The 60,948-nt window shown below is 37.1% G+C and overlaps 3 protein-coding genes, 1 long non-coding RNA gene and 4 other non-coding genes across 13 annotated transcripts; 4 read left to right on the top strand and 4 right to left on the bottom strand.

Moving 5' to 3' along the window:
* Nucleotides 1–9,507: 9,507 nt before the first annotated feature.
* On the bottom strand, nucleotides 9,508–20,988 carry gmeb1 (glucocorticoid modulatory element binding protein 1). Of its 3 annotated transcripts, none has more exons than XM_039652996.2 (10): nucleotides 20,477–20,819; nucleotides 18,287–18,426; nucleotides 18,085–18,140; nucleotides 17,695–17,816; nucleotides 17,507–17,610; nucleotides 14,077–14,225; nucleotides 13,806–13,937; nucleotides 13,598–13,735; nucleotides 12,116–12,238; nucleotides 9,508–10,657 (listed from the first exon to the last, which is right to left on the bottom strand). In XM_039652996.2, exons 2-10 carry the CDS (start codon nucleotides 18,415–18,417, stop codon nucleotides 9,873–9,875), a joined length of 1,740 nt encoding a protein of 579 aa, XP_039508930.2. In that variant the 5' UTR covers nucleotides 18,418–18,426; nucleotides 20,477–20,819; the 3' UTR covers nucleotides 9,508–9,872. The 3 variants fall into 3 exon arrangements, with proteins under 3 accessions (XP_039508930.2, XP_088978753.1, XP_039508929.2); XM_089122627.1 differs by lacking the exon at nucleotides 20,477–20,819 and adding an exon at nucleotides 20,008–20,126; XM_039652995.2 differs by lacking the exon at nucleotides 20,477–20,819 and adding an exon at nucleotides 20,837–20,988 and having other exon boundaries at nucleotides 9,509–10,657.
* Nucleotides 20,989–21,574: 586 nt separating this feature from the next.
* LOC120463841 (U11 spliceosomal RNA) lies at nucleotides 21,575–21,711 on the bottom strand. The gene has a single exon (XR_005618575.2). It is a non-coding gene; the product is annotated as a U11 spliceosomal RNA (small nuclear RNA).
* A 3,503-nt stretch (nucleotides 21,712–25,214) lies between these two features.
* On the bottom strand, nucleotides 25,215–30,501 carry rab42a (RAB42, member RAS oncogene family a). The gene is made up of 2 exons (XM_039652970.2): nucleotides 30,026–30,501; nucleotides 25,215–27,896 (listed from the first exon to the last, which is right to left on the bottom strand). Exons 1-2 carry the CDS (start codon nucleotides 30,370–30,372, stop codon nucleotides 27,470–27,472), a joined length of 774 nt encoding a protein of 257 aa, XP_039508904.2. The 5' UTR covers nucleotides 30,373–30,501; the 3' UTR covers nucleotides 25,215–27,469.
* Nucleotides 30,502–31,417: 916 nt separating this feature from the next.
* LOC120462729 (uncharacterized) lies at nucleotides 31,418–33,511 on the top strand. 2 transcript variants are annotated; one of them, XR_005618403.2, is made up of 7 exons: nucleotides 31,418–31,473; nucleotides 31,956–32,012; nucleotides 32,409–32,501; nucleotides 32,673–32,722; nucleotides 32,938–32,974; nucleotides 33,142–33,207; nucleotides 33,374–33,511. It is a non-coding gene; the product is annotated as an uncharacterized LOC120462729 (long non-coding RNA). The 2 variants fall into 2 exon arrangements; XR_005618404.2 differs by lacking the exon at nucleotides 31,956–32,012 and having other exon boundaries at nucleotides 31,435–31,473.
* LOC120463837 (small nucleolar RNA SNORA16B/SNORA16A family) lies at nucleotides 32,147–32,282 on the top strand. Its single transcript, XR_005618571.2, has one exon. It is a non-coding gene; the product is annotated as a small nucleolar RNA SNORA16B/SNORA16A family (small nucleolar RNA).
* On the top strand, nucleotides 32,526–32,601 carry LOC120463836 (small nucleolar RNA SNORD103/SNORD85). The gene has a single exon (XR_005618570.1). It is a non-coding gene; the product is annotated as a small nucleolar RNA SNORD103/SNORD85 (small nucleolar RNA).
* LOC120463842 (small nucleolar RNA SNORD99) lies at nucleotides 33,007–33,080 on the top strand. The gene has a single exon (XR_005618576.1). It is a non-coding gene; the product is annotated as a small nucleolar RNA SNORD99 (small nucleolar RNA).
* A 1,136-nt stretch (nucleotides 33,512–34,647) lies between the features above and the next one.
* Nucleotides 34,648–43,029, bottom strand: ctps1a (CTP synthase 1a). 3 transcript variants are annotated; one of them, XM_039652862.2, is made up of 19 exons: nucleotides 42,820–43,029; nucleotides 42,172–42,225; nucleotides 41,888–42,068; nucleotides 40,822–40,992; nucleotides 40,175–40,275; nucleotides 39,555–39,671; nucleotides 39,380–39,463; nucleotides 39,206–39,286; nucleotides 38,342–38,493; nucleotides 37,292–37,424; nucleotides 37,075–37,163; nucleotides 36,883–36,977; nucleotides 36,745–36,807; nucleotides 36,622–36,665; nucleotides 36,438–36,534; nucleotides 36,301–36,356; nucleotides 36,067–36,163; nucleotides 35,333–35,477; nucleotides 34,648–34,960 (listed from the first exon to the last, which is right to left on the bottom strand). In XM_039652862.2, the coding sequence occupies exons 3-19, from the start codon at nucleotides 42,063–42,065 to the stop codon at nucleotides 34,876–34,878; spliced, it is 1,788 nt and encodes a 595-aa protein (XP_039508796.2). In that variant the 5' UTR covers nucleotides 42,066–42,068; nucleotides 42,172–42,225; nucleotides 42,820–43,029; the 3' UTR covers nucleotides 34,648–34,875. The 3 variants fall into 3 exon arrangements, with proteins under 3 accessions (XP_039508796.2, XP_039508797.2, XP_039508795.2); XM_039652863.2 differs by lacking the exon at nucleotides 42,172–42,225 and having other exon boundaries at nucleotides 41,888–42,095; XM_039652861.2 differs by lacking the exon at nucleotides 42,172–42,225.
* Nucleotides 43,030–60,948: the final 17,919 nt, after the last annotated feature.

The following is a 60,948-nucleotide window of genomic DNA, read 5'->3' as shown; positions in this document are numbered from 1 at the left end:
CTCTGGAGAACGGGTTTGAGGCTGGTATGGACGGCGTCATACTGGAAAATCTTGGAAAATACAAAACACAAAAGTTTCAGAAAGGATACAGAGGTGGTATGATGTGTTGTGTCAGATCGTGGCCGAGACGTCAAATTCACTCGGCGCAGCCCGTTATCAGCTGTCAATCAAAGTTAACCGCCCTTATTTGTCATACGTTTTATATCTACATATGATCTAAACTAACGAGTTAGAAAAAAATTCACCCCCCTCACAGTTGTCAGGCACGCGAAACATATTGAAGATTACAGTAAAAGTCCATGGGACCAAACTGTAAACATATGAATTTATGCTGTGAAAACGGACATTTTTGGGACCGGTGTTCTGACAACAATTCATGCTACCCATCGCAATTTCCTACTTACCGGTTATGCGCATGTGCAGACTCAGGTTTTTTTTTGTTTTTTTTGTTTTTTTTACAAAATGTACATTTTCCTGTTATAATGTATAATTTCCCTTTAAAAAAAATGCTTACTACCATATGAATATTTGTACGGTCAGCCAGCTGAAAAGGAATAACTGAAAGTTTCAGTTACTATAAGAAAAGGTGTACTTTGACAAGTCAAAGATGAATATTTTATGATAATTTTTACTTTTCACACCGTTTTAAAACTAAAAACAGTAGTCTACAGTATACAGTAGCTACTCATAACTTAGAATTGTATTAGAATTGTATTTCATACGACTTTAATCGGCATTCTGTGATCAATTCGCGCTACGGTAGCATTTTTCGACAAGGCAGCAAAAATCGACAGAACACCGGCCTCTAGCGGATTTGAGATGTATTGCAGTTTATCGCACTTCCGGGTAGGCTCTATGAGAGTGCCGAAGTGATGACGTCACTTTGTAGGACAACTAGCGGCGCATGGGTTCCCTCGGTCGAAAAGCAATGCATTTTCCCCATAGACTTTTGGAATATCGCAAAAAATAAGATCTGTGTTTAACAAAGAGTTGTGGCCCTTACACGTTTTGTCTAGCAAGATAATCTTTACAAGTTAATCCAAAATGTATACATTTTGAAGCCTATATAAAGATTTTAAAAACCACAATCAGACACAATAAAGTTTAAAAAACCACAAGCAGGTTATGTGTGTTAATACTACCGATCAAAACGTGAAAATATTTAGAGGCTTTGTTCACCACAGACCTTATTTCAGGCGATTTAGCAAAAACCCATTGGGAAACGTAGTTTTTTTTTTATTATTATTTTATTGCAATTTCAAGATTTACAAACAAACATGGCTGCATAACTTTCTTTTCTTATATAGAGTACAAAGAAAATATAGCCAGAGGGAGCAGCACTTAATACAACAAGAAAATAAATGAAGTCTAAGTACAAAAAGGATATTTGTAAGGAAAATAAACATAACAAAAACATAAATAAATAAGTAAATGGGAAGAATTATGATAAAACATACATGACAATAAGGGGTGAATGCAGTCTTTGTTCATCCATTAATCTCAGTTGGGAAGAGTTTTAAGGTATCATATATTTTTTGTGCCTTAGGACCTTTCAAAGTTTTTAAGGATTTTATATACAGTTCAAATTCCTTCAAGAAAACTACAAATTTGGGAGATGATTTCACAATTCTACACTTATGAATGAAGAATTTGGCTAGACATACAATTGTATTAATACCTAGCTCACCACGCGAGGGAACCGTAGTGCTAGCCTACAATGCTAACTCACTTCCGCGTTTTGGCCTACACTACAGAGTGACGTCAGGTGAGCGCCCCCTGCTGGCCTCACAACACCTCTTCCAGCAGAGGAGTCTCCCATCCAGGTTCCAGTTCTGCTTAGCCTCAGTGGGGAACCAGTCTTGGGCCACAGCAGGGTATACGGCTGCTGGACACTGAACACTGAACAAATATTTATATTCAACATAACATTTCACTATTTTGCAACGATTTTCTTATTAAGCATTAAACTGTGTTCTGCTCTTAAAAACTTGTGAAAAAAATATGTTTGTGATGCATTAATTAGTTGGATCTCTAAGCAGTCTGACTGTCTGTAATTCTGTGGATTACGCCTGATTTATGGAGGTGGTTGAAGCTTGATAGAGGCACTTCTAAAAATTACTATTGGGAATGCATCTAAACACTCCCACCACCTCATGTCACACATTTGAGGATTATGGCATGAAAACTTGAGAGCTAGAAAGGGAGATTAATGAAGTATGAAGTGATGATTAGGATGACAGTTCTAAGCGCACACACACACACACAGCATGTCCTCTCGTGAGTGGGCAAGATAAGGCCTATCAAAGACAAGGTGATGACCTGCATTTCTCTTTATCCTGACATCTCCCTGTCCACTTCTCTCTCTGTTCATCCGTGTTGCTGTGGTTCTGTAAACAGATGTACTGCGATCTTCCCACCTGAGGGATGGAGTGCAAACCTAACGTCACGCTGACTCACATATTTCTAGAGTTCCCGTCCAACGGTCTCTTTTCAAGCATTCATCTCTAAGACCTTCATCACATATGATGCTGTCTTGGTACCATCTGACTACAGTGTCCACACAGAGACATATAATGAATTCACTGTTTAAATTGCTGTAAGACTTTCAGCAAGATTAGCATTGAGGAGATAAATCTAGAACTTGTCAATTAAAGAAGTTTTGAAAGATTTGGGTACATAGGAAGAATCTTTAAAAATATGTTTATAAATCATCTTTCATTCACATTGGGGCAAGTTCAACTAACATTTGCCACTTGAGTGTAGGCTACATTACTTTACAGTCATTCTCCAACACAGATTTTCAATGTGAATGAGGCTCATTAGAGAATATAATGCTGCATTCACTAAACTCAGCATAATTATGTGAAGATACCTGCTGTAAAATATTACAGAATCGTTCAGCTCATTTATGTGAAGAAAACTAAAGAAGTGGCAGGTGTTGTTCTGATCAAAGGCATATAATGACATGTCCAATCTTTTCAAACGTATGGCCAAGGGTCACATTCTGATATTCATGAAACGTGCTGTTTACTCCTCATTTATTATAGTGGCTGGTTTCGTTGCCATGACCACACAAGAAAAAAAAATCATTGCAATTGCTATGCTTTTAATCATTCTGGAAAGTTTCTACTTATGAGCTTAGAAATCATTGTGATATGCGTTTGGTCTGAATAATATGGACGTGGTGAGCAATATTTTCCAACAAAAGACAGAAAGAGTTTTAGCGCAACTACAAACATTAAAAGCAAAAGACGTGCAAGTAAAGATCAATAATCTAAACAAATTTAGGTTCTGGGAACGTTAGTTTTTGGTTCCCAGAGCGTTCCTAGAACTTTCCTTTAAGGTTAAGGGAACGTTCCCGGGACATAAAACTCCTTACGTTATAAAAATGGAACCTAAAAATATCCTGCATGAAACGTTCCTAAGCACAAGTTTCCGAGGGGCGCTCCTGTAAAAAATAAAGTAAGTGAAACTTCCGGTGAGGCGGTGGAAGTAGCATTCCAATGGTATTTTGTGTGTTAGTTAGCGAAGAGGCTAGCTGTTTTTCAGAGAATTATTTTACTATTTAAAGACGCAAATCTTTATGAGAGATGTCGTTACGGAGCTCAGGGACAACATGTGCTGTTCGCGGTTGTACGTATAACCGGACTAAACTAATTCAGTGGCTTAAACGTGATTATTTTGAACATAAGCCGAGTGATCCTGCCAACGACTGTAACGTTAGTTTCCAAAAGACGACGAATCTTCCTGTGTACATTTGTTTAAATTCTTAATATTCTATAAACTCTCTCAGCATGTGATTGGCTGTTCGCTACTGATGTCACACCTAAACTCAGGATCAAAGCCTGTGTTGACAGAATACCAAATGTGCCAGTTAATGTATTCAAGTAGCACATTCATTTATAATTTTGAATAAACTCCAAAGCACAATGACTAAGCGTGTATTTTTATTTTAATTGTTTGTCAGCTCACACAACTGCCTTGATGAGTATTGATTATTAATATTGTTATTATAATACTCCCAACCAACTATTGCGGAGGGTTATTTCACCCTTTTTAATTTCGTTGAGGTTAGGGATGGGGCCGATCCGATCCAGTATCGGTATCGGGACCGATACCAGCGTAATTCACGTATCGGATTTTTCCGATCCAACCTGCGGAGAAATCCGATATTTATGATCCATGTCTGCGCTTTAACGTTGGCTGCTGAAATGACTCCAAAAGGGATTCCCCGGGGCTGCTAGTCTGCTAGCCTAGCTGGCTGCAAACTGAGTAATGGATATCCTGAACGGAGGTGCAGCTCAATCATAGACTGTAAAAAATAGGGCTCAATGAAACACACAGACGCCCGCTCAAGAAATCCATTCCGCAGTTTGCAGCCAGCTAGCAGGATAGCATTGAGCTACCAATATGTTTGCTGTGTGGAAATCCTATGGTGGAAATACTTCACACTGGAAACACCGCAGCAGAGCAAGACAGCAAAATGCAATGTTTGCAAAGCCGTATAAATTAAACTATTTGTCTGTGATGCATGTTTGCAATTCGCAGTCCAGAAGAGAAAGAGAGAGATCTCTCACGCGGTGCCACAGCACGCACAACACGACAGCCCTGCTTAATGAGTGACGACAGAGAAAACATAGCCTGGTTACACTTTAGATCTGTGATATTAGTCTGATTTCCAAAGATTAAAGAATATATCGAGGTAAAAAAAAAAACATTAAACAATAGCCGCATTCTGTGTAGCCAACTTCCTTCCCATCGTCATTTCTCCGTAGAACTCAAACTTTAAGACAGAATCAGCACGATCGGTAATTGTTGTAAAATTCCGTCTCTGCTGTTGCTAAATTGCGGGACGCTTTTAATAATAAAAAGAGCTATTAAAAGCACAAAAGTTGCGCAAGAGGGCGGCGCGCGCTCCGAAACAGACAAGCAAATTATACTTTGGGCTTCATGTGCGCGTCTAAACGATCAAATGTAGCCTGCACAAAAATGTCAAAACGACCGGCTTGGAGATTATCACTTAACTACGTTCATTTTAGACATAAACGGTTTATGGAAATAGTTGGGAGAAAATATGGTGCATCAGTAGACTATGAAATCCGCACTAGTTCTTAAAGGGGCAGCAGTATAAATGTGACGATTGCGACATTACTGCGAATCAAACAACAAAAGGCAAAGAGAAAATCACTCACAGCTCTTGAATGAATAACTTCAGCTTTAATAAGCATAAATCTATCTATGATAAACTTTGCAGTGCTATTTTACTTTTGATTACTTTATTATAATTCTTTTTAGACGATATACCTGAATAATGTTAGTAGACCTTCCTGAAATTAAAGCACTGTGTAGGCCTGTATAATGCGTATATCTTTGTTTAATTGTCTATCTATTGTTTAATATATCTATTATATATATATATATATATATATATATATATATATATATATATAATGACATAGGCTACATACGTACGTATCATCCTTGCTTGTAGAGAGGTGTTTATTTCAGCATCATATAAAATCAACAATAATAATAAATAATGTTAAAGCAAACACAGGTCTGGTATCGGAAAAGTATCGGTATCGGCCGATATCCAAAGTCAGGTATCGGGATCGGATCGGAAGTGAAAAAATGTGGATCGGTGCATCCCTAGTTGAGGTTGTGTTCCCACATCGTTAGCTAGTTTGGATCGCTATAACTTGAATGACTGTCAACTGTTGAATGAACGAGTGTGAAGTGTCAAGTCGCGCTTTGTTTACATCGAACCGGAAGTCGCGCCCACTTTTGACGCAATGCCTCATGGGGCGTAGGAAACTTGTGGATAACGTTCTTGTTTGGTTCTCCAAAAATAACCTCATGGGACCATTCGGGAACGTTAGCGTTCTGTGTTTGCTGGGATATCAGTTGATCGGCTTCTGAGCTTCCCACCAGTAATTAATGAATTTTTGGTGCAGTTGAAGCGCTCATCTCCTAAATACCATCAATCTGACCTGACTTTAGCTTAATCGCTTGACGAAGAACTAAGATTTAAGAGGGATTGATTTCACCTAGAGGAGAGACATATAGGGTTTGGTATCGAGAATCGAGTATCGATTAGAACCGGGATTAACTTTTCGTTTTTCCCGGAATCGTTTAAAAGTTAAAATTTCAATTCCTACTTTCGATATTCACAGTCCGCCGAGCGGAAGAAGGAACCGCTGAACAACACCAACGAAGAAGCGTCTACCGGAAGTGTTCGCAGAACCGCGCGAGTCGAACATTTACGTCGGTGGTCCAAAGTGTGGCTTCACTTTTCTAAAAATTTACGAAATCTCTGCAAAATGCTAAATTTGTGACAAGTATTTGTGACAGACGGAGTATTTCCTTCAGAAAGGATTATTTCCTTCAGAAGGACTGTTGGTTTGCAAGGTTAGCTAAACTTTTTTGACCCTGCCTCTTAAAAGAATCGGAATCGAGAATCGTTAGGAACCGGAATCGAAACAAGGAATCGGAATCAGAATCGTTCAAATTCAAACGATACCCTACATATATATAATGTCTCAAAGTCCATATATGCCTTAAAGTCCTGACCTGAGCGTCCTCAGAGTTCACCGTCAGCTGTCCGGGGCGTTTAGATTTTGCAGCTGTGATGACAAGTGGCTCAAACAGGCCGTGAGCAGCAGAAACATCATCACAGAGACAAGAGCTGACACTGACAGCCCTGATTTAGCAGAGAGAGAAGGGGAGATGCCGATTACAGCAGTCAACTCTACTTATTTCTGCTCTTCATTAAAGCAGATGCACCCACACATAGTTCAGATTTTCATAATCACACTCACAGAAAGATGATAGGCTACCCACTTACAAAGAGGATTAGCTACTAGCTACATATTTAGTGCGTTCCTATCTCCTCAACAGACCCAGTGGAGCTCAAGTGCCCCCTAGTGACTAATATGCTCAAGACATCATGAAATCAACATTGGAATTGGCTTTTACCTCCGTCTGTTAGGTTCTGGTCCTTCATCGGCTCATTAGAAGAAACTCAAGGATCGGAAATATATTTGTCAGATGAGCAAAAAGGTATCCAAATGTACCGTGTTGGACCAGGACCAAGGCTGAGAAACGCTGATCTACATTATTGGTACTCAATATGGTTATTAGCAAGTTTTGCTGCATAATATTTTTGTGGAAACTGTGATACTTTTATTCAGGACTATTTTGATGAATAGAAAGTTCAAAAACATTTATTTTAAATCTATTTTTTTTTTATATTATACATATCTTAACTGTCACTTTTGATCAGTTTAAAGGGTTAGTTCACCCAAAAATGAAAATTCTGTCAGTATTTACTCGCCCTCATGTTGTTCCAACCCCGTAAGACCTTCGTTCATCTTCGCAACACAAATTAAGATATTTAAGATATTAGGATCGCTCCATAGGCTTCTTGAGGGAATGACTCTTGCTGGCATCGAAAAGTCATTAAAGACATCGTTAAAATAGTCCAAGTGACTACAGCGGCTCAATCTTAACTTTATCAAACGTCGAGAACACTTTTTGTGCGCAAAAACAAACAAAACTAACCCTTTAATGCATCCTTGTTGAATAAAAAAAAAATCTTATTTACTCTAACATTTTGAATGGAACAGTATCATGATTGTTTACATTGATAATGATAACAAAAAAAAGTTTCTTGAGCATCAACTGCATATTAGAATGATGTGAATCTGAAGTAGAATAAAGTATATTGAAATATATTGAAAATATATTAGTATAATATTTTACAATTTCTTGAGCATAAGAGACAAAAAAAATCTTAAATTAAGCGTATATATATTTATTTCTTTTCTTTCTCTTCACAAACCGTAACATTTATGTGTTTTCTCATATGAGATTAGGTCGAATATATATAATTGCAGGTTTTTAGGTGTCAGTATCATAACGGTCTATTTACTTCATAAGAGAAGATCTATTCAATTCAGTTCATGGTATAAATTACACAAGACAAATCAATTATATAAACTAAGTTGATTGTGTGTAATGAATTAGAGTTGGGGACACAATATTCAAGAATTGTGATATTACCTCAATTTAATTAATATAAACAAGCTTCATAAGAGTGAACATTCTGCTAAACATCTCCATTCGTCTGTGGGTTTAGAACGACACGAGAACGAGTAAATAATTAATGAACTACTTCTTTAAATGTAAAAATTATTTTCTTCTGCAAAAGTGCACTTATGAACGTCCAAAGAAGTATTTTTGCTTCTACTTTTGTCCAAAAAATAACTGTAACAGACATTAAAATGCACAATCCTTCATTCTACAATCATAACTCGCAGGAAAAGGAATATCTTTTATTTTCAGTGAAGGACACACACGATCCATTCACAAACATTCTGAACATGTGCTAATCAGCTCTGAGCCTTTAGTCTCCCTTATTTACACACATCATTAGCAGAGAGCCGCATAAACCGTCTGTCAGATGAGGGAGTGATGTGGGTTGAGAACAACTGTGCTAAAATATCACTAACAATACGGCAGAGGCGTTCAACCCTAACTCCTGAGGACCCAACGTCCTTCTCATCAAGCTCTTCCAGATCGTCTGAAAATCAAAAGCTTCGCAGGGCAGTGGATCTGAGTAACTCTACATACCCTGATGTCAGAAAACACACAGAGACACCGACAGACAGCGTAAATGATTATTAAAGGATTAGTTCACTTTTGAAAAAACTTTTGCTGATAATTTACTCACCCCCGTGTCATCCAAGATGTCCATGTCTTTCTTTCCTCAGTTGAAAAGAAATTTAGGTTTTTGATGAAAACATTCCAGGATTTTCTCCATATAATGGACTTCAATGGGAACCAAACGGTTCAAGGTCCAAAAGACAGTTAATAACAGTTTCAGATGCAGCTTCAAATGTCTTTAAACGACACCAGACGATGAATAAGGGTCTTATCATGCGAAACGAGCGCTTATTTCAAAACTGTAACTTTTCTAAGGACAAATGCTAGCCTTGCTCTATTCTGTGAGGCGCGTTTGTAACGTCACGTAATACGTAATTACGTTCAAAAGGTCACGGGCGACGTAGCCGGAAGTACATAATCAAACTCGTCCGACATCGTTGTTTTACCTTTTAATTCCTTTTTTGTAAACGGCGTTTGAGTTAGTTTGCACGTTCAACCGATGCGTTCAACTTGTAAACACTGACTCTGTACTTCCGGCTACGTCGCCCGTGACCTTTTGAACGTAATTACGTATTACGTGACGTTACAAACGCGCCTCACAGAATAGAGCAAGGCTAGCATTTGTCCTTAGAAAAGTTACAGTTTTGAAATAACCGCTCGTTTCGCATGATAAGACCCTTATTCATCGTCTGCTGTCGTTTAAAGACATTTGAAGCTGCATCTGAAACTCTCTTTTGGACCTTGAACCGTTTGGTCCCCATTGAAGTCCATTATATGGAGAAAAATCCTGGAATGTTTTCATCAAAAACCTTCATTTCTTCTCAACTGAGGAAAGAAAGATATGGACATCTTGGATGACACGGGGTGAGGAAATTATCAGCAAAAGTTTTTTCAAAAGTGAACTACTCCTTTAATTATTCTGGGAGTGTCTTAAATATCAGTCTTGAACTTGAAATCGGGCGACTATGTGACATTTTGGCACCGAAACGGAAGGAAAACGGAAAATAAGTGCCTAAACTTCCAAATCAAAATACTGAACGTGTTCTAACAAGACATCATAAACTGTTGCTTTTTACGTGTAAAAAAAGGAATACTGAATTAGCTTTTACAAATACGCGACACGGCAGGCTTGAAGAGCTGAGCTCGGCTGTGCGGGAGTAAGAAATGAAAGCAGTCCCTGTCTGATTGGGTCAGTCTCTGAGGGCGGATCACTTGTCTTTGCCGGCGTCCTGCGACTCTTCCTCCACCACGACAATGGGAAAATTGTGGAAGTGACCATTGGCGTCCAGCTGTATCTCCTCTGTTTGGCCTTGCACCACCTCCTCGCCTCCTCCCTCCATCACGGTGGCGCCGTCCTCCGCCTCGTCTCCCTCCAGCTGCAGCTCCATGACGCTCACGCCGTGGTCGGCGGACGCTGGGTCGATCTCGATCAAGGTGGCGTTCTCCTGGCTCTCGTCCTCTCGCATGACCCTGACGACCCCGTCTTGCATCACGACCGGGGTCACCCCTGCAGACGCCATCTTCTGCGTCAGCTGGACGAGCTCCACGGGGCTCATGACCGTGCCGAGCTGCGCGTGCTCCTGCATGGCGGTGGCGCCCAGCAACGTGAGCCCAGACGCGGGATGGAGGGCGATGGCTTCGGCTTTCCCGTCGGATCCTCCGGCGATTCTCGTGAAGAGCTGTGAGCCCGCGGGGAGGGCGTGAAGGGTCACGGTGTTGGATGGCTGATTGAGGCCAGCCACTGTAAACGACTGGCCGATGGATGAAAGGGTGATGGGGGAGATGACGGTGAACTGCTGGGGCTGGAGGGTGAGCGGCTGGGCCATGGACGTGCCGAGCACGGTGGTGGAGGCGGGCCGCTGGAGCCGGGGTCGTTTGGGAGCGCGTTTGGCCGGAGGGGTGGAGGGGAGGACCAGACCGCTGAGGACCTGCGACTGAGACGACCAGCTGAGGGACTGCTGCCTCTTCTGCTCCTCTACCTGCTGTTCCAACGCTAAACACACACAACAGACACGACCGTTTACAAGGATGGGTAACAAGTGCTCTTAACCTTCTTTTATATAGCGCTATTTGCCGTACAGATTGTTTCAAAGCAGCTTTACATTACAGATTCCTTTGACCTTCAAATGGTCTTCGTTTCCGGTTTACACTTCTGGATCTATACGCCTTAGTCACGGCAGCGCCATCTTTGATTTTTAATGAGAATGAAAGCGAGGCTGTGAGGGATAGACTTGCATCTCTTCAATGGGCTGTACTGTTAATTAATGTTTTTTCGGATTGATCTGCTCATGAAACACTGGAAAAATATCTTTCCAAGAAATGTCAGTTGACAAAAAAAACTCCCAACAACGTATTGTAAGTAATCTTCAGCTTTTTACAGCGGATGCCGTTGGAAACACGGTACGTCTATCCCTCACAGTTTCACTTTCATACCTGTGATGGCGCTGCTCTGAATAAGGTCGATACGACCCCAACAATTGATTGAGTAATTGGACAAAAAAATATACATTTTTAATCATAGAAATAATATATCAATTTGTTTGTTTACTTCTCATCTATTCATTAATACTGTGTTTTTGGAGACTTTTGTATCCATTAATCAACTACACCATTAGTTTTAGGATTAGCATATTATTTTTATGATACATTGCATTTATGCTCTAGTAATAGGCCTTCATTTCTGTGTAAAAATTTTCAGATTTATGCTGGATTTTTTTTTTTTTTTTGACACATGAAGAAAATATATTTAGGTTTTTTTTTTTTTTTCACATTTTCCATTCATTTCAATGTGGGGTCATATTGACCCCGAAGACCAGAAGTGTAAACATTTATTTTACATACCTTCAGAACAACCGAATCAAGCCAAGGGAACCTTTTTATTATTAAGTAAAAGTCGATTGGGGTCGTATACACCCCAGGACCTGATTGAGGGCTACGTCTCAGTCTTTAAAACCCCCATGAGGTTGGCATGAAATTATGCCAATACCTTTTCCATTTTCCATTTTCACACCGAGGTAGATTATCGGTTAATAAAGAATTTTTTTTGTGGGGTTTTTTTTATTTTTATTTTTTTGCTCAAATGTATGTTTGTAATCTACTTTAATGTTTGCATCGCATTACCAGCTTCCGCATGTATGGCTTTCTAAATCACTAAACTTCAGGTACGACGCTCAAAAAGAAGCGCTCGAAGATATGCAGAAGCAAACTAAAATGGCATTTTCATCTCTCGTTTACAATCGGTCTGGTTTAGGGTTTACGGTGTGTTATTTTCAAATGCAATTGAGGTTTAATATTCATGACACTTGCTGTACATTTCTTGGACAATTACCAGTAGCACAGTTTTATCATGTTGAACAGGAAAACACCAAAAGTTCCAGCAACCGTCATATCACATATTATAATATCACCATTCTTGCAACCGTCCTTACTTCCCTTTGGTCACTTCACTCACTTGTCAGTGTCCGGAGCGTCTGAGTTTGCTCTGGGTCCGTCATTTGCCGTCGAACATTCACAATTTGTTTGATGGAGTCTAGCAGGTTAAAGACTTGTGCCAGGTTGCTCAGAACTGCAATCTCTGCAAGACAGACCATGTGATGATCACATCTCATGCTACACTTTTCCCACTGCATCTGAATAACACAACAAAACAACTTGACATACTAAATGTGTTTTTAAATGTGGATCTCTGATCCTCTATTTAACCCTCTGGGGTTGTTCGTTTCAGAGTCACACTCGGGGTGTTCGGGTCCAAATGGACCCAAAGGGCGGGATTCATATTTAAAAAAAAAAAAATCATGATTTTTTTTTTTTTTTACTCATTTTTTATAATATTTTTTCTTTCTTTTTTTGTGTGTTTTGAGAAAATTAAAAAAAAAAAAAATGTATAATTAGTATTAATGCAATAATTATGACAAAATTTCCCCCCATTGAACATAATACAATATATATATATATATATATATATATATCTGTATTTCATTTTAGAGTCAAGCCTAGGCCTCATAAAAGCAATATTTGAAATGAGATCGATGCCATCTGGTGGACAAACTGAGCATTTAAAAAATGCAAAACACATGTATAATCTGATTTTTTTGGTGTGATTGTGTATAAAAGTGTGTTTGTGTGTGTCTGGATGTTTTATAGATTCACCCCTTCACTGTTGTGGGCTTTTTTTCAAGATCGAGGCTGATTTGTAGATTGTATGCACAAAAAAACTCACTATTTTCACATTTTTGCCAATTTCCCATTCATTTTCCATGCGGGTCCATTTTTTTACAACCACTTAAACTATTCACATCCTGTCCCCAATTTTTTTGGGTGTTCAAATACCAAATACCAACAAAGTCACCAAATTTCAGACAATTCCGAGGAAGTTGTGATTTTTAAAAAAAAAAAAATAATTTAAATTCTTCAGGTCCATTTGGGCCGAACAACCCCAGAGGGTTAAACTCCAGCCAACAAGATGCCCCAAAAAGAAAATACATCAACGGGGTTAATCTTGTGAAGCCTGTCTTTAAATGAAGTTAATTACGTTTATTAATTCAACTAAAGATTGTAAATTGATTGACAGTCCTAGTATAAAGGTTATATTATTTTTCAAATGTACTACATAATTTTTTTTTAATATATATTATGGATGCATCGATACTACGTTTGTGTACTCGTTAAAATGCCCCGATACCATGCAGTGTGTACAGTACAGCGCTTGTGACAAACAAACACAGACAACATAGCAAACAGCAGACATGACGTTTTCAGTCTAGAGCATCTTTGAGAGCTCAAACTCGTGTTTCTCAGCGACAACCCAGAGTATCTTGAGCTGAAACTTCACAGACACATTCTGGGGTCATCAGAGACTTATTTTACATCTTGTGAAAGGTCATTAAAGTTTGGAGCTGGACAGGATTAGACGAAGCGGGCACAGATCACTGACCTGCATCCTGTAAAGAGCTCTGATCCGAGCGCAGCTGAACTCCTCTCAGCAGACCCAGCAGCTCTGAGCGGATATTGGGCACCACCTCTCCCATCATGCCCACCTCAGCGATACCCCTCCAGAAACTCAGCGTCTCATCTAGGGGTCACACACATCCTATAGTATGATGTGAAGCGCTGACGACAAGACTTTCTGAATCTGTGTTTACCTGAGATGTCATTAGTGTCCCTTTTCTCTGAGGCTTCGATGGCGGCTGGACTCCACTCCACAGAACCAATCACGTCTTCTTTCTTCTCCTCTACCGTGGCCATCGGACATCCGTTACCCACAGAAACATGCCCTGCAGGACACACACAATATGTAGTGTTATTTGTTCTAGTGGTAAATGGAAACAATGAAAATGTATTTTACAGAAAATTGTGTGATTTTTGGCGATATGGCCAAAGCTGAATAGAGTGTGTGTGTGTGTGTGTTCTAACCCTGAGCTGTGGTGGGTGTGTTTAGCCCACTGCCGTCCGGTGGGAAGCGTGTGTTGTTGATCAGCAGGTCAAACTTGGTGCTGCGGCAGGTGTTGGTGCAGAGAGAGCTGTGCTGATAGAAATCCAGCTGACCCGAGTCCATCATTTTCCTACATCACACACACACACACACAGCTTTCAGAGGTTAACCCTTGTGCATCCTTATGGACATTTTTGTCCTTTTCAGTTTTGTTTTTTTGATCACTTTGCCTGTGTTAAAGCTAGCTGCAAAAAACTTGGCACAGGTGTGTGTATTTTTATTGGAATTTTACTATTTCACCGTCATTTTCTTTAAAAAAAATATTTTTTGCATTGGGTACAAAAAATACTCCCTCTCAGCACCTTTTGGACAACAAATGTCTTCATTGAAAACTGCCATTTTTAATCCCCGGTTCAGTTAACTATAAAATTATGCAATCTTTGTTAAGAGGCTTTCATTCTGATGGCAAGGCTTCAAAATTTTATTTTTGACTATTTTTTATCAGATGGTGTCATTTTTTTTAAAATTTGGCCTATAAAACAAATATCGCTTTATTCCTGTTTTCTGCTTCGGCATATTATAGAGCCGACTGGATAAATTATGCAACAATATTTGTGTGGGTGTGTTGGTATGGATGTCAGAGTGTGGTTAGTATGTGTGTTATAAAAAAATATGAGTGTGTTTGTAATACTGAGAGAGAAAAACTGCAAATTCAAAATCACTGTGAGCTCCAGTGGGGTTTTGCTGCCACCCAATGGGGAAAATATGTTACTACACCCAAACAAACTGTTACCCAAAGCTCATTTTTTGAGATATCATCCTCAAATTTGGAACACAACCTATTTAGATTTATGGCTTTGATTTTATTGCAGTTTTGAGTTCAACCTGATTTATAAAATATATATTTTATAAATAATTTTCATAAACTTATACCTATATAACTTTTTTTTGGATTTACTTATTATTATTTTTTTTTTACTTCAGCAATAATCTGCAAAGGGTCTTCTTTAAAATGATACCAAACTTAAGTCTGTGCTCCAAAGAGTCACATTTTTATGACAGTTTTTTGACATGGACATTTTTGTCCTCATTTTACCTATGTGTAACTTTTTTAAATTGATGCACAAGATTTAAGACTAATACTTAGCTAAAGAATATTTATTGAAAAATATTTCTTTGATCTATTGTAATAAATGGGTTTCTAGTGTTAGGCAGTGATCCATCTGGAAGTGCTAATAATAAGAGTAAAATATAGTAAAACTGCCACAGCTCGTGGTGTTCCTGTCATCAGAACAATCACAAACAGAACAGACACGATTAGCGGAGCTCAGAGAAAGTTAGAGGACGATATCAATCATATATCAATAAGACGTCACCTTGGCTACGGCAGTTCGTTAGAACAAATGCGTCAATAGAGCCGCCATCATTAGCGTCAATGTAGACATGTTTAACGGAAATAAAATCACCATAAATCATCATGAATGCGATTTTCTCATTTTTTTTGGTTCGTTGCAACGGTCAGGCATATATTTATCATTGATTCCAGAAAAAACAAAAAAAAAAAAAAACATAATTCCTAGTTCAGATTTTATCATACGCTGCACAAAAGTCCGCCACCATCAATGAATTACGAAAAAAAAGTTTATTCAAGTGTGCCATTAGTATACTTCTTTTAAACTAAAAATACGAAAGTATACTTTCAGTTTATTTTTCCTGTACTTCTCAGAAGTATACTTCAAATTACACTTAAATGTACTTGACTTATACTGAGAGAAAGGCAAGTATATTTGTCCTGTTCTTGTACTCAATCTTTTGATCCAGAAATACTTAAAAGTATAATTAAGTATTCAAAGTATACTTGTATAAGTATTACAGTTAAAAAGTAAACTACTAGTATACCCATAAATTCACTTGCAGTACACATGAGATACATAATTATGAACTAGTTGTGCACTTACTGTTACACTTATAGTACACTTAAACATATACTTTTATGTACTAAAAGTGGGCCAATTTAGTCCCAAGCGGTATTAAAATAGTACACTTACAAGTTTACTACTAGTACATACACTCTCAGAAAAAAAGGTACAAAAGCTGTCACTGGGGCTGTACCTTTTCAAAAGGTACACTTTTGTACCTTAAGGGTGCATATTGGTACCTCAATGGTACATTAGCACCTAAAATGTACATATCAACACTTAAAATGTACATATTAGCACCTGAAATGTACATATTAGCACCTAAAATGAACATATCAACACTTAAAATGTACATATTAGTATCTGAAATGTACATATTAGCACTGGAAATGTACATATTAGCACCTGAAATGAACATATCAACACTTAAAATTGACATATTAGCACCTAAAATGAACATATCAACACTTAAAATGTACATATTAGCACCTAAAATGAACATATCAACACTTAAAATGTACATATTAGTACCTGAAATGTATATATTAGCACCGGAAATGTACATATTAGAACATAAAATGTACATATTAGCACCTAGAATGTACATATGAACACTAAAAATGTACATATTAGCACATAAAATGTACATATTAGTACCTAAAATGGCCAAAAGTGTACCTTTTGAAAAGGTACAGCCCCAGTGACAGCTTTCGTACCTTTTTTTCTGAGAGTGTAGTGATATTAGTATACTTAAAAATATACTTGAACATTACTTAAGTATACTACATAAAATATACTTCTTTTTCGTAAGGGAAGGCAGAGATAGCAGTGTTACCTAGCTACTTTGCTAAAGCTAAATTTACCTAGCTAAATTGGAACTCTGTTCCTCAGAATATTAGAGAACTTACAACTTACACTTTGTTTAAAAAGCACTTAAAAAACCGGCTCATATTACACCAGTCATGTCAGCACTATTAAGTATATAACTTCTCCTGACCTGATCGTGCTGCCATCTGTGTCCTTGTTGAGTAACTGTTTATATTGTGCCAAAATGTTGATAATATAATGAATTTGTACACTGTATTTACCTAAAGGATTTAGCGATTTATATTGTTTTGTCTTTTCCTTATATTTTGTACATTTTTTTTAAGGTAGACAATATTAACATCTTTCCAGGGACACTGGATGAAAAATTCTAGGACATTTGCAGTAATGCTAATTAATGTACACTGTCCCTGTCAAATAAATAAATAAATAAATAAATACTTCCTATGACAGACCCCTGTTCCAAGATGGCGACGGCTTTGACGCATGCTCAGAACCCCAAGGTGACGTCTAGTGTATATGTCTATGGTTTTAATGTGGACGGAGATCAATTCTAATACGCAGATAAAACGCTGGTGTGGACAGAGATCGTATTCGTTTTAATTCTCCGCTTTTAAACGAGAATGTATTTATTTTTTGACCTGAAGAGAGCCAGAATGCTTATTACCTGAGCATGACCCCACCCATCCGGATCGCTCGCTTCCAGTCCTTCAAAGTGGCTTTACCCGACATGTGCACAAACTGCTTTGGACTAATCAACTGATCCTCATACTGCAGAGAAACAGAGAAAGCCAGATGATTAAACACATTAGCAACTGCTATAGTCTGAAGCATTAAGGTCTGAACGACACCAACCTTTACACATTTGACATTGATTCCTGGGCAGACAAACTTCTTGAATAGAAGGATTGCTTTACTCTCGCCACATGTAATAGGATAACCAAGCTCCAAATCCTCTCCTTCAGCAGATGCCTCATCTGAACACACACACACACACACACACACACAGCTGTGTTGTGGGAAAACTGCATACAGTTTATTTAGTGACAGAAACAGAAGCATAATCCACTGCTTGGAGAGCGCTGATCAATTTGAGCAGACAGACAGATTACAGTCTAAAAATTATATTGTGAATTATTGACTGTTTTTAAACTACAAAATGAAGAACATATGAGTGGTGCTTGGCTGTGCAAAACCCACCGTTATAATGCCAAGACTATCAATAAGTTATAAGGACAGGGTTACCTTGTGTCTCCACTGCCACAACTGCAGCATCCGTCTCACCGCTCTCATCTCCAAGCCTACAAACATGAAATATTCATCTATAACATCAATCTCCACCTGTTAACTCCCAGGAATTCAGATGTTACGGTGCTTTTAAAGAGTCATTGGTTTAATATTCTCTTTTGATATACCTAGCTGTCTAGTTTAGGATCCTCACACCTACCCCGCGGTGATGGGCTGCAGCTGTAGGATCATCTGAGTCTTGCTTTGGTTGTCAGGCTCCATATCCTCCTCCTCTGTGCTCTTCATCATCACCATGTCCTCCATGGACACAGTGACTTCTGTCTCTGCCATCCTTCAACACTGAGGAGAATTAAATTCCTGGTGAATATTTGAGCTATACCAGTCAAATCTTTGGAATAATTAAGATTATTATTATAATAATTGAGTATATCAATAATAATAATTGAGCACCGAATTAGCATATGTGACCCTTGACGACAAAACCAGTCAAAAGTCGCACGGGTAGCCTATATTTGTGGCAATAGCCAATACAAAATCATATATTTTTCTTTTATGACAAAAATCATTAGGATATTAAGTAAAGACTATGTTCCATGAAGATATTTTGTAAATGTCCAACTTTAACAGCGATTTTCTCAATGTTTAGATTTTTTTGCACCCTCAGATTCCAGATTTTCAAATAGTTGTCCAAACCTAACAAACCATAAGATCGATGGAAAGCTTATTTTTTCAGCTTTCATATAATGCATAAAACTCAATTTTACACACAAAAAAAAAATAATAAATTTTAAAAAAATACCCATGTGACTGGATTTGTGGTCTAGTCACATACTAGAATGATTTCTGAAGGATTGTGTGACGCTGAGGACTGAAGCACTGGCTGCTGAAAATTCAGCTTTGCTATTACATGAATACATTACATTTTTAAAATGTATTAAAATAAAGAACCGTTCTTTTCAAGTATAATAATATTGCACAATATAACAGTTTTGGTGCATATTTAAACAAATGTATGCAGCCATTGTGAGCATAAAACTTCTTTCAAACACAAAGACTTTCAAAATCATAATTATATCAAACTTTTGCCATTAAATTCCATTTAACTACTGAATATATTTCAGAATATGTATTGCCTGATATATCCAACATTAAAAATCAACATTGACCATATCATTTTCTTAAACCACTGTCCTGGTTTTATTGTGCTTTTTTTCGTGTTATTAGTAAACGATATAAATGTTATAATGTGCTTCATTAACAATGGTGACATAAGCTTAACATGGAAAATTTCAACTTATAACACCATTGCGTAATGCTTTTATACTTCGGTTTCTTTTATTTATAGTTAAAAATCAAGACACCAAGAAAATCGTTCAATTGGTAATCTATAATTACAAGATTATACAGTGGTCTCATCTGTAGCATTAAATTCAGTATGAACAGATGAAAGTGAACTGTGTGATAAAGCAAATCTTCAAGCTAGTGTCTTAGCATATAATATTCAAATATTGTGCATTTAAAATAACTTTTACTCCAAGGCTTAAGCCAGGTAAGTTACCTGAACCTAAAGTGGTCCATTCATTATTAAAATGGCCTGAGATGAAAAGTGACTTCAAGTCACGGTTACATGACCAAGTAGGCTATTTCAATATCAAGATAAACAAATATAAAACTATAACATATATAATTTAAAATAAGTATGGTTTAACTAAAATAAGTAAATGTTTTACATAAACTATCTTCAATTAAAATAATGTATACTGTTGTCAGGAATATAGTCAGTGTCCTTTAAATTAGATCAGTTGATCAAATTATTGCTTATTGCTCATCTGTCTAATGAAGACTGTTAAACGAAACAACAGCTGCTATCAGATAAAATAACAAATACATGGTAATACCACGTTCTGACTGAACACATACCATGGTATTCTATGAAGAAAGGTAACGTTAGAGTAGATGACATGGTAACGTTACATGAATATGAACATCGTACAGTCTCGTCATAGTAACGTTACTTTTAGTGAGATTTCTTCACAGTATCATGACAACACAGTTCTGTTGATTCCGTCAAAATACCACAGTTAACTTGGTGACTGGTGTTTATTAAGAACCACATGTTGTCAAAAATGTATTCACCTAAATGAAAAAAAAGTATTACACCGTTTGAAAGGGACCCCTCATATATTTATTATGATTTAGCAGTACCAACATTAATCGTATGTGGGGTTTGGTTGCCATGGTGAATGTTTCTAAGCGACTACACTTATATACGTGGTGTGCTCTTCGGTGGCTAAATCTGTTAGCATTTTAGCTTTTCATATGTTGCGCCATTTCATTCACATCACATCATCTGCTGTTTGTGATGCTAACGTGCTATGCTAACACACACCTTCATTTCACTGCTTATTTGTTAGTGGGTGAATCTGCGTGTTTACAAACAAACATCACACTCCCAAACAGCCTCAAGCGCGGCTAATTCATGAAGCGTTCGCTGGCCGTGCGGGCGGACTGTAGCTAGCTATCTAAATGACGCGCTGGCGTCGCGCCGCGGTGTTCTGTTCTCATGACGTCTCCCGTGCGGCGGGACGCACACACACAAACGACAAGACGTTCCTCCGCCATTCGAGGGGGCTGCCGCTGCCACTCGTGCCGCGAACACATCTAATCGACGTCCCGACGAAGTTCTCCGCAGCGCGGTCATGTTTAACCGTTACATTAGAGAGGTTGAAATGCGATGGACTGGCCTTACCGTTTAGATCGCGGTCGGTGTCATCCTTACATAGCGAGAGGCTTTGAGTGAACATGCGCAGTTTGTTAAACTACACTTCCTGCTCAAGCTCGTCCCTGTTACAGCTCAAGCCATGAGAGACTTTACAGTACACACGACTGATCGTACTAAAATATACAAGGTTCATGGATTTAACAGTGCCAGTTAAAGTAGCTGTGATGTTATGGTACAGCTTAAAACTTTAAAAGGTCACTGTTTCTATAAGTCTCATATAAATTATATTTACCGCTATACTGCTCTCTGCGCCTGCTTGTGTGGAGTAGCCTACAATTTGAAAACATATCGAATGGATTCATACACTGTTATTAGTATACCTGTGGAAACTCATTAATTCAATAGCTTGGTAACAAATATTTGAAAATCCATTAAAAATAATTACAATAACTGGGTTGTAAACTTTAACAGCGATCAATTTGGTAACCCACCCCAATTTACATTCAATATAAACCACCAAAGTCAGCAGTTTCAGTACCATAATATTTAGGCCTATGCGTTGTACATGTAACCTCTCATAATACCATATGATAAAATTACAGTATTTTTTCCCACAAAAAATATTTATTTTAATGTAACACATCAAAATGATAACTCCTTCTCAAGAACGTAAAAACAATTGATTACATATTTCAACGTACATAAAGTTCACTTTAAGCGACCGCCATGTTCACTATTTCAGTCAATCGTTACAACTTGAAGATTAGGAGCGCCATGAACAAACGGTCAATAGCAGCTCCAGATTTTAAAAATTGTGCATCCGAAATCTCTTGATAGCGATTCCGTAACTGTGTCAGAGAATCCCTTCCACAGCTATGCCATTCACGGCAGATGCCCTTTTTAACGTAAACAGAGATCAGCTGGACTTCATATACTGGGAGTCAACGCGTCTCACCGAGGGTAACAATTATCTGGCCAGTCAAAACAACGATACGTTTTATTATGCTTCACAATTCCCCGTTAAGTGTAAACTGTATAATCGATCGTACAATGTTATAGATATATTTATTAGTTAATACGCTAAATTAGCTCGAAACGCTTAAAAATGTGTAGAAATGGATCCCAAAGTGAAGCATCATGGGATTGGGCGGTAACGGGGATGATTGACAAGCACTTTGGCCAATAACATAACCCTGCATGTATCGTTGGTGTTGTCTGATTGGCTATTGATTACCAACAAACTTTAAACGATACATATAATATAATTACACACACATTAAACACCAAATTAATACTACCTAAATTATCTAAGAGGTAAAAAGGTTTTTTTATTATTATTATTACTTCGTTCAACTGTAAATGTTTATATGGTCCAGCCCAGTAATCTATTTCTGACTCCAGGACTATGTTCCTCGGTAGGCCTAACGATACGTAGCATTAAGTTTTCACGTTTTCAAATCAGGCGGCGGTGTACAGTAAGAGATTAGTTTTATGAACTGCAATAGTGCAATCTTGTATTATGAAATAAATGGAGTCAATGATGGGAGGAATCAGCTGATGTGTCTGTAATCGATCATTATAGCACTCACTCGTTTTAATTCACTCACTCGGTGGACTATGGAGTTGTGTAAGGAATAGATAGTGAATAAGGATAGGGGAGGTTTTAAAATACAGCATATAAAGAAGTATGTGAATTGGGACGCACCTTTCTTCACTTCCCGCCACTGGCATAACGAAGTATAACCTGCAGAAAGAATCATTTCAGAAGTCATATTGCACTGCTTGTCTTTCATACAAAAACAACAACAAACAAACAAACTACTGCAAGAGATTATGAGAACACAGATCTTAATGCTAATTTTATTTAAACATATTGAATCTTATATATTTACTTAATCACAATGCAAATATATTGACAGTTTACAATGCCCAGAGCTTGATGTACATCATTATTATTGGCTTTAGCATTCATTACAGTTGAATTACCATTTGAAATGTGCAATACGTTTTACTCGTGTCATCCACATCACTGATAAGGTAGACATGTATACAGACGTGTTTATATGATCAGAATCGACAGTGAATGGCTGATATTGTTCATTTATAGTGGGTGTCTAATGAAAATCCTGCTTTTGTACTAATCTCCTATTCTCTCTCTCTCTAATACACAATTATCTTATTTCATGTAGCTATTTAACATCATTGTTATGCATTTCACTCCTACCCAATTTCTTAAAATCATAGAGGTGTTCTTTATTGGCCATATATAGGTGAATAAAATGTCTGTGAAATAGTATGTGAGGAGTAATGTGCAGTTATATATGCCATGTGTTCATATTTAATGAATGCAGTTACCATAGAAACTAGTTGTCAAATTGTGCAAAACCTTCAGTGGCCACAACACAACGGCAGTGTGGTCACATATTTCAGTCCATTGAGTCAAATTTTAAAAATATATTTATAAATGTATACACACTATTACTAATTCAAAATAGCCTAATTTACTCAACTCACCAGAATTTGAAATATCATGTTCAGAAAGTGATTCCACAAGGTTTTTAGTATTTAGTATACACAATGTATTTAGCTATTATCTTGTGTGAGTTTTGTTGATAAATTTGGTCTTAACCCCATTCTCAGCATACTAACTTTTTTTTTTTTTTTTTGGTGATAAACAAAAGCATAAAATAAACCCAGTGATTTAAAAGTTCTAATGTTGGGTGAGAAGATGTGTCAATATTATAATTAAAACTTTAAATGGATTGAGTTTACTGTAAAAGTTTAATTTGTTCACATTTATTAGAATGTTTTTCATCGCACAACACAGAAGTGAAAATGAGCACAGAAAACTGATTTTCCTACAGCAGCACGGGTTCAAAAGGAACTGAATCTGCCCATTTTCTTCCTGCGGTTTCTGAGGGGAAGTCTACCGAATGGATATGATCAACTTCTATTACATAGAAGAATTTCATACCTGATCTGTAAAATCAAAAGGTGTGTTCAGGCTAATCGTACAATTTTGATGTTCTGCTGGCACGAAGAAGACTTTCCCATACACTGACCTACTGTTCAGACACAAAGACCTTTTAGCCTCCACCAAAGCCTCACCTGACTTTTAAGTAGATTGTGCCCTGCTGCTATTTACAATAAATATAGCCATAGCTAATGTACGTCCAAACACACCCAGTAAAGCCGCCCGTCAGCACATGATGGAGCTCAGACGCTCAGCTATGCTGCATGCAAAACCTCTTTACAGCAGGCGCTGAAGTCTTACTGACATCTTATATCTGCACCCCTGATCTAAATAGCAAACAGTCTTCAGTACTCAGAGACTATCAGTGTTATACAGTCAGTTCACGAGATAAGATCCTGGTGTTGGTGACTTACATCTCAATATAAGTAGACAAAACTAGATTTTCAGAGGTGCTTTTAGACTATTCCCATCTGCAAGTCTGTATGATGTTCACACCAAGAATAATATGTCCCCCAACTCTATTATTATTATTTTTTTAATAGGACACATCGGACATTTTTCTTACAGAATATCTCAACATACACTATCAGAAAAAAGGTACAAAAGTGGTCTCTGGGGCTGTACCTTTTCAAAAGGTAAACTTTTGTCCATTTTAGGTGCTAATATGTACATTTTAGGTGCTAATATGTACATTTTAGGTGCTAATATATACATTTTAGGTGTTAATATGTACATTTTAGGTGCGAATAAGTACATTTTAGCTGCTAATAAATACATTTTAGGTGCTAATAAGTCCATTTAGTACATTTTATGTGCTAATAAGTACAAGTACATTTTAGGTGTTAATATAGTATGTACATTTTAGGTGTTAATAAGTACATTTCAGGTGCTTATATGTACATTTCAGGTAATATGTACATTTCAGGTGTTAATATGTACATTTCAGGTGCTAATATGTACCACTAAGGTATCAATATCCAGCCTTTGGTACAAAAGTGTACCTTTTTAAAAGGTACAGTGCCAGTGACAGCTTTTGTACCTTTCTTTTCGGAGAGTAATAATAACATGGAGAACCATATCTAAATGTTGTTGATATATTAAAAACAGGACACATAAAAGGCAAAATATTCCATGTTTTCAGCCTATTCCACAATACAACCAAATGAAATGTACAGTCTGTCATATTAGGTGAGAGTTGAGGGAAAATAAAACCATGTAAACAAAAGCATCTGCTGTCATATGTGTATTCAAATGCACTTTGAATCTCTTTTCAGTTTGATGAACATCATTGTGGCATTTACGAACATAAATGTGACAACTTCCTATTGATAGTAAGTCATATTTGTGCAAAAAAATGTCATTATCTTCTTTTTAGGATTGTGAATAAGGCAGAGACAAGCCCCTCCACACAAAAAGTATGAAGTTTATGCCTTTTTTTTAAAATAATTTTGTCCTTTTAATCGATAGGCATCACAGGAACTGCACTTTGCTAATTCGAATCTTACCTCACATTAGTCTTTCAAGGTTTACAGGGAAGGGGAGGAATACAAAGATAGTCAGACTGTTCTTACACAGGCATGTGGATTCTCCTACTATTGATATGTGAAGAAACACAACTTTACTTTTCATCTTAGGTAGACGATCTGATATTATCTGCATTGATCTTGTACCACCTGGCGGACATCTCAGCAAAGAACATCACCTGCAACTCAATCTAGCAATACAATTCGCCATAATTTCACTCATCAACAACAATTCCGTCCTGTTTAGACAAAAATCTTTTGGCAATCTTTGATGACCAGCAAACATTCAAACATCCAGCAAACAAGATCAGGGCCTTCCTAATAGAGCATGCCAAACAACTTCCTGTCCAGCGCCTGGTCATTTCTAGACTGGACTGCAATGATCATCTGGCTGCACAATATCCCTAACCCTACACTCGGACAGCTGATCCCTGACAATATTCAAGAAACGGCAGAAAACTCATGCCTTCCATGAGCACTAATCCCGCCGACTTAAAAACAAAAAACACTTCTATTAAATCCCTGTTTTAGCTAAAATATTCTGATCAATGTTTACATTTTTGTAGTTTTCAGCACTTCTCGTGTTTGCCTCATTACGTTTGGTTTCTTGCATTCACTTGAATAAAAGCGTCTGCTAAATGAAAAAGTGTAAACGTACAATGTAAAAGTTCTGAATTCAATAACTCATTAACAAACACCAGATGTTTATTTATCATATTGAATGTTATTCAGTTCAGCTATTGGATTTTTTTTTTCCTTTCTCTAATATTTTAGGTTGTTTCACAGTAAATAATTGGTTTATACATGTTTTAATGACGACTCAACTGTTCTGTCAATATTGGACAGTAATGAGCACAAACATACATAGCAGCACACACCAATTGTGGGTAAAACAGTCAATTTAATTAGATTGATATTTTTAGCATTGAATGAGATATATTTATAATCAACATTTCTTTCGACTTAATTATGGATGATACAGAAACTGTGTCTTCGAGTCAGCATAATTGTTCTGTCTCATTCATCTATGATGCACTACAATGCTGTCTCGATGGGCAGATCACGAGGTTAAAGATGATTTTGGAGAATTAATTCTACATCAACAGATTTGACAAAATATGTATTTATCCATGTACAGGCGACAATTTAAAATATGTTTAAATATTTTGGTTTGATGCACATAATAATGTCTGCAGAAGTTGGGTTGTTATAACAAAGTGGTTTAAAAAAAGTAATGAATCAGAAATTGTGTAATTACATTTGCAAACCCAGCGATTAGTTAGAAAGGAGATTTAGTCTCGCCTTTTTACCCAGAAATGATGTCTACCAGCCAACAACTGTCCTACTGTCTCACATCCTATCGAGAATGGGAATTTTTAGTCCAAGTCGCAGCAAATAATATTGATGACTTGATATTTTCAGGCCCAATGTCCTCCTCCTAATACCTGCCGATGGTTCACAGCACTAACATAAGCTAAAAGCTATTAGTTAGTACAAGTCCAGCTCCAAACATCTGCTTCAATAGAAAATGTCAATACAGGAAAGAAAACCATCTTATGGGGTATTTAAATCTGTAAGTGAACGGACAGTGTAAATTGTAATCACTAGATGTTTTTTTTTTTTTTAAATGGTAATGATATCACAGTAATAATGGTTAAAGGGAAAGAAACAAACCAAATAAAGTGTAATATCTCCAGAGAAGGGGAAGTGCAATGACACATACAGCTCAAACTAGAATGTAAAAATGTTTATCCACAAGATTTCTGCAAACTTCAGAACAGGGGTGAATTTCAACAATAAGAAGCAGGGCCTGTCCATGCAAGCCTAAATATACAGTACAACACCTTCGAATGGATCGTGCCATCAACCCCAGACGGCAACAACCCAGCAAACAAATTTAGGTTCTGGGAACGTTCCCTTAAGGTTAGGGGAACATTCCCGGAACGTTCTTCTTCCGTTATAAAAATAACCTAAATGGAACGTTCCTATAATGTTCTTGTTTGGTTCCCCCCAAAAAACATAACCTCATGGGACCATTCGGGAACGTTAGGGGAACGCTAAGTGCAGCGGTCCAGGCCCGAGGCGGTGACCACGATGTGACACATTAGTGAAAGCAACGGCCGACTGATACACAGGTGAGCGATTACAGGTGGATTGTGGGAGTCAGCAGTTACAGCTCTTTTCTCGCTCCGCCTCCTCCTCGGCTGGATAGAGGACTTTAGCGGTGAGGCCGCTCTTGACCCCATCCCAGCCATCCCGCGTGGAAATCTCACCCATCTTCATCAGCTCATAGATGTCCCGTGTGAGCAGCTCGAAAGCACGTTCCACGTTGCTGTTGCACTTGGCGGAAGTCTCCACGTAGCGGATGCCGAGTTCGGCCGCCAGCTGCTCCGCCTCGTCCCGCGTCACCTTGCGGTCGGGGCTCAGGTCGCTCTTGTGGCCGATCAGGATGTAGATCATGTGATGAGGCAGGATGTGCTCGCTGACTTCTCGGTGCCATTCACGCACATGATCGAAGGTCTTCCTGTTCGTCAGGTCAAATACTAGCAGCCCGCCAACAGAGTTGCGATAGTAGGAAGTAGTAATGGACCTGAGGGGGAAATAAGATTATGATTACATGGATGCAACGAATAATTCTTATTTAACTTAAAGGAGTAATTCACTTTAAAAAAAAAAAAAAAAAACGTTTGCTGATAATTTACTCACCCCCATGTCATCCGAGATGTCCACGTCTTTCTTTCTTCAGTCGAAAAGAAATTAAGACATTCCAGGATTTTTTCCATATAATGGACTTCAATGGGGACCAAACGGTTCAAGGTCCAAATGAGAGTTTCAGTGCAAACTGCAAACTATTCAAAGGGCTTTAAACAATTCCAGACGATGAATAAGGGTCTTATCAAGGATCCCTCGAGTCATGACTCGAAAAAAGATTTGTTCATTTTGATGAACAGGAGAGTCACGAACACGCATCACAGAACAGAGCAAGGCGAGCATTTGTGCTTATAAAACTTAAACTTTGTTATTTATTTATTAAATGAGTGATCGTTTCGCTTGATAAGACCCTTATTCATCGTCTGGTGTCGTTTAAAGCCCTTTTGAATAGTTTTGAATACGGTCTTTTGGACCTTGACCCGTTTGGACCCCATTGAAGTCCATTATATGGAGAAAATCCTGGAATGTTTTCATCAAAAACCTTAATTTTCTTTCGACTGAAGAAAGAAAGACGTGGACATCTTGGATGACATGGGGGTGAGTAAATTATCAGCAAAAGATTTTTTAAAAGTGAACAAATCCTTTAAGCTCAAACGGAAAAAATAAGCACAAAGCTCCATCCATACATCTAACTAACATCTAACTATCAGTGGGGAAAAAAACATAATTGTGATCATAAAAATGCAAACAAATTAGCCAACACACACACATATAATATACCCACCAGAAATAGTTACGAATTGCAGTGAGATTGTGTTAGAAATGGTAAACAAATGTTTTTTTTATATAGTTGTTGTAGAACCCATCCAATTATTTTAATACCCAATTTCTTACCTTGCAATTTACGTCTGAAACCATAAACCATTGAGGTTTCAGTTGTTTATTAATTGTGTACTTTGACTTAGCTAACTATCACAGTGTGTAATGATATCGATATGGATATGGATTTTGCAAGATATACCTAGTGTAGCCTACAAATAACAGAAAATTAAATGTGAAAAATCAAGTAATTTATAAGCTACACCAAAGTTGTATTCATGAGAAGAGAAGAAACTCATATTGGAATAATCTATTATACAAACATAAGATCATATCAGGACTGGTATACAGCATTAAAACCGCAAAAGGGTGTAACTTCACGGGCCACTGATGCTATAGAAATATATGCATTCCTTATTTCTTTTACATGATTTAATTTGTCTGTTCCACATTTCACTGTGTGGCAAAAGCACTGCAATGCATTCAAGCAGTGTGACTTTCTATATCCATTTTTTTCATCTGCATTTGCATGTTTCTAGGTGTTTGGTCAATAATCCATACTAAAATTATTGCAAATATACATTTAATGCTAATAGATCATATACATTCAAGGGTGTTGAGCAGATAACCTAAGTGCCCATGTTGTGCACGTAGTGTGCCTATTATATGTGGAAAAATCAAGTGTGATCATTCTGAACACATCTAAAAGCAAGAAAGGCTTTGGTTGATTTTTACATCTCATGAATGGCCCTTTAAAGCATTGAGGGTTGATGTTTGTGTTTCCCTGCCTCAAAAATAGGGCAAGCTGATCAGAGACATCAGAATCTGAGCCCAGTGACAGTCCTCAACCAAACACTCATTACTGAATACAAACAGGTGAGGCATCATGTGAGTGACACTGGAACAAATCAATGCGATGAGCCAGTTTAACTCATTCATTGGCAGGCCTGTGAATGTGAACCCAGCAGGTAAATTATATAATACACATACAAGTAGAATCATAGTCTATGATACAAAGGGCTAACCTAGAACATCACCCTGCAAGATTACACAACCAATGACATCGCACAAGCATGCATGGATATTTGCCGTCTTTCTGTGTGATAAAATCATAATCATGTAGGCTTCACATCAATCCATATCATGGAGACATAGCCAGCAGACAGAACATAATAATAATAATAATAATTAGCCAACTATAGGCTAATAAATAATAATACTTATTATTATTATGAATAGAGCACTAACCTGAATCTTTCTTGTCCGGCGGTGTCCCACAGCTGTAGTTTGATTTTAACCCCGGGTTCGATGTCTATTGAACGGGCGTAGAAATCCACACCGACCGTGGGGTCCGCCACATCGCTGTATATGCCATCCGTGAACCTCTTCAGCAAAGATGATTTGCCCACCGTCGAGTCCCCCAGCAAAATGATCCTGAACTGGTATTGCCATAAAATATCCATGGCATAGTGAGTCGGAAGCTCCAGCCACAGGCTCAAAGACAAAGCAGGAGCGCTGACGGTGTTTACATCGAGTGAGTGGAGCTCGAGCGGCCGGCGGGGGCGGTGAGGTGGATGATGTGCTGCTGCAGTCATGTGATCATGCACTCATTCTCACATCTCACTTCCAACTAATGTGTAACTACAGCAAATTACTAGACCAGCAAATTACTTTCATTTGAGGACTGGAGGAAGTGGAACCTATTTTGCGACATAAGCATTTCCTTACACATTATTAGCATATACGCTGCTGTTCTTAGAAGCAGGACCTGTCTAGCTGTAGCCTACTATAGGGGGTAAAGTCCCTGTATCTTGACCACAGTCTATGATCTTGACCTTGTGTTTTGCTTAAAATAGCAATATGAATAAAATACCAATATTCAATTGAATATGCATTTAATAATACTCGGAGTAAACATTTTATCCCAAATCCCAGCGAAATAGCAAGGATATGATTAATTTTAAGTGAAACATTATTTTAATTAGGAGATTCAGATGCAACTTGTATTTTGTGTTTATAGAAGAGTATACTGGCCCCGTGATCTCTAGTCTCGGTCCAAGCCATTAGTTTCGAGGCCTCGGGATCTGTCCATGGTGCTGAAGTAGAAGTGACACTGGGGCCGCCGGGGGATTCATCAAACAATTCAACAAGCCCAGCACCCAAAATATGCTTGTAAATAGCCTATTATAAAAAATAATAATAAAAAAAATTAGATAAAGCGTTTAATGAGGCAATAATCATCTGATCGGTATCTCATTAATCCTGAAGCACAGAACTCTCCCGCTATATGAATTCCATTTTATTGTTTTTTTTTTTATTTTTTATTTTTTTTTTTAGCTAAGATCATAATATCAAGTCGTTGTGCAAAAGTAATGTCTTTGAACACGATTTTAACAAAAACAAAAACATAATCATTTCTTTTTTGGTTACTTTTACATACATTTTTCAGTATTAATAATATGTTTTGCAATTAAAACATTCAGTGTTTTAAACAATCAGTAATAGCTACATTTTAAATAATCAGAAGTACATAACAATCAGAAATACATATCCCATCAAGCTTTGCGACCAAGCCACCTCATTCAACCAATCAACGATGAGTCTTACAACCAATCAGGTTAGGTTTCGCTGTATAAAGTCTCAAGTCACAGTCACTCCTTCCTCTTTCGAACCGCTTTCTCAAAGAATGAGTTGAGGTGAGTTTTGCTTTCATTTCTGAAACAGCGAAAAGTGTGTCGTGTGTTTCATTAGTACTTTTCAAGGATAATTCGTTTGGTTGTTAGACCAATATTTTCATTGTATGTTGATCGAAGAATGGTTTAATTATAAAAGTAACCTAGGTTATCGGGCTGTATAAGTTAACCGTGCGCGACAACGCGGTTAGGTTTTGTCTTAAGTAACGTAAGATTTAAAATTTCCTATTATTAAAATGACTTATGACGTTTTGAAAGAAACATTTTAGTTTTGTGGCTCATTCAAACGTTACCATCTAACTTGCTCTGCTTGCAACTCGGCGCCATTTTAGGCGAACGAGATATTTGTAACTTACCTCAGTTTCACGACTGCAACTTACCATTTTACATGTTGAACGTTACTATTTCTAGATAGCTCCATATTTTGATTTATGTGTTTCTTGTAAAGTTCGTGCAGGTTTTACTGATGTATTGTTTTTTGCCAGGTGGCCGTTAAGTTCCGTTTCGGTTCACCACGAGGTTCTGCCGTAATCACTGCTGAGGTAACACTAGTTTAGTACAGAGGGTTTTTTAGCGTTTGGCGAATACTAACGTTACGTTAATTAAACTATTCTTGTAGCTGAAAATTGTCGGTAGCTCATGCGTATTAAATGATCGTGTTGTGGAAATCGTTATTCACGGCCCTGATCGAAGCCGTTCCTGTTCAACTATAGCAGGCGCGGTCAAACAGGAGCCGATAGCAACACTTTTACCGACGGTCGCTGAGCAGTTGACCTGTAGCTGACCCAGCAACATTAAGGAAAAGGATAATCCATACGAAAATCAAACATGGTTTCACTAAAAAAACCAATCTGTAGTTCTGCAATCTGGTTAATTTTTTGCTTTCGTGGTGTTCTACTTTACATGGCCTTACCTAAAGCTTTGACCTTTTCATGCAGGTTGGGTGGTGCAAAAAAACTCTTCAAGGATGGATGAAGTATCCTGCCATCACAATGCTCCTTGAGATGGGCTAAGTGAGCCTTCTGTGAAAGGTTGGTGTCTAAGGCTTTCGGATTGTTGGCTATGATGACAAACTTGCCCTCTCTGAGAGAACAGCTCTATTATGAGAATATATAAACGTTCTGAGCCAGCTTTAACTGTTCTCATTGCTCAGTGTATTAATCTTGTCCTCGTTTAGGCTTAACATTGTCTTTCTTAACCAGAAGGTGCGGTGCTGCCACTGAGAAGATACCCTTTATGGCTCCATGTGCTGGTAAGTTAATTATCCTTGATGTCTTTCTGCACGTTTTCTGATAATCTGTGCTCTTTGTGCACCAGATTGTCCAATTACGTGCTAAATTAATGGGGAGACTTTGACCACCTGTCTGCTCGTGCCTGCGTTGGTCACTCTACTGTCCGACATTAAGCATTAGATAATGTAATTTTGATTTGTGGCGTGTGTTAATGGTGCTTTGTTTTCCCTCGAAGGTGCTGATTACCTGTGGTAACGGTGACGCAAGTGCAGGTATGTTGCTATTGGCTTTTGATGGTGTGATTCCTGATCAATGATGAACCCCTTTTTCAATGGTGACTGTTGGATGAAACTTGCGGATATGGGTCTGAGATCAGTGATTGTGAAAACTGTCTCTTTGGTGTCTGTTTTAGCTAATTGTTTTGCCTGTTTCTCTTTAGGTGCTCAGCTTTTGAGTAGTCGGAGGAAGCTCGAGGGGTGCAGGTCCGACCTAACCTTGAGTGCGGGTATGTTGCTATTGGCTTTTGGTGTAATTGATTCCTGATCAATGATGATCACTTTTTGATGGTGACTGTTGGATGAAACTACGGAAATGGGTCTGAGATCAGTGGTTTGTGTGAACTGTCTCTTTGGTGTCCGTTATAGCTAATTGTTTTGCTTGTTTCTCTTTAGGTGCAGGTGGATGTTCCAAGTTTTTACATGGGTGGTGCAAGTCCAACCTAATCTGGATGTATATTGTATTTGGCTTCTACACTTGTGACTTGAACTATTAAAAAATAAACTTAAAGCACTTAGTGCTATATTGGACAATTTTGGCTCTTGTAAAATCTGTTTCTCAGTGAATACCAACCCAGCAAGCAATTTTCTAAAGAAATGGCCATCCAAACACAGCTGTAACATCTAGGCTAAAAGGCAATTTGGGCTGCAAGTGAATTTAAAGGTCTAGTTCACTTAAATATAAATTTCCTGATTTTACTAGTTAGTAATTTCTTGTTTGGTCAAATGTTATATATGTGTTTATTAAGACTTCCTTTATCATGTGGATAAGTATTATAATATTTAGCCTTTGTAGGGCAGCAAAGCTCAAGTATAAATTAATCAATTAGATTTTAAGGTGGTTGGTTTAATTGCCATTATCACATTTGACTACACCAAGTTATTTTGGCTAAACATGTTCCTAAATTCAAGGTTATTTTTGGCTAGAAGTCAGTTACTCCTAGTCAAATTATTAAATGTTAACCTTGAAGGAGAAATCTGAGGTTCTGCAAGTATCTTCAAATGAAATTTAATTCCATTTGTAGCCCTTAAACTGTATTCACTTTTTTAGTCCTTAATCCTGGGCACAGAGTTTTTTATTTATTTTTTATAAATTTTTATTTATTATAAGTGTTATTTACTATCCATTTTTTTTTTATTTTGGGGGTATTTTTGCATTTATCTACTTCAAAAAGTACCATATTTTCTATGTAAATTATGCTTATTTTCATTTTTTTTTTTTTTAAATTGTTATAGTTCAAGCTAAAACCTAAAGATTTGTCACCTGGTGTCTTATTTTGCCTTAACGTACATAATTTGTGACAACAAATAAAAATGACTAATTATAAAGGCTATATTCAAATACATACACCGGTAGATAGATATAAAATTATAACAATTTTTAATGCCTGTAAGACTTAAATTTAATGCAATTTAAGGTATTAGCTTTTGAGAATCCATTTAAACACTTTTAATGCCCTGAAGTAACACTGTGAAATGAATGCATGGCTTTATTTACACTAGCAAAACAAGTTACAAATCCTGTTATTGAGACGTGACAATTTAGAACCGCGTCTCTTACCTATACATATTTTAACGGTCTTTAAAATTTAATTTATATATATAAACTAAATATAAAGTAACCACAGTATAATGAACTGAAAAGGTTTATCTAATATCAGCTGCCCAAAGCAAGTCCACAAATTTAATTGGCATGATTACTCGTACAAACAAGGAAAAAAGGACAGCTTAAACAAAACTGCTGATCATGTATCCTCAAGAGTTCATTACATTGACCGTTAAAACTGGACAATTTAAAACCACATATCAGCACATTATCTCTCTCTCAAAAAGCAGGGCATGAAAACTAAAACTTAAGTTTGTCTGACAATCATGCCATTTACAGATAATATCACGTTTCATTCCTGAGCAATTGAACATAGTTTAAAATCTGCAACCTCTGAGTCTGGAGAACTGCTGTCGCTTCGGTCACTGTACGTGTCTCTGTGAACAGAAATAACTAGTATTTAATATCATGCAAAGCTTGTAAACACAAACAGCCACTGCCGGATTAACAATTTCCTGCGCAACAAGACTCAAACATTTAACATTTTGATCAAACAGGTTGCAAAAATCAGCATATAATTGGGAAAGTGAGGACTACGTTTATAACGTGATCTAACATAATATTTGACGATGTCCTAAGGGTTAATCCAGCCCTGACTCTGAAGTCCCATCAGCCGTTCTAATAAATAATGATCTACAGCTTCAGGATGGTTTGTATGAGGTATCTTTTCCAGAGAAAGAACCCAGCTTTTAATTGACAATTTTTGGGATGACATTGGGAGAAATATAGGTGTTTAGGGAACGTCATACCGTGGCGACAACCGACAGCCTTTCTGGAGATAACCTGGAAGCCTCCCCGCAGCGGCCAACAGAAGGCCAAAGTATGGTGGAGATGGTTTTATCGGTCTGGATGTGAATTCTGGATGATACTGGACACCAACAAAATATGGGTGATCTGAAACAACCACAAAAAAAATTGTAGTATCAAATCTGTGGACAAAAAAAGAGGGTCTGGTCTCTATACCAGACTGTATGATATCTATAAAACAAGCAATTCGGTGTTATGGGAGCTTCCTCTGACTGAAAATACAAGCTCTCCAGGTCATATTTTTGTGGCATATTCCTTCTAAATATGATGTAAAATAGCTAAACATAAACAGACGCGACTGAATAAGTGTCTTCTTTCTTTTGTGAAATAATGGTAAACCACTCTATTGCTGTGCTTAACATAAATTAATTCATTATGATCAAAGTAATACTTTTTATTGTAAACCTGTATTAATACATTGGTAGTTTTGGTTATAAATCCTTAAATAAACAACAAATTGGACTGTGAAAACCCAGTTGTGTTGAAAGCCCTGGCCCGACAGTGGAAAAGCAGCTAATGTTAAGGTTGTTCATAATTTCATTTAAGTTCAAATTGTTCTTTTAGTCGACCAAAAAAGAAAATGACAGTCCTGATTCGCTTTAAATCCACACAGCCATTTTAAAACACCAAACCTGAAAATTCAAAACTTGGTATATTTGAGAGTTTGTCTACATACCGTCCAGCTCGATGACCTCCATTCGCTCTCCCTCCACATCCTGACCCACAAAATGGAAGCCCTTGTCCTCAAAATGCTGCTTGAGCTCTGGGTTCACCTGCTCAGACCGAAGCAATAACACTGGATATTACAAATCATTTTTACCATTATTGGGTATGTTTACATACACTAATGACGCTTTTCCATTATTCGCTATTACAGTGTTGTTGTTTTATTAAAGTAGAGATTACGCACCTCAAAGCGATGTCTGTGTCTTTCCTCTACATAATCTACGTCTCCGTAAAGTTTTCCTGTGAGGGAGAAATCATGCATTTAAACTAGTTTTCAATTAAATCCTCAATATGGCATTACAGTTGGTGAAATGCACTTACTAAGTATGCTGTTTTTGGTTTTAAAAATAGTTCGCCGTTTCCCCAACCGCATCGTTCCACCCATTTGCCCAGGATTGTGCTCCGGCATGTCAATAACCTGCGAGATGACCCATTTAAAACGTTACGGTTATATCTGCTCTGTCGTTTCGGATCCAAAATCAACCAGAAATCCACTTTTACTCACAACAGGATGTTTTGTGTCCGGGTCAAATTCCGTGGAGTTGGCATCTAGGTCAAACAGAAGAGTCACGCATTATTCAACACGGCTTAGTAAACGGATCGATTCTTTTGTGAAGGAAGAACTGACCTGTCCAATCCAACATGTTCCTAGCAAATTCACACACAGCCAGCTGCATCCCCAAACACACACCTGAAAGATCAATGGTTCAGATGGGTTACATTCACAGCCGCTCTAGGACATTAATTATTTTTAACGAAGTCCTACCTAGAAAAGGCTTCTTCTGTTTCCTGGCCCAGTTGATGGCTTGAATCTTGCCCTCGGTCCCTCGTACTCCGAAACCTCCCGGAACTAAAATACCACTGAGGGCATGAGAGAGAGTAATATTAACAAAACTACATCAGGATCACAGTTCTTTAACTGCGTTTAAGTCATCTTAGATCAGCCATCATTACTCACTCAGCACTGCAGAGTTTCTGCCAAGCCTCATGGTACTTCACAGGCTCTTCCTGTAGTGTACTGGGCTCCAGATCTGCAGAGTCAACATACTAGAGAAAGAAGCAAGAAGAGAAATATTTACTGATTCAATTGTATATTCAGAATTTAAAGATAATATTTTCAGAATTAGAGGTTACCTATGTGCCAAACCAACTGCAATAGTCAAGTTTTCACCCACCTTAACCTCTAGTTTGTGGCTGATGGCGAGAGCGGAGTGCTCCAGGGCTTTGATCACAGAGGCGTACGAGTCAGAGAACTTGGTGTACTTCCCCACCAGAGCAATGGAGCACTGCTCTAATAACCTGTCCGACCTACCATACAAACACAACACAAACATTTAACCCTCTGGGGTTGTTCGTTTCAGAGTCACACTCGGGGTGTTCGGGTCCCAAATGGACCCAAAGGGCGGGATTGATATTTAAAAAAAAAAAATCATGATTTTTTTTTTTTTACTCGTTTTTTTGTAATATTTTTTCTTTTCTTTTTTGGTGTTGAGAAAATTTCAAAAAAAAAAAAAAAAAAAATTATAATTAGTATTAATGCAATAATTATGACAAAATTTCCCCCATTGAACATAATAGAAAAAATATTGAAAAAAAAAAAACAAATATTTTTTTTTTTTAATTTTTTAAAGCTGTATTTCATTTTAGAGTCAAGCCTAGGCCTCATAAAAGCAATTTTTGAAATGAGATGGATGCCATCTGGTGGACAAACTGAGCATTTTAAAAATGCAAAACACACGTATAATCTGAATTTTTTGGTGTGTTTGTGTATAAAAGTGTGTTTGTGTGTGCGTCTGTATTGAACTCTTGATGTTTTATAGTCTTTTTTTCAAGATCGTTGCTGATTTGTAGATTGTACGCACAAAAAAGCTCACATTTTTGCCATTTTCCCGTTCAACTTACCAAGTGTGACTATGTTTTTTACAACCACTTAGACTATTCACATCCTGTCCCCAATTTTTTTGGGTGTTCAAATACCAAATACCAACAAAGTCACCAAATTTCAGACCAATCCGAGAAATTGTGATTTAAAAAAAATAATAATTTAAATTCTTCGGGTCCATTTGGGCCGAACAACCCCGGAGGGTTAAATAAGCCTTTGTTGGTCTTTTTTGCCTTCATCATGATATGAAAGAGATCATCTTCGTTAATGATCCATTATCACTCGATATCAATTTATAAAGTGATCTTGAATCAGTTGTCAGTGAATGTAAATGTGTTGTAACCTGTCGGACATCTCTTTCCACTGGGCAAGCATCTTCCTGGGTCTGGTTTCGATGGGCAGGTCTAGTCTGCGACAAAAGTAACCCACAACACCCTGGTTTTCTAAGAGCAGTGGCACTCTATAGATGGACGACACATCATGTACGCAGATCACCTACAGAGAACAACAACAACTGAGATTATTGGGTTTATTTAGATACAGATAACATAGATACACTCTGACAGTGATCTGATGTATGTATCAATGTTTTTAGCCAAAGCTAATTTACAACATTAGTCCCTAGAAGGGCTTTTTTAGTAAAATGCAATACATGCAATACAATACATGAGCAATGCAATACAATAAGGGCTTTTTGATAAAATGCAATACAAGGTTAAAAATACTAGTAGAGAGAAAAATAATAGAATATAATATAAATGACAAAAGAAAAAAAATACGTTAATGCCTTGTTCACACTACATGACTTGCTCTCAGTGAAATCAGGAGTGTGTTCAAGTCGTTGAGCTGTTCACACACACACGACACGACGTGACTGATCCGCAACAGGAGGTAACGCACTACACCGGTTCTATCTTGTCTACAAACCTCGTTTTGTCACGAAAAATCACACGATAAGAAACCAGAAATGACGGGAAACAGAAGACGAAGAACACAACACGTGAATATGGACGTCAGACATAAACTAGTGCTGCACACTATTGATTTGCTCTGAGAAAAAAAAAAAAAAGCAAAAAAATAAGATTTACCCGGTGACCTCAACCCATGCCTTGCTCTGATTGGCTGTAGCTCATGACATCACTGAGGTTGAGGGCTTAAAATCCTGTAGTGTGAACTTGGCTTAAAGCGTTATGTGATCCAGACTAACCTGTTCAGGTTCCACGTGACAGAACATGGAGATCTTCTCTTTAACAGAGTTGTCGAGTGGAGTGGAGCATCGGCACATTATCTGCAACGGCAAAAAGAAAAGACCCAGAACTCTCCGAGAAGATCGCTCTAATGCACTCATCGTAGAGTTCAAGCGCTACGAGACTCGACTCACCAGGTCAGGTGACAGTCCGAGTCCTCTGAGCTCTCTCACGCTGTTCTGGGTGGGTTTGGTCTTCTGCTCGCCTGTGGCGCTCGGCTGGACACAACCATCCAGACTCTGGGTCATTCACATTTCCAGGACACGCGGACATTTAATGTGTTACGGCCTATAATGCACAACTCCTCACCTGTGGCACGAGACTGACGTGAATATTACAGAAATTCTCTCTCTTCACTTTAAACTGGAACTGTCTGAAGGCCTCGATGAAAGGCATGCTCTCGATGTCTCCGACCGTACCCCCCAACTGCAAAAACACACAATGATTATTTTGGTAAATGAGTAACCAGTAAGATAAGTAATCCGATATTTTTTGTGGTAATAAATAGACCTAAGCTAAAAAAATTAAAAACATATATTTGGTTCAAATGAAGTATAATATGCAAGTTATCACATGGGTTTATTAGAACAAGACTTAAATGTTAATTATATACATGATATAAACATTTTGTACATTATGTATTATAATGAAATTCCAGCAGAGGGCACCAAAGGCCTGCTGTTGTTACACGCAGATTAAATCTTTTTTTTTAATATTTGCTTAATATTTAGCCATCACTTCACGATAGAAATGCTACAGCAACTGTTCTTGACCGATGAACACTTCATATTTTCTATTAAGAAGAATATGTGGATATCAAAACATGCAAATTCAGAGCAAGGGTTTAAACTTTTATTTTGAAATCATAATAGCAGCATTTACTGCGAACAGAGTCTAGGAATCGTGACAGTCCCAAAATATTTACTCACCTCAATAACGCAAACCTGGGGCTCAAAATCATCAACATCAACAGGAACTTTAGCTTGACGCATCACCCACTCCTGAATAGCATCAGTTATGTGTGGCACCACTGGAACAAACCATTATACAATGAAACATATGGACAAACACAGTATATTTATTCTACAGACAGTATGCAACATGCTGTTAACTGACACAGAAAATCATTTAACAGTTTCTAAAAGTTTATAAAACTACACTTTTTATTTAACACAAAAGAAACGCATCCTATTTTATATTAATGAGATGTATACAAAATTATATCTGAACAAAATGAAGCGAATGCACAAGTGAACTTAAACTAAGTTACGTGCCATTTATGTTGTGGTGGATGCGCTCTTGGCATCTAAACCCAAATAATTCACAATGTGAATGTTTTATACAATATACACTCTTTAGTGTAATATGACAGTCCCAATAGTCATTATTAGTAGTGCATCGCTAAAGATCACATCAATTCTTAACCAAATGCATCCAATATGAGACCAATCAGATATAGACAGGCGTACACAAAATAAACCTAACAAAAGGCTGCGAATGCACATGCAAACTTATAATCATGATGAAAGTGTAAGATATTTACACATATTAATAATATAACAGCGCTTCTCCTCACCCTGTACAGTTTTGCCCAGGTAATCTCCTCTGCGCTCTTTGTTGATGACGGATTGGTAGATCTTCCCTGTGGTCAGGTTGTTGTCTTTGGTAAGCCTGATGTCCAGAAAACGTTCATAGTTCCCAAGATCCAAATCAACCTCTCCGCCATCATCCAAAACAAACACCTCACCTACAAAAAAAAACACATGTTTATATACAGACCAATGCGTTCTATGGTTATCGTCCATATAAATAATAAAGATGCTTTATAATAGGCACATCTAGTGATGGGCAATGATTAATCGCTTCCAAAATAAAAGTTTGTGTTTACATAAAATATGTGTATGTAGTGTGTATAATTAATTTGTATATATAAATACGCACACATGCATGTATACATTTAGGAAATAGTTGCATGTATATACTTTATATATATTTATACTAGGGCTGTGCAAAAATTAATTGCGATTAAGCGCATCCAAAATAAAAGTCTGTGTTTACATAATATATTTGTGTGTGCTGTATATAATTATTTTGTATATATAAATACCTATAAAATTTGCGCTTAAATTCTGTATATATATATATAAATACATAATCTATATTATATAAATATAAATATTTTATATATGAATAACACATTTTTTTAAATATATACATGCATGTGTGTGTATTTATATATACAAAATAATTATATACAGCACACACAAATACATTATGTAAACACAGACTTTTATTTTGGTTGCGATTAATCGCAATTAATTTGTGCACAGCCCTAATTTATACATAATTAATATTATATATAAATAGAAATATTTGATATATTAATAACACATTTTTCTTAAATATATACAAGCATGTGTGGGTATTTATATATACAAATTAATTATACACACACATATATTATGTAAACACAAACTTTTATTTTGGATGCGATTAATCATTGCCCATCCCTAGTCGTATCTCATGATAGTTCCTGAAAAAGGTGTACAAGCGGTCAGCTACTCTCCACCGTAGAGTCTCCAGGTGTGTAAGAGGTCTCAGAGGTGGAAAGAGTGTGTTTATGAAGAGCTGTGTGAGATTACCGTGCTCATATGGAGAGAAAGTTCCTGCATCGATGTTGATATACGGGTCAATCTTGATGGCTGTGACCCGCAGGCCGCAGGACTTGAGGATGGTGCCCACACTGCTGGCGATAATGCCTTTCCCGATGCCGGAGATCACACCGCCCGTCACCAGAATATACTTCATACTGCTGATCATGTGCTGGATAAATGAAAAGATATGATTAATCTGACAGGAGAGAAAAAACAAAACAAATAAATCAGAATTTAATGAAGATCAATTCCTAAGTTTAATCTTGTCTTACAAAGCCAAATTCCACTCCACAGTGATGATGACGCCAACAATATTGATCAGTTCTCTGAAGAAACAAACACGCTTAATTGTGAAACACTTTGATTAGATATCAAAGAGAGAACATCGTTTCACTAATCATCAAACATTTAACAACATTGCAGATACACAAATACATATATTGCATGAGTCACTGCAACACACACAGCTGATCATTTACATGATGATGTGGACATGAGGAAGAAGATTTGGATCATATTCTTTAATTATTGTAACTTAATATTTTTTTCTGAATCTTTCGAGCTTGTTGTTTTATAGATTCATTGTTTGATAGTAGAGATTAGCACATTAAAAAACAGCAGTAACTGTGTTAATAACTCTGAATACCATGGTAAATTATAGGACTTTCGCTTCTCAAATCTCATATATATATATAAGTGGTAACTAAGTAACGTTAGGCAATTTAAAGTCAGCCATCATCATAATTCATACTAACAATAGGACGAGTTTGTTACACAAAGGAAACAACCCCAGCTGTTCTAATTGAATAAATAACAGGTTCGCATGATTGTATTATAGAGTTTGTATACTGTGTTGTTCTATGGTTATTATGATCCACAACCTCCGCTTTCCACAGCAAGCTAAGACACGAATAACTCACCAAATGATTTGAAGATGCGTTGTTGGGACACTTGTTGTCTAATAAGTTGACTGTCTTGATGAGACAGATCGCCTAACGATCTCTGCAGAACAATAACCGGTGTTGTAAAACGATTATACACGTTTTCACAACACACTCAAACACACAGTGCTCATCTACACGTGCTGCTCATGCTCAGCCTCAGGAGAGGAAAGCTCAAAACTACGGCAAACCAGAGGAGGCGACGCGTTTCGTAAATGGAGACCCCGGAGTTGCGCAATCATGATGAATATTAATGACGCACTGTGACGTTTACAGCATAGGCGCCACTGATTTACTGGAAAGACATAGAGATCAGATATGCATAATAAAGGTTGAAGGACAGGACATAATAAAGCCAGGACCACTCTCGGAGCTTACATGCGGTAGAAGGGTTTATAATTTATATTTACCAGCCACAACACTAAGTGACACAACGTGTCATCAAATGCGTAGGCCTAATTGTTTTTAATTAGTAAGCCCTTTTTTAATTTGTAGTAAAATGAGTCTTCTGAACTTTTTCCAGCTGAAGGACCACTTTATCTTCCAATTTTTTTCTGTGGAAGTCAAAAACTTTCAAACACAAATGCCACTCCCTATTCCATCGCACACAGATGTGTTCAAGGACATTTTAATACAGTTTTACTGACTTAAAATGAACTTTATTGTACTATGCTGGAGTAAATTTCAAAAATGGTTGTTCTTTCCCATATGAATTTGTAAAACTATGTCGGGTGGACCCTTAATATAGCATTTAGTGATTGCTGAACTTAATTAAACTGCAAATTAGCGCATCACTGTGTGAAACATGTATCTTTGCATTCTATATTTTTTATGCATATTTATCTTTTACAAATAGGCAGCACACAGTGTCCTGTAAACGACACACTAATACTTGTAATCCACAGACTCTCTCAATCTAAGAGTGCAGTTTCTGGTTAAACCAGGAGATGTCGACTAAACCTAAAACTGTTTCCCTAAAATTGACTTTTTGATGGCTCAGAATGTTGGACTTGTTGGTAATTTCTATTACGCAATCTTTCATTATCTCAATCTTCTACATTTCTCATTAGTTTTATCAAGTAATAAGAACTATAGGATTTGATTTAGGGATTACATCTGTAAATTTAGGCTTTCCCCCATATTATTAATGATGTAATCCTGTTTTCCATTGTTTACAGGCAGGTGGCAGTGTTCCCCACATTATTACTCAGCAACTAGCCTACTCTATCCATATGACTGACCTTGAAACGTGCTGCACGTACTCATGCTCATCTGCTCATCTTCACCCGAACCCATAAGGTTTGCCTTGACTTCTAAAAACATCTCAATGAAATTTTAGTTTCAATATCAGGAGCAACTGTTCAGTGTATCGGTACTACTTAGAGACAAAGATCTATAATTGAATTTAATTTAAAGTTGAAAGCAATCAATACTGGTTCTTCAAGACATGGTGTTGGAGTCTGATTGGCTGAATTTCAAATATGTCTCAAAGTACACCTGAAATGGTATTTCCAACTCATTTTACTTCCATGATGCGAAATATGTAAATATAATAACAATAATAATTAAAAAAAAATCACTGTTGAAAATATTGATATTGACTTTAACCCACTTTTGCATAAATGCATATATAGATACCAACAAAGCAATAAGTGAGTTCACTATAAATACGGACAGATCATCTTCTGTCATATGTAATGGTGTATTAAGTGAACTGTTCTCAGTAGCCCATGCGGAGGACACATTGTCCTCTTTAACCCCATCAGATGGCTCACTCATTTATACAGCCTCTGCACTAGTGGAGCTGGAAGGCAAATGTAGAGAAATGCAGAAAAAGAACAGACAGACAGGCTCTTCTTAACACTAGAAGTGCCAAAACTAACTCTATAATACCCAATTGAGAGATTAATGCATTTAGGATATTTTTTAAAAACAAAACGATACCAAACTGTAAATTTAAATGAGTGTAATTTTCTAAGATCAACCGCGGGAAATGTAACAAAAGAATACTTTTTTTTTTTTGCAACAAAAGAATACCGCAAAATTCAGTGCGGACAAAATGACGTCTATGGTTGAAATAAGTTCACTGTAAAAAATATTTTCAAGATTTGTTATCACAACATATTTTCTTTTGTCAAATCAACTTTATAATGATTTATTTAGCTGAGATAACTTATTATTTTGAGTTTCTGATGGTTAAATTAATCTCCTTCATTGTATTAACTCACTTTTTCCAGTTCAATCAACTTAAAATTTTAAGGCAACCCAGGCTACTTACTTTAAGTTAAACCAACAATATTTTTTTCCAGTTTAGTAATCACAACATTTTTTCTTTTGTCAAATCAACTTAAATAATTTATTTAGTTCAGATAACATATAATTTTGAGTTTCTGATGGTTAAATTAATCTCCTTCATTGTATTAACTCACTTCTTTCAGTTCAATCAACTTAAAATTTGAAGGCAACCAGGTTACTTACTTTTTTAAGTTAAACCAACAATATTTTTTTACAGTGTAAGTATAAATATGTTGTTGTTTTTTTCAAATGTGTAATATGAAAACATTTTAAAAGTAAAACAGACACGTTTAGGAAAATTCAGATACCAGCAGGATTTTATTTATGTTTTCAACAAAGTTATTGCAGATATAGTGCATTGTAGATGGAAATGGTCAGATCTGAACAGTCAGAGTACGAGATTCGAGATAAGATCATTTTAGTTTAAAATCAAGGCTGATTTAATGAACCCCCATCCTCTCTCCAACAGCTCTCTCTAGTCATTTCCTCTAATTAAAACTCAACAGAAGAACCTTATTTGGAGAGATAGCCTACAGTCAGACACATCTTACATCAGGCATAATAATACTGCAAAACCTAGTGAGCTGCTTAAGCTTAAGAACACTACTGCAATGTTGCTTTTACATGATGACACTGTTTTCAATTAAACTTTATGCATTTTGGCTGTTCATTTACACAACAGTGTTTTGGAGACCTGAAAACACAAAACTTTGGGAGGGAAGGGTAATGTCTTTGATTAAAAATTATAAGGTTACATGAATTAAAATAAATAAATAATGAAGAGCACAGATAAATCATTTATAATAAACACTACAATATTACATATGAAAAAATTTGATTTCATGCTTGATTGATGTGTTGATGACGTGTTCACCGGCATCTTACTCGTCACCTGAGTTATCCAATTCCCAATCGGAAAAAGACATTTCACTCTGAGATACACCACAATAGGGAAGAAAATAAAAGTGCTGTATGATAGAAATGGACTTTCACATTAAAACTCGAAACTCAGTGACTGAATCTTGTAAATGTGTAATTTTAATGTGGAGCTGAAAAATCCCACTTTTCCCACCTCATGCTGTTTTTTGTTTTTTTGGTGGGTTCATTATGCTAATGATGTGGCATGATTGGTTTTGATCCGTAGCAGGTTGATTAAGCTCATCCCTGGTGAATCCGTACGTCTCTCCTCCCTCTTTCTTCAAGTCGCTGATTGCAGGTGAAACATGATTAAAGTGAAGACACAGCTGTTCAGAAGATGAACTGATAAAACATAATCATCTGTTCTGCTCTCCCAGTTTTACTGTTTTTGCCTGAACCAAAGACCTGAGAAAAAAATCAATTTATTCATGTTTTATTCACTTTTAATTTAGTCTCTCTCTTATCTAGCAAACGCTTCATACAATGCCCACAGAGCTCAACCAAAAGTGAAAAATGTCATGCAAAATCACTGTAAGATAGGCCTATATTTAATAAAACTATTTATTTAACCAAGTCGCTGTTGAAATTGAACACAGGAATTGCAGCTGAAGATTGTTGTGAGATTCGTTGGCAAATCGAGACCAGCTATGAAACATTAGCTAACTTTAATTATCATAGCTAGCTAGTTAAAATGTGTGAACTGAACTTTGAACTAGTCCATGTAGACAGTGGTTTCCACTCCCACGTGACCTCAGCTGAACCAATGGCTTAAAACACACTAAACTGTGTTTTATTGAAAATAAAAAAGATATACTAAAGGTTTTCAGTGATGGGTAAGTTGGGTCAGGATAGGGTTTAGTGTAGGGGGATATACAGCTTTAATCAATCAGCTGCCCATGATGCATGCTGGGAGGTGAGGGATGCAGATATTTGGCATTGGTTAAGTGAGGACTTTTGTGTTTTTGGGGTAAACCCTGTGTTGAACATCTGAGGGAGAAGCAATCAAAAGAGAAGTCAGGAGAAGTGCTTGAGGTGCAGACGGCCCGTGAGAAATATTACGTAAGTGGATTGAGCCCAGAAGCCTGAGCATGCCAGGGCTTGGTGTTGCAATGCATCCTGGGAAAATCTGTGCATATGGGTATGTGTGTGGGAGGAGAAAGATAGTGTGTGGAACTGCAAATAGCCCAAGTGTTAATAACACTCATCTGCATATTTAGGACACTTCCATGTCACTGTCTCATGACTACATTACATTTGCAAATGATTAACCAAATCAGCATCTAACACATGCAACTTATGCATGCAACTCAAGTGGTAGGATGTGTGCTTTTTTTTCTGTTACTAAATCGGTTTAACAGAAAAAAAATAAATAAAAAATAAGATTTACCTCAGGGACATAATCTTGGCTTTAAAAGCGATATGCATTGGATGAATAGTATAAATGAACCTAATTCTAAAAGCCTTGAAATACTGCAAAATTCACTTTAATTCTATGCTCTTAAATTTAAATGCAATTCTGCATCCTGTGTATTGCAATCATTTATGGAGTGTGTGTGTGTGTAACAATGCTGCTTTGTCTGATACGGAGTGCTGGAGCTCACAATAGCTCTTTTATCCAGCGCGTGTTGTGTTTCCAGACTGCAGGCTGACTCTTCAAGTCAAAAGTGTGACAGCATGCAATGACCTTACACACACACACACACACACACACACACACACACACACACACACACACACGCACACACACACACACACACACACACACACACTCACACACACTCACATGCGCACAGTTTTACCCTTTCTTTTCTTTTTTCACCCAGCCATTGGTACTCATACTGTTACATCTTTAAACATCTTGAAAGCATCACTACTCTAAACTAATATGGCCATTCCTCATAACGCCACATGATTCAGGTTCTTTACGAGTTCATCTCTATGGACAGCATTTGTGGCATGCAGTTGAATGCAACATAAAATGAACCACACCTCCTGATTTTGCAGAGTTTCAAGGCCAACATATTTCATCAATCCTTTTTGAAAATGTAATCCTGACCATATCCCTTATCCGTTATCCCTACAATCAGAGGGAAATGATCAGTAATAAAACTGATGCTGAGGCACACAACCATGGTTATAAGCCTAAACTTGACTTAAACTGTAAACTTGCCCCTGTTATTCCATGTCTTTTTGCTAAAAATAAACACTCTGGAGGGAAATATAATAGTTAAATATATAAGAGAACAACACATGCTCTTTGCCACTATGGCTATCTCTCTGTGGCCAAAGCACAAGCCTCGGGCTATCTGGGTTCAGCTTGCAGTGAAGACCGCTGGTTAGTGTGGGAGCTGAGGTTGGACAAGGTCAATTTCCAGCTGTACTTTAGACTGAAGACAACTCTATTTGATTACAAAGGAGAAAACAAACATCAAGCTATTTCCTCAGAGAAAAGGTTTCCTTAGGTTTTTTTATAGCTTCGTATGAAATATAATACGATTGAATGATCACCTTTTATCTTTCCCTTTGCAAGTTTTTTTTTTTCCCAAACACCATTCAAACTCATTGACACCAATTTGTTCATTCTTGAATTGAAAGTTTGCCTGTATTGTAGTGATTAGATTCACTATTTTGGACTGCCCGCCTTGAATTTGAGAATGCGAGAATAGAATGAGAATAGAATGAGAATAGAATGAGAATAGAATGCTACTGTGAGATATCTCAAGTCTGGCACTTCACACTTCGTCCCCTTGGAATTATAAGGTTCTTTCTGCGTTCTGAACAGTTTTGGGATATTGAGCTTCAAAGTTTTTGCATTCCATAAAGGAAAATGTGTATGGGTAACATGTTTCTTTCAAACATAAAAATAACAGGGACCCTAAATGTACAAAACACATCACATAATGTAAATAAATTGCCACAGAATAAGAATATGTGAATAACTCAATTTTGACAAAAATGTCAGATAAAACCTTATAATTCCAAGGGGACGACTTCTTGGTGTGCAATAAAAATAATAATGTGTATATATATATAAAATATACAAAATATTTTAAAGGGGTCATATAATGGTACAAGCACTTTTTCAAGTTGATTGTATTGAAATGTGTGTTAAATAATAATAATTTGTTACATTTATATAGCTTTTTTTATATAGCACTTGAAGTGTTGTCAGTTCCTGTACAAAACCATCCTAACCCTAACCCGCAAATCATTTCTCACCACCAGACTGCTTTATAAACGAGGGTCAGTATTTGCTAAGAAGCTGCTCCTGTATCGGTAGCAACTGTTCATGTCCCTGCTGCACCTCCAGAAGAAGTGAGTGTAAAATTGTATTACCTTTATATTAATCTTTGGAAATCGCTTGCACGCTTCACGATGAATGCGGCAGGGTAAGTTACATCACGGCATGTTTTCTATGTACGACATTCTCAATATAATTCATAGTCCCGCGTTTATAACGAATAACACGTTATGTTTATTGTGTTATTACAAACTGAATACATAGCGTTCGTACATCTCACTAAGTTACTCTACCCTGCCAGTACGCAAAGATAGATCAAAGTGACGTTACATTAACCAGCCATTGTTCGAGCCTTAATTGTCGAACTTCTTCGCGGCCGTCATCGACTCCGGTTCAAACTGATCCGATAGCACAGATGTGTCCTCTAAACTCACGCTGCCATTCTTTCTCTAAAATATACCTACAACTGTTGTCAAGGAAACACTCCACATGCAACGCCACACAGAACAGAGGGGCGGAGTCAGCAATGCTCATTATCACTTAAAGGCATATGCACTGAAACGGCCTTCTGATAACAGTATTTTCTTACAATACTAACAAGAATTTTTTATTAAAGTATATTACAAAGTTCATTTAGACCCTAAAGGATCAAAATGGCATTGTATGACGTCTTTAAAACTAATTTATCAAATTATTAATAAAACCTATAGTATAATTACCATACACTACGACAAAGTACAGGAGTAAAACTCGAAATTTGAGGCTAGCATAGGTCCACCCCATTTTTGAACTGTTTATCTACCCAAAAACACAACTTAAAAGAATAATACAATTATCTATATCTCTTTCTCTCTACAGCTGCCCTGTGGTTTACTCCAGCTGAACAATCTCCCCCAGCTGCCTTAATTAGAGTCACGATCTTACGGGCCGTCCCGCTCCAAGGACAGAGCTCTCTCTCTCTCTCTCTCTCTCTCTAACCAGCAGATGGTTAATGATTCATGGACAGGGCTGGTCGCTGTGCGCACGTGTTTTGGTGAGTGTAGCATTTCTGAGGACGTTCCAAGGTATGTTTTTGAGTGTGTGTGTGTGTGTGTGAAAAAGGGGATGGGACGTTAAGCTGACCTGAACTCCAAAACATGTTTTTGTGTTTCTCATTTGTATTTGCTGACATAGCTGGAATTATTTAAAACACTGATGACCTTTTTTTGGGGGGGGTTTATCCATTTATCCATTCACACACAACTCGGGTTCAGGTGCTAAATTTACAATGCCATACAAGACTGGGACAAATGTCACGTTTATTCGTATAGTTTTACTGCAATCCTCTCTCTTTGCTGAAAGGTTTTGAGTGGAAACCCATTTTTGCTTACTTCCTGCTGTCCATAATAAGAGGAAGTGACTCTCGGGGGCTCTGAGAGAGATCCCACACATCAGCAATGTGGCCGCTGTCAATCTCACAACAACAAAAATATGTGTATTTTGGTGTATGGTTATATGTGTGTCTGTGTGCACATCGTCCAATCCTCTCTGGTCTCCTCCTAAAAACAGAAACACAATAACCCCTATGAGAGGAAAAGAGAGCTGCCAACTTTCCTCGTGGATTTGGGAACAAAGAGAAGATGGAGAGAGACAACAGACTGACACACCTCTGGAGCAGAAAAGATAGATCGAATCACACGGCTCATTTACATGAAAGGCCTGTGGACAATTCGGCTTCTGCCTGCGTATGAAAATCACTCTGAGTGCAAGTATGGTTCACCTCAACGTGTGCTCAGCAACAGCCTATTAACTGATCTAAGAAACTGATCCAAATCATCAATCTTAACTCGTAAGATTTTTTTTTTTTTTTTACAAAATAGGGAATGCGAAGGTACGTCACGCCGTGTTGCATTATGGGACGTGGGCGCCATCTTTACAGGCACGATCTTTGTTTACCTTCGGGATAATAGTGGGTGTTTGGCCGGGATAAACTAAATGCCACTGCCAAAAAAAAAAACGTAATTTGGACAAACTATCCGCGATAAACAACGTTGATGATTTATTTTTGGTGTTCGAAGCCTATGCTAAGTTATTGTACATAAAGTTCAAGCTATTTTACCTGAAAAGCAGCTCTCATAGTTAATGTTAACTGGCTATTTTCAGCCTATATGTTAAGTTTTCATATGTTGTGCAAGAAAAACATTGTACATTACTTTATAATGCCACAAGAACTTGTTAAATACAACTGTGCCTTATTGTCATCATTTAATGTTGATGACACGTGTAAAAATGAGGGTATTTGGTAGTTTATTTTAAAATAGTTTGATGTATCTTTGCCCATTTATGTGTAAGTTACTTGAAGGGTCTTTGCGAATGCAATCAGTACAGAAACAGAGAAGTTACTTATTGTATATATTAAGCGGTTATATAAAAACATGATTCACAAACATTTAAGAAAAAGGCATGATGTACAGAACATCAAAGCAAATTGTTAATTGAAAACAAAATAAATATAATTTGATTCATGCAATGTGTCCTAGCAATCATCTGCTAATATGAACCACAAATTCAACTATCCTCCTAACTGTTAGTCACACAACCTCGTGCTTTGTACAACTTTTAACAAACATAGTATGCGGTGAAGGAGTTTTTCCTCATTATTTCCTCACGCGATCCGGCGTCTTAAAATCCCGACAGAAAATCAAAACAAGCCTCCAACACATATGCATTTAAATACAGCGGTATTGGGCGCGATCCTGTAAATATGGCGGCGGCGGACCCATAATGCAACATGGCGTGACGTCATCTCCGCATTCCCTATGGAGCATATCATAACTTGTGGAACAAAAAAAGAAGTGAGAGAAAAAAAAAAATATGGAGCAGCTTATATAGCCTTTAAAAAGAAAGCAGGGACCATTTTTATATTTCTTTTAATCCAAGCAAAATGCAATTAATCAGTATGCACATTCCCTGGTAATCAAACACATGATCTTTGCATTGCTAATTGCTAAATTTAGTAACACCAAAATGACTGTGTTCGTTATTATACCCAAGAACAGAAGACCGCAATCGCTCTGCTCCAGCGTATCGGACTGTGATGATGACGGCTCGCTCAGGGCGGGACTCTGGTGAAACACAGCTGTCAATCAACAACCGTGGGAGGGGCGTCCGATTTAGTGATTTCACACGGTCGAACGGCTCGATTTGAGAAGGAGATTAAAACAAAAACACTGGATGGATTTTTATCATTATATGATGGTTGTGTACAGGCACTTTCAACACACATTTCAGCACCATCAACTTGTAAAAGTGCATGCTATTATATGACCCCTTAAAATCTTCTGAAGTATCCACTATCAATATCGACTAGACCTACATTTAGACAATGAGATGGTAACACTTTACAATAAGGTTCATTAGTTGACATGTACAATATGTGAACAATACTTCTTCAGCATTTATTAATCTTAGTTAATATTAATTCCAACATTTACTAATACGTTTTTAAAATCAAAGGTTGTATTAGTTAACATTAGTTAATGGACTGTGAACTAACATGAACGCACAATGAACAGCTGTATTTGTATTAACTAACATTAACAAAGATTAATAAACACTGTAACTAATGCATTGCTCATCGTTAGTTCATGTTAGTTCATGCATTTACTAATGAACCTTATTGTAAAGTGTTACCAATGAGATGAATGCAACAGTTTGTACCAAGAAGAATAAGCCAAACTCTTAGGATAGAAATGCAGGTTTATGTAGCAGGTTGCTTATGATGGTTTGGTTCATTCAACTAAATGATAACCTTGTTAGTTTTTGCAGATTCAAAATCAGTACAAACACCCACATGTTTGTAGATAAGAACTTAACATTTCATCCCAAATCAGCCGCAGGCAGAGGTGACGATGGCCAGAGCAAGAGGAAATAAAGACAGGCCTATGTTCAGAGATAAGACGCTACACTGTTGAGCAATGGAAATGTAGGTGGTTTTCCATTTGTGATGTGAAATTGGATCTTTCGTGCAGTTGGGAAATTGAAAACCTTTCCAAAAAAAAAAAAAAAAAAAATGCAATATGTTTTAGACACCACCTGGGAATTATTGCGGAACAACTCAAGTAGTTTTTGTCATATTTTACAAATTGGCGGTTTGTTCTAAACAAACCAACGACAAAAATACTGCCATTTTATATTACGAGTCTTTAACTATTATGCACTTACCTTATTGTGTCCATGTTGTTGTGTTGCACTGTAATATACATTTAAAGTAAATGCCTGTTCTTATCTGTCATTAATTAATACTCTTAATTTACACATCACGTTATAGTTATTATAGCACAATAGTATTGTATTTTTAAATGTTCATTCATTCATTTTCAAAGACTGTGGCAGTGAGGAATAAAAAAATGTGGAAAATAGGTGTTTATTTGGAGTCCTACCATAAAGCTAACCCAACGCCATCTCATTACAATAACACAGAACAACACTCAAAAAAATGAACTAGGGAGGTTGTGCACTTTACATAATATATAGTCTACTTATAATAATTATATTTTTTTGTGTCTCAACTTAATGTGTTGTCTAAACACAAACCATTTATGTTAAGTGAAAAAAATGTGTACATCCAGAGGGTGGCAGTATAGTGCGAGCCGACTGCCGTTTTGCCCGAACTTAATTTTATTGTGTTCAATCTGCTTAAATCTACGAACAACTTGTTGTGTTGGATTACATGATTGATTTGTGTTTCCTTGACTGAAACTGGGCAGTTCTTTTAGTTCCCAGCATGCTTTGCATATGGTTGAATTAAGAGAGAACAAATGTTAAATTTAAGTGTTATTTTATGTTGTTTGTTTTGAGAAATTTAGAAAAAGGGAAGACGTGATAGTGTGTAATAGTGATTAATGTTAAATTACATTGGAATTATTAAACCATTTAAATGACAGTGGGTTACCATTGTGGAGAAGAGTGGAGCATTTCGTTTGCCTGTTGACTGATTTCATTATTTTCAATTGCTTTGAATGAAGGAGCGTGTAAATCTTAGCATGCACGATGCTGCTAATATGTGCTTCTGCTAGCAAATATAGCTAGCTAAAGTCTATCAATTTAATTAAATGTCACTGAATCAAATGAAATATAAATAGATGGATGAATATAATAAAATGCCTTTGAATCATGTCAGGAAGCCTTTAAAAATTCACGTTGAGACTACTTAAATTGGATAATTTAAAATTACATAATTCCATTATGTTGAAGTTGCATAAACAAATTATGTTTGTTTAACGTAATCCAGTTATGTGGAACCTGTTGACAAATTAAAATTAATTAAAGTCAACATATTATTTTTTTGAGTGAACATGTATGTACACAGTAAGTTAATTGTATGAAATGTATAATAAAGACGACTGATGACTGTATTGGCTGGATTGACTTTCTCAGTTGGTATCGGTAGATTCACTATAGATAAACACCTCTTACCTAAAGAGGATTGGGTTATAGATGGATAGATAGATACAGGTACATGCATATATTCATTTATTCATTACAGATAACAGACAGCAGTTGCACATCTCGTTTGCATTTCCAGCAAGACTGTCCAGAGACTGGTTGAATCTCAGCGGTGCCAAGTGAATACTAAAAGTACGATCTGAGCATTAATTCAGTTCTTCTCCATTGCTTCAGCAGAGAAATGTTTGGCCACAGTCTCCGGAAATCAATAAGCTCATTCGAATGGACCCCAAGGCTATGATGCTACACACACACACACACACACACACTAATATCCTCTGCTAACAGGAACAAGGCAAACCATGTGTTATTCATATTTTATACCATTGGCTGTCTGAATACTTGATTCTGATAGGCCAAAAGGTGTGCAATAAAACCATTTAATGCATAAGTAACTCCAGAGATCATGCTTCAAACAGAGTAGCGCGCGCACACACACACACACACACACATGCACGCACGGCTGAGAGAGAAAGCGAGTGAGAGACCTTGCGAGTGTCAGTAAGTTTGACTATGGTAAAGCAGATGCAACCTGTAAACACAGCGATATTGAGCTTAAAAGAGGAATACATGCATGGCCTACAACATCCTTATTCAATTTCATGTTGAATTATGAGCAACAGACCCCTGTGAAACAAACAGGATTATACTGAGATTGTTGCCTCTGGTGATCACTTTCCTCCATTATCGTTGTGTCCATCTGCATGGACATTTTTTTGTTGTTAATCAGGTAATGGGGCATCCTAATGTCTGTAAACGGGAAGCAAACGGGAATTCTACGTGAACATGAACACAAGTGATCGAGCGAAAACAGGACAGGATGACTTAAAAAAGAGAGGGAAAGAAATCAGATACAGGCAATATGACATATACATACAAAACGTTTGTATGTTATATACCTTCTTGAGCACATTACTGCCGAGGTTAACTTTCATTTACTGGTTGTGCAGCTCTAAACCGCTCTAAAATTCTACCAAGTCGCCCACATCATCCAGGTGTGGAGTCTTGTATGAATGAATGTCTTGTTTGTACACTGTAAAAAAAATATGTTCAAGATTTGTTATCACAACATATTTTCTTTTGTCAAATCAACTTTGTAATAATTTATTTAGTTGAGATAACTTATTATTTTGAGTTTCTGATGGTTAAATTAATCTCCTTCATTGTATTAACTCACTTTTTCCAGTTCAATCAACTTAAAATTTTAAGGCAACCCGGGTTACTTACTTTTTTAAGTTAAACCATCAATATTTTTTTTACAGTGAGGGCTTTGGTTATATATTTATGTACTTACCATTACTGTAAAGCATGTTTTGTTTTTTTGTTTTTCTTGTGTATTTTTTTTTTTATTATTGTTGTTTATTTGACAGCTGCAAGATCAATTTTTGTATGTAGAATCGAGGACCCCCTCGAAAACAAGATGGCTCATCTCAAGGGGCTATTCCTCAATAAATTCAATAAATAAATGTCAACATATTATCCAGATGCTGAAACTACACTATTAGTTCCTTGTTGTATAAGTATATTGAAAATAATAATTGGAAATAATATTTTCAACAACACTGAAAGCAAAACAGAACAAGATCATTAAACTACTCACGAACCATCCATTCAGTTTGATCAATGCTTATTCTGAAAGTTCATAAGAAACAACATTTTAATGGCAATACTTTTTGTGAGAGAAAAACAAGATAGTGGAACAATATAACTCATGCAGTTGACCTTTTAGACTCATGCAATGAGACTGGTGAATGCTGATATATATATATATATACATATATATATATATATATATATGCATTGGAGGAAGATGTCAGTGTCAGGACAGAATGATCTTAGCTTAACAGAAGCTTTTGAAACCTACAGACAGAATGGATAGAGTTCGAGTCTGTGCCAGTCGAGAGCACCAGTGTTAGTCATATGTGAACTCAGCATCTGCTGCAAACACCCACAAATGAAGGATGCATCTAAACTCACACATAAACATACATGCATATGGCCACCATACATGATTCAGGTGAGCTTAAAGAATTAGTCAAAAAAAGAAAATAGAATGTCTACACTTCTCTTTTCAATCCATTGAATGTGTAAGGGGCTTTATAGCACCAAAACTGGACAATAAAGTATTATGAAAATCCTTTTACTTGCTATTTTATAAGTCTTCTGAAGGCATGCAATATGTCAAAACATATTTCGCTTAGAAACATTCCTCAAAACACCTCCTTTATGTTCCAGAGCAGAAAGTAAGTTAAGATGAAAAATGATGACTGAATGTTCTTTTCTGGATTAACTACTTGAAGTTGAAATATTATTCTCAATGAGACTGAATGAACATGTTTTGTTACATTTGAATAAAATGACAGCAAATGAACAGCAATATTCATAAAGTGCCCATTAAGTCCTGACCACAAATTCTCGCACACCCACACAAGCAAAACAGACAGCGCTGCTCGGGCGCCGCTCGCTCACGCACCCTGATGTGTTGAAATCATTTAGTGTCACTCAAATATTGATATGGAAATCAGCACGGAGTGATCTGACAGAGTGATGGAGAGACCTTTATTTCTCTTCTACAGCCGCTCTATATAATATTCCAGACGCTGTCTGTGAAAATAAAACACTCTTTTACCACAACTGCAGAAATGGTTCCACCCCCCGCTTCATATATGGAACTCCAAAACGGAACCATTTTTTGGGTAAAAGGTTCTATTGGCCAAGTATGGAACCCCAGGGTTCTATATAGAACCCCGAGGAACCCTTTTTTTAAGAGTGTATAGAACCTTTAGGGGTTCCAAATACATAGCGCTGATAGAACCTTTTAAGGTTCTAAATAGAACCTTTTCTTCACAGATTGCAACTCTACACCCTCTAATCAACTCTTTCAGTTAAAGTAAAAAAAAAACAAAAGCTAAACTTATTTATGATTGATGATTATTTCATCCTCAAAAGTGCTCAATCAACCCAGTAAACCGTTAACATGACTTTCTCTATTCGAACACTGGTAATCTTAGCAATGATCCAGAACACTGTTGGCATTGCACAGCCATGTAGATAAAACTAACTACCAATATATGTTTTCTTAAGTAGGTAAAGGCTGATGAAAATGCTTATTTTTGAGGCTTTTGAATGCTTGTTTTTTACACATTTTTTTTGGTTCAGTTCACTGTAAAAAAAATATTTTCACCATTTGTCATCACAACATATTTTCTTTTGTCAAATCAACTTAAATAATTTATTTAGTTCAGATAACATATAATTTTGAGTTTATGATGGTTAAATTAATCTCCTTCGTTGTATTAACTCAATTTTTCAAGATTTTAAGGCAACCAGGTAACTCACTTTTTTAAGTTAAACCAACAATATTTTTTTACAGTGTGTTTGTTGTGTTATTTTTAAAGATAAATGAATTTCTTTCAGTAATTACAAGAATAATGCTAATATATAATTGTTATGCGCATATTCATCAAATCAGCACTTGTGTGATTCTGCACTTGATCTTTCTTTTGTGAGCATCTTCTGTGGATACTGAGTGCATGTAAACAGTGTGGTGTTTGCTTCTGATCAGACTTGAAGCTTAAAGAGGAAGAGTTAAATATGCCAAACCACACACTCTTGCAAAATTGTAACCCAGGCGGGCGGCTGCCAGTCATACAAACACACACACACACACACACACACACACAGGCACGTATTGACCTCAGAGTTTCTATAATGCCAGTGATAAGGTAAATAAATAATGCCTCACAAAGTAGTTGGTTTGGTGACAAGTAACTTGTTGGAGTGGTTGCTAGATAGTTTTGGGTGGTTGCCAAGGCATTGCTAGAGGTTGCTAAGGTGTTCAAAGCACAAAAACAGAGGCATCATTCATGTCTGAGTCTCAAACAGTGTAGTTTGTGGATGGTTCAAATAGTGATGCTTGAATTCGCAACACATCACACTTGATATAATCAACATCTAACGTTATTAAACATGTTATTACAGTACAGACTCAAAATATAAGCTTATGATGTAACTGTATCCATAATTGTACACAGTATATAAAATTGCAACAATAACTTGTTATATGACCGTTTTCAAAGCATAACAAACTATGAATACTCTCATGACAATGAACATGTTTCCTGAGTGTCCACAAAGGCTTGTCGTATGAAGCGTTACGTAAATCTTTTGTAGGTTTGTGTGTGTCTGCTTTTGTCCTGAACTCTTAAACTATCCCAGGACTATCTGCTATGCTAACAAACAGCAGTGGCACGGGACACAGCAGAGCAGGCGCACTCTGATTGGATAACAACTTACATAATCAGGCTGCCACGGCGACGGCCCTAAGGAGGGAGGGGGAGGGGCCGACAGCACACGCGCGCACACACACTCACACCAATCCATTCGCATTCACGAATGCATGTTTGCTCTCCAAAAATCCGGTACGTCTGGAATATTCGCAGACTGGTTAAACTGGATGTCACAGTTATGCACGGCATGTAATTGTTCAACATATAACGTTTTTCATTTTCATGTGACACTATTAAATGCATTTCTAATCAGGCTCAATATCTCATCATACATTCAGAAAGGAAAATAAAAGGTTTGAAAACAGTAAGGGTCCTCAACACTGTATTGTACACAGAACGCATCATCACATCTCACACTAATTACTTGCTTATTATGAGCGTAAACAACACACTCTCAGACTGTCATGTGGTAAGTAAGACAAAACAAAAGTGAAATGATCTCAATTATATCTTGCTTCTATCTCCTGGAAAGCACTGAATTTAAGAGCCAATGACTCGTGACTCTTGAAGAAATGAAGACGCCAGCAATGTCATGTGTGGCTCCTCTGGAGTTTAAAGGGATAGTTCACTTTGAAATTAATGTTTGATATGTTTTAGCTTACCTCAATATTTTCAATTTTGACATTTTTCAGTCAAACCGTTGTTGTCTATCAGTCATACACTGGAGGCTAAGGGGGTCCACCAAAGAGCAGCACAGAGAAGTCCAAATTAAACATGATTTAATGACTCGTAAATGTAAGTACACATTGATGGCCTAAGACACGAAACGAGCGGTTTGTGTGAGAAAACCAACAGTATTTATATCGTTTTAACCCCCATGACAAAATGATGTGACGGCACGGGCGCTTCGGTCTGGAAGTGATCGACGTCACTCTTTGTTTATACAGAGATTTGGGAAGTTTTACCTTTCACTAAACATATTTAGATATACGGGAAACCGCAACGGAAGACGATTTCGGTATATCTAAATATGTTTAGTAAAAGGTAAAACTTCCGAAATCTCTGTGTAAATATTGAGTGACGTCACACGCAAGCGATCACTTCCGGCGTAACATTGACCTGATTCAGTTCGGTTCAGTTGGACAACTGATTCAGATCACTGTGATTACACGAGGTAAAAACGATATAAATACTGTTGGTTTTCTCACACAAACCGCTCGTTTCGTGTCTTAGGCCATCAGTGTGTACTTACATTTACGAGTCATTAAATCATGTTTAATTTGGACTTCTCTGTGCTGCTCTTTGGTGGACCCCCTTAGCCTCCAGTGTATGACTGATAGACAACAACGGATGCCCTTGAGGTAAGATAAAACATATCAAACATTAATTTCAAAGTGAACTATCCCTTTAAGATCTCAACAATGTCTCAAACTTTCCTCAGATTTGCAAAAATGCAAAAGTCATGTATCTCAGAATAATCTAATTTTCCATAAAATTCTAATAAGACCAAATAATCAGAATCAAATAACAATCAGATGTTTTTTGAGATTAAAAAGAGCAATAGAGCTTTCTACTGGTGGAAAGTACTGATGTAACTCAAGCTTGTCTTTGTCCTTCGTTTAATCCAATCCTCTGTCCCTCTTCGCCCCCGGTGCGCTCTTCTCCAGTCCTTGTTCATTGTTTCCTGAGGCCGTCTGTGGATGAGTCGTGTTTCGTGAGGAGGGCGGAGATGAACTCCCACAGCAGCGGCAGGTGGCTTCGCTTCGTGCGGCTTTTGTGTTTGTGTGCGAGATCAGCTCATACAGAAACAGAACCTCAAGAGCCTACAGACAAAATGAGTAATGTACCTTTTCTCTAAAGTAAATTAATATTAAAATAATACTAATCCTCTCTCAACCTCAGAACATGAGATCAGTTGTGGAGATTTATATTTACTGT

The sequence above is a fragment of the Pimephales promelas genome, chromosome 18 (genome assembly GCF_988280905.1).
Source record: "Pimephales promelas chromosome 18, fPimPro1.hap1.1, whole genome shotgun sequence".
Lineage (NCBI taxonomy): Eukaryota > Metazoa > Chordata > Actinopteri > Cypriniformes > Leuciscidae > Pimephales > Pimephales promelas.
Note: the sequence above shows the minus strand (reverse complement) of the source record. Positions and strands in the feature narration are given on the sequence as shown.

Excerpts from the sequence above, each read along its gene's own strand:
- gmeb1 (XM_039652995.2), bottom strand. The coding sequence starts at position 18,417 with ATGGCAGAGACAGAAGTCACTGTGTCCATGGAGGACATGGTGATGATG. Across the intron at positions 12,239-13,597 it reads GAGCTCTTTACAGGATGCAG|AGATTGCAGTTCTGAGCAAC; the intron begins GTCAGTGATCTG and ends TCTGTCTTGCAG. Across the intron at positions 10,658-12,115 it reads GACGCTCCGGACACTGACAA|CGTTGGAACAGCAGGTAGAG; the intron begins GTGAGTGAAGTG and ends GTGTGTGTTTAG.
- rab42a (XM_039652970.2), bottom strand. The coding sequence starts at position 30,372 with ATGACTGCAGCAGCACATCATCCACCTCACCGCCCCCGCCGGCCGCTC. Across the intron at positions 27,897-30,025 it reads GCCGGACAAGAAAGATTCAG|GTCCATTACTACTTCCTACT; the intron begins GTTAGTGCTCTA and ends TTTCCCCCTCAG.
- ctps1a (XM_039652862.2), bottom strand. The coding sequence starts at position 42,065 with ATGATCAGCAGTATGAAGTATATTCTGGTGACGGGCGGTGTGATCTCC. Across the intron at positions 40,276-40,821 it reads CCTGGGCAAAACTGTACAGG|TGGTGCCACACATAACTGAT; the intron begins GTGAGGAGAAGC and ends GGTTTGTTCCAG. Across the intron at positions 36,666-36,744 it reads GAACATGTTGGATTGGACAG|ATGCCAACTCCACGGAATTT; the intron begins GTCAGTTCTTCC and ends TGTTTGACCTAG.